The sequence below is a fragment of the Ostrinia nubilalis genome, chromosome 6, assembly GCF_963855985.1.
Source record: "Ostrinia nubilalis chromosome 6, ilOstNubi1.1, whole genome shotgun sequence".
Classification (NCBI taxonomy): Eukaryota; Metazoa; Arthropoda; class Insecta; order Lepidoptera; family Crambidae; genus Ostrinia; species Ostrinia nubilalis.
Window position 1 is genome coordinate 4106174 of NC_087093.1, and position 72089 is coordinate 4178262.

The 72089-nt window shown below is 38.7% G+C and overlaps 2 long non-coding RNA genes across 4 annotated transcripts; one reads left to right on the forward strand and one right to left on the reverse strand.

The window, feature by feature from the left end:
* Positions 1 to 15125: 15125 nt before the first annotated feature.
* On the reverse strand, positions 15126 to 16328 carry LOC135072887 (uncharacterized). Its single transcript, XR_010257509.1, has 3 exons — positions 16239 to 16328; positions 16077 to 16140; positions 15126 to 15212 (listed from the first exon to the last, which is right to left on the reverse strand). It is a non-coding gene; the product is annotated as an uncharacterized LOC135072887 (long non-coding RNA).
* A 5146-nt stretch (positions 16329 to 21474) lies between these two features.
* On the forward strand, positions 21475 to 31351 carry LOC135072414 (uncharacterized). 3 transcript variants are annotated; one of them, XR_010257434.1, is made up of 4 exons: positions 21475 to 21927; positions 22027 to 22165; positions 22256 to 23466; positions 31123 to 31351. It is a non-coding gene; the product is annotated as an uncharacterized LOC135072414 (long non-coding RNA). The 3 variants fall into 3 exon arrangements; XR_010257435.1 differs by lacking the exon at positions 31123 to 31351 and having other exon boundaries at positions 21478 to 21927; positions 22256 to 22354; positions 23243 to 23698; XR_010257433.1 differs by lacking the exon at positions 31123 to 31351 and having other exon boundaries at positions 21483 to 21927; positions 22256 to 23698.
* The last annotated feature ends 40738 nt before the right edge of the window (positions 31352 to 72089 follow it).

Consider the following 72089-nt stretch of genomic DNA (forward strand, 5'->3'; position numbering starts at 1 on the left):
ACAATTTATAACCGTGAACAAAACAAAAATAAACAACAAAAAAAAAATACAAAAATATATTGTCTGTGTGGAATCGAACTCGGGATTTGCAGATACGTTGCGTCCGCTTCAACCGTTGCGCCAAACAGCCATTAACTCACGGAGGCGAATATTACGGTATTGAGTATACGGTGACTGGTGTAGATCCCAAGGTCACGGCCAAAACATGCCTTTCACTTTTGCTATGCGCTGTTGCTTACTGTTTGCGGTCGGGTAGAATGTGATTTCTTGATAACTGAGCACTTTTAACGAAACTGTTTCGAATTGTATTTGCGTTAATAACACCTTAATAATGAAATGTTTTCAATTTTCACTTCGATCACTCTGCACCAATAGTTAATGGGAATGTTTTAAACGTAAATAGAGCCGTGAGTAAACGTTTTGGATACTATTGCGGAATTAAAAACGAAGAGCACGTACAATAGTGATGTTGACCGCTCGGGCGGCGCGCGCGGAATGATAATTGTATTCTTTTAGAAAAATAAATATCTAAAACCATTTTTTCTTTTTTTATTCTAAAAACGAATTTAACGATAGAGTAAATCTGATTTAAAATATTTTTTTTTTGTTAAAATACATTTTCTATGGCTACTTTTGCTATCCATTGTCACGTAAAAGTAATTTTAAGTCAAATAAAAGGATAAATATTTGAAAACCTTTGATTATAATACGTTTTTTTAATATGTCCCGCTTCTGACGGAAGAATCCCGCTATTTTCACTCAAAAAGTAATAAAGTCCCGACTTGGCGAAGGAAAAAGCTGGCAACGCTGGTATACTACCAATTTGATAATCCCTTAGTTAAACTTGAGAAATAAGTTATTTCAAATTTTCAGCTACTCTTCCAAGAAGATCTAATTTTTATTACTATAAAGATAAGGAATCTATAAGAAAGTAAGCTCTTGATTGATAAATTACAGTCATAAGTTAATGTTTTGATGAAGTGATTTGGATCTCAAGCTCAACGAGTGCAAATTATTACATAATATTCAATAAAAATAACAACTATGTTACTGTGTTACAACTCTGTTACTTTTCTGTCCCAAAGATTAAAGAACATAGTAAGATTTTAAAGAAAAGCTAGTCAATATAATATAGCAAATATCGCGATGCGTTAATTTATTACATATTTTTACAGTATTATGTTCCAGTTAGCTGCTGATAAATAGATATTTGGAGGACTTAAGTAGAATTTAAGGTATTTTAATATTCAAGAAGTAAGAGAGTTGTTTAAGAGTTTAGATTGATGATTGTTAAACTTAAAAAAAGACTGTTATGATTCTAAATATATGTAAAAGATATAATACTGTTTAATATTAGTCCCAAAATATTTGCGACTGACTTGTTTAATTTCATAATAAAAGGTAAAATGTAATGGTAACAAAGTTGTATTTTTTTTCACCCTGATCCATTAAATCTGGAATAAATCTTAAATTATTGGTTAAACATCGCGGCAAACTGTAATAGATAATAATTCAGTTGTTTTAACGGACACGGACATAGAAAAAAGTAATATCTAAGCATATGTTTATTTTGAAAAAAAAAAAATGATTTTAAGTTACATTTACCTGCGCAAAATTTGACAATGACCCCCCTACGACAAGTCTACCACTGACAATTTGACTCCAAATTATTCAACTATGATACTTATTGCAAACCATTTAGCTCCATCAATCAATGCCTGAACTAAATCTACAATAAATGCTCAGAGTAGTCGCAGGGGTTGACGTGTCGTAGTTATCGACTTGTCACAGGGGTCAAGTTGTAATAGAGATCGACATGTCACAGCAGTGCATGTCTTAACGCTCGAGCAGTCGTGATACCGTTTGAAGTAGGCCAAAAGTAATTTAATCGAGTTGTCGCAGGGGTCGAGTTGTCGCAGGGGTCAAGTTGACACAGGGATCCAGTTGTCATCTGGGTCGAACTATCGTAGGGTCCACCAGTCGTGAAACCATTTGAAGTAGGTAAGTCAAAAGTGTTGAGTGTTGAAAAAATTGTCGCAGGAGTCGATTTGTCACAAGGGTCGAATTTTCTCGGGGTCAAGCTGTCGCGATACCCTTTGAAGTTGGTCAAAAGTGATTTAGTATGCATTTTTTCAGGGTTGATTATGAATTTTAATTTTTGATAGAACTTTTTTCTGAGACATGTCACACTTGAGCTGTCATACAATAAAATAATAGTATTAGCATGGTCTATCATATAGGGTAGGTATTAAAGTGCTACAGTTCTGGGGACTTTTGTCCCATTGTTCTTTGGCATGCAGGTTGTTAGCGACGTCAAGAATAGTCGAGATTAATGTTGGCAGCATCATGTCAAATAGTGCAAATTAGCTAATTAATCTGTTTCGTAATTAAGAAAATGAACATGAAATTTTCGCCAAAAAGGCAATACCGTAGCGAAAACCATCAGGCTCTCTCGCTTACTCACTCGGTAGGCCTCTTTCTTGCATTGTCTGATCTCTCACTTCCACAAAATAGCACCTGAATGTCTCCAACTTCCTCATTGGCCCTAGAGCAATTCCAAGTATACCATCAATAAAAGCCTAATTAGAGTCATCAAACCTCTCAGTCATTCAATTAGAGCCATTAGAACTTCATAACTATGAGTTGTTTTCTATGTGTAAGCTGAGGACACGTGTCTCCAGCTGACACATCTGTATCTTCGTAAATATTTATGCTACGATAATGTATTATACCTCAAAAATTACAGTCGAATCCAAATAGTAGGCTTTCCACTTTTCAAGACTTTAGCTCAAATACTGTTAAAACCACGATCAAAAAACTATGTGCGAGCTGGAGTACCGTGTCTCCAGCTTACACATCTGTATCTTCGTAAATATTTAAGCTACATCAATGTTTTATATCTCATAAATTAAAGTCGAATAAAAAAACCCGACTTCAATTCTTTCAAAGCTTTATTTCGAACCGTTTTCGAACTACGAACCGATACGTATGTGTAAGCTGGTGACACGTAACACACGGTGGATTATTAAAACCGTATAAGTTAGAGTTGCGTTTTAAAGATCGAATAATTCGTTATAATTAAAGTACACACGAGACATAATTTCAAATCTCTAGGCCTCTTAGTTTCAGAATTAAAAGCCAAAAACTATTTTCCCGCCAAATAATTCAAATAATATGGGTCGACTGCGACGTTGCCGTTCCGTGCGTCCACTAGAGCAGTCGAATTTGAACCTAAAAACTAGTATTGTTTGAATCATTTTTATTTGTAGTTTAAATCATTTAATTTCGATTATAAGAATTTTAGACTAGGAGCCGGCTGATTTCTGTATTGAGTACTTAATAACCTATATTTTATTAATAAGAAAAAGCTAGGTAAAACAAAATTATATTTTAATATACAAGTATAATAACGAACTTGTTTCCAAAGACTCAAATATTTGTGGCGTTTCTAAACGCAACCACTTTAATTTTTATTTAAATACCGTGAAGTCCCACGATTCTGCCACGTCAAGTGGCAAAAATGGGCAACAACTATACAGGGTGGAAACGTTAAGTGATCTCACTCGATTATTTCTTAACTATACAAGATATTAAAAAACTGGTTACTGATCCTGAAAGTGCTTAATGAGCTCTTTCAAACGGTACCAATAATAAGTTACAGAATAAACTGGATCTATCTGAAAATTCAATGTTTCCAGCTTCCATACTAAATGTATGCCAGACACACAATATTAGAAGTGTAATTTTTTTAATTTAATAATAAATACTTAAAATAAACTCGTAAATTGTATTCTTATTTTAAATTATTAATGAAAAACATTGGTTTTAGGCTTTACTTGCTATAATATTGTCAAGAGATGAGTGTCATGACTGTGGTAGTACTAAATGTATGGAAGAAGGAAACATTTAATTTTTGGTTAGATCCAGTTTATTCTGTAACCTATTATTGATACCATTGGATAGAGCTTGTGAAGCACTTTTAGAATCAGTAATCAGTTTTACGATATCATATGTAGTTTTTAAAATAATGTGACTTTACCAAATGTATGGAAGCTGGAAACATTGAAGTTTCGGATAGATCCAGTTTATTCTGTAACCTATTATTAATACCGTTTGATAGAGCTCATGAAGCACTTTCAGGATCAATAACTAGTTTATTGATATCTTGTATAGTTTAGAAATAATCGAGTGAGATCACTTATCGTTTCCACCCTGTATTTTGCTCTATGGTTACAAACAGATTTTGCATGACATTGACAGATATGTCAAAATCCACCAATCACGCAGCATTTGGACCTCGCGTCTACGTATTGCCATCTGGCGGATTTTCCAATCGCGAAAGCCCTCATTGAATTCTTCTTCTTTTGTTGAAAAAAAAAAATTAACAACATTAACATCACAAATCACAATCACTACTAAGAATCACAAAATAGACGAAACACAGCATTTGCACAGAATTGGCCGTAAGGATCTATATCCATAGCCGTAAAACTTGTATTAAAAAAAAAGATGACAGTTGACTGCAATATTGAGAAACAGTCAGTGTTGCCAGAAGGTTACTTTTGTAACCTTTTAGCTGATTTTTGAACTGCTTTGGTTTACTTTTAGGTTACACTAATGAAAAGGTTACTTTTAGGTGATTTAGTTAGTAAAATATGATTTATCTGTGGTAATTAAATAGATTAATTAGATTTACGAATCTCTGATGGATGAGTGATACCCGACCCGAGGTTTCCGCCAACTGGGACCGCAATCAACTAGGACCGCGGTCCCAATCGCCAGATCAGTAAAAATTAAATACTTTTTTGGGACCATTCATAAAGGACAATGACCAAAAATGTATGGAGTGTGGTCCAAATGTCAACCACCACCTATGTAGTAAAATAGTCTACTAAATACTGATTCATTATAACCAAACCGCAATCAAAAATATGCTGTCAGTAAAAAGTTATGACTGAATGAAAAGTCATGTTTTTACCTTTTCATCTGAAAATTAATGTTCTTGATATCATTCTATCCATCGCACATTTCGGATTAATCTATGCATATTATGTCATGTCGCTTAGTGTGCCGTGTTAGATTCTCGCTAAAAGAAAAAAAACTCAGAAGAAAGACAACAATATTGGAATTATGGTCGGGTGGTCGCTGCTCCGCCCCTATTGGTTGTAGGGTAATGTTATATAACCTAAAACCATCCTTGATAAATGGGCTATCCATAACAAAAAGAATTTTTCAAATCGGACCAGTAGTTCCTGAGATTAGCGCGTAAACTACTACAATTTTTCATACAGTCATAACTTTTTACTGACAGTTTATTTATTTTTCGTCCCATACTGAAAGTTAATCTCTATTTAATGGACCATAAGCCAATATAGGTCTCATTAGTGGTGGACATTTGGACCACTTTTGGTCATTGTCCTTTTAGTACGATACCGATTTTGGCTTGAATAATATATTTTTTTAAGTTATCTATGAGTGAACCTAGTCGCTGGAAGAAAAATATTTAATTTTTATCGATCCAGCGACTGGGACCACTGTCCCAGTTAATTGCGGTCCCAGTAGCCGGAATCTACGGCCCGATCGCGAACGTCTTCGCTTTCGCTTCGCGAAGCCCACACTCGGCCTCGTCGGCACGCGCACCGACGATCGCCAAACGGCTAGAGTACCTTCTGTACTCGCCACTCTGCCCGGTGAAGCTGGAAAAGCTCCTCCAGCTACCAGCGCGCGTCCCTTCAAAAAAAAAAAAGCCGGAAACCTCCCCGACCCGACCGTGGATCACCAGTATTCTACTACACAGTAAAGTATAGGGTAAGGTGGGGCACAATGTACACCGGGTACAATGTTACAATGCATATTTCTCCGTCCCTTTCTATTAGTTGTATGATGTTCAGCGGCTCAGTTCAGCAGCTCTTATGAGCTTGACAAACGTGTATACCAACATCATGCGAGCGAGCTGAGCATTGTGTCCTGCTCTGAGGTAGACCCAGAACAGGACGCTGTTATTCTGCGGAAGCCACTTTTTTAAAAGAGCGTCACATTGGACGCCATAAACATTGGCATTTTTATTTTAAAATTATATAAACTTATACAAAGCTTCAACGATTACATAAATTTGTAGGTGTGTGTGCTAGCTGTGTGTGTTAGGTGTGTGTGTTAGGTGTATGTGTTAGGTGTGTGTGTTGGGTGTATGTGGCTTGTGTGTGTGTCAACAGAAATTGCTAGATGTGTCAAAAAGTTATGTTTGTGTAATAAAGGGAAGAGATGCAGAACAACTACTCAGGCAATAGACATTTGTTCGTCTAATAGAAATGTCTTTAAATTACGTTTGAAAGTAGCATTTGATTTGGAGTTTCGAATTGGCGGCGGTAAGTTATTCCAACATTTCGTGGCAGAATATCGAAAGCTGCCACGAAAAGCAGCTGTTCTGTGCTCTGGGCACATAAGGCGAGAGAGAGGCGATCATTATTTTACGCTGAGCAACTCTCAGTTTAGAGAACAAGTATGAAGGCTCCTGTTTGTTGATGACTTCAAAAAGCAATGAAGCAAAGTGCAGTTTTTGTCTAGCGGCCATGTTCAAAAGTCTGTTACGGTTCAGAAACGGAGTAACATGTGAACGTGGAGGTATTGGAAAACAGAACCGCGCACAAGCATTCTGAATACGTTGAATCACTTTCCTTGTCCGTACTAACAAACATCCACCAAAAACAGTGTCACAATAATTGAGTTTTGAAAGGACGAGTGACTCACATAAGCTAACTCTTGTCTCTATATCGATGTATTTGCGGATTCTATATAAAACTTTGAGCCTATAAAAACAATTTTTCATTATTTCCAGTATGTGTCCTTCAAATAGTAGCCTTCCATCCATAAGTAAACCCAGATTGCGAGCTTGTACTACTTGTTCCAAACATGCACCCATCATTAGAGATGGGTTTCCACCCGGGTAAAAACCCACATGAGGGTAAAAACCCAATAAAAACCCGTTTCATTCCACCCGTGGGTGTTTACACCGGGTGAAAACAAATAACTTTATAATTATTTCAATTGGTATCTTTTCTTTATTTTTATTCAATTTTTCTCATTTAAGTTTAATTATTAATAAGTAATAAGTCTTTAACACTAATATGCATTTATATCGTAGCCAAATCGTAAATTTGATCACGTTATGATGATGTGACCAATTATTTTATAAAATGGTGTTATTTCAAGAATCGTTGAACCGATTTAGAAGAAATTTAGTAGGAACACAATAATTTGTGATCATGGCAAGGACATGGAGGGGGGGGGGGGGGGGGGGGGGAATGCCAAAGATGCCAAACTCTCTCTTTGATGACATTACGGTATAAAGTTACAAATAACAACACCAACTACAAAGTACTTCTGCTTAAACACTTGAAATCGAACCGCCCTTCCGCCACTGTAACGCATTGTAACGTTTTTCAAGACCTCCTCTCCCCCCAGATTGCATTACGTAACACTAGAACGCCCCCTTAGCAACAAATACCACTTCTCACTTTAAAAAAACGCTATTTTTGTTTTCACCCACCAGAATGGGTGATAATGGGTAAAAACCGGGTTTTTACCCAAATCACCCAGTTTTAACCCAATCGGGTGAAATGGGTTTTTACCCACTACCCATCTCTACCCATCATAGAGACACGTGGACTTTTGGCAGAAACTTGATCTAAACTAAACTTGATCTAAACTAAACTAAAAGTTGATCGATCTGTGATAAATAATTTACCTGATTAATTAGTTTTATGAAGTAGGAATTTTATTTCATTAGTGATACCCGACAAGAACGTAGATCATCGGATTTCTAGTAAAGTGTATCTACCTTAATTATTAAAAATGTTAATTGATCTGTGATAATAATCAAGCTGAATAAAAACGTTTTTGATTGTTATTTTAGTATTTCATTCTAGCTATTATATTTCCAAGAATAACCTGGTTTTGCCATGTCTGAATACAGTTTTTTTTTTCGGTTTCGGTAAAACCGGTTTTGTGACCCCCTAAATCCCACCCTTACGTTCATATAAAAAGAATGTGCGTAATCTATACGTACATAAGGCACCTAAAATAATAGAGAGGAAAGAATTTACTGTATTGAACAATGAACCGTCTCAGCTATAAAAGACCCACTAAAAATTTTAGGAAATTGTAATTTTAAGTACCTATAAATTAATATTTATTTACTTATGTATATCTTGGCTATGGCAGAATAACAGGGTTTGTGGGTCTCCTGCAATCACTGAGTCATAGACCTTTTTGTCTCTTATGATTTTTTGTATCTGTGAAAAACTGTAAATGAAACCTGTTTTGAGACAAATAAATACTTTCTATTCTATTCTATTCTATTCTAAACTGAACTGTCCCACCAAACACATTGATAGGGGGCGCCACCATTGTTCACCTGTACAAGGTTTCCCAAAAAGTACTGTCAAGCCGAAGCCCAGAGGTAGAGTATCACTAGGGCTACCCGAATACTCGATTTTTTCAAGTTATTTATAATTTTCAGATGATATGATAATGATGAAAATCTTTATCATATTTCAAAAACTGGGATAAAATCTATCCTACGTCCTTTCCCGGGACTCAACCATCTCTATGCCTCATCAAAATCGGTTCAGTGGTTTAGGCGTGAAAGCAAGACAAAGTTACTTTCACATTTGTAATATTAGTATAGATGCAATGTTTTTGCCTCGATTAAATAAAACATTGTGATCAAAATAAAAACTTATTATCAAAATTTATTTTATAGGTTATTAGGTACTCAATACAGAAATCAGCCGGCTCCTAGTCTAAAATTCTTATAATCGAAATTAAATGATTTAAACTACAAATAAAAATGATTCAAACAGTACTAGTTTTTAGGTTCAAATTCGACTGCTCTAGTGGACGCACGGAACGGCAACGTCGCAGTCGACCCATATTATTTGAATTATTTGGCGGGAAAATAGTTTTTGGCTTTTAATTCTGAAACTAAGAGGCCTAGAGATTTGAAATTATGTCTCGTGTGTACTTTAATTATAACGAATTATTTGATCTTTAAAACGCAACTCTAACTTATACGGTTTTAATAATCCACCGTGTGTTACGTGTCACCAGCTTACACATACGTATCGGTTCGTAGTTCGAAAACGGTTCGAAATAAAGCTTTGAAAGAATTGAAGTCGGGTTTTTTTATTCGACTTTAATTTATGAGATATAAAACATTGATGTAGCTTAAATATTTACGAAGATACAGATGTGTAAGCTGGATACACGGTACTCCAGCTCGCACATAGTTTTTTGATCGTGGTTTTAACAGTATTTGAGCTAAAGTCTTGAAAAGTGGAAAGCCTACTATTTGGATTCGACTGTAATTTTTGAGGTATAATACATTATCGTAGCATAAATATTTACGAAGATACAGATGTGTCAGCTGGAGACACGTGTCCTCAGCTTACACATAGAAAACAACTCATAGTTATGAAGTTCTAATGGCTCTAATTGAATGACTGAGAGGTTTGATGACTCTAATTAGGCTTTTATTGATGGTATACTTGGAATTGCTCTAGGGCCAATGAGGAAGTTGGAGACATTCAGGTCAAAATAGCTTCTCTTTCACACTTTTCTGGAAAATCTAGAATGTTCAGGAAAAAATAGAGAAGAAACGAGACGGAAATATCGGACCTCTCGCTTCGAACATTCTAGAGCGTGAGATAGCAATATGTTTTGTCCTTGTCTTGCACGGATGGTCCGTTGCGCGAGGCAATACCGTAAAGAGAGCCGTTTTAGGTTTTTGTCAATAACTTCGCCAATTTTGGGAATTTTGTGATGAAACTTTTTGTATAATGTAGATAATTTAATTACGCATCCGTAGAAAATAAGAAACCATTGTAAAACTACCTGCCAGTTGGAGAAAATTAGCAAAAACTGTGGATTTCCCGAAGACAGGGATAGCAATAGCGTGTGAAAGCGGGACGGAGATAGCCGCTCCCCATAAATACGGAATGGACCGCTCCAGCTGGCATGTGTTGTTTTGTTCAGTTCAGAGAACAAGTGCTCCAAGCAACAAGTGATCTGAAGAAGCAAGAACTGAGAAAAGGAAGCGAATAATAAACGCGAGAAGTCTCAGCAAGTGAAATAGTGGTTTTATTCCTGCAAGTAGCACCTACTACGCCTGACATAGTAAGGGCAAGCTCTCAACGGCAGTCATCATCGTCCGGTCAGCGCTCTCGAACACACACAAACGCATACAGTCCACTGCAATCCACCACACAGGTAGATGTTATGACGTAGGCATCCGCTAAGAAAGGATTTTACGAAACTCCTCCCCTACGGGGGTAAAACGGGATTTACGCGTACGAAGTCGCGGGCGCCCGCTAGTTTATAATATTAGTATAGAAATGTAGTTTAGACGGAACTTTTGAGTTTATTTTTTATTGCAATTATTATTTTCCAGGCGGCCAAAAACTTAAAGGGCAACTAACTGCGTGCCACTAATAAAATATCTAGGCAGCATTTTTATTTCGGCCACAATTATTGTATACATACCCTACTGGAGTACGTAGGTAGTTATTCTGAGGCTGGGCTCAAAATGATATAACAAACTTACCTTTAAATAATAAATTCATTGAGCGAATATATTTATTATGTCTTGGACCCCCGACTTTTTTTGACCACAACTCGTCAATCGATATTATAATCTTTTCAATTTTCTTCCCATGAACTACTAAGACATAACTGACAGATATCACTGAAATTGTAATAAGATTAAACATACAACTTAAGTGACAATGGGCATTGGGCAGGGCACATGGTAAGCAGAACTGGCGGCCGATGGGGCAGCAAGGTTCTGGAGTGGAGGCCACGTACCGGAAAGCGTGGGACGTCCACCCACAAGTTGGGCCGACGTCTTCATCAAGGTAGAGGAATGCGCTGGATGCAGGCCGCCACCAACCGGTCAATATGGAAATCAATGGGGGCTATGTTCAGCAATGGACGTCCTGTGGCTGAAATCATGATGATGAACTCACTGCAGTGTGTTGTAACGTAAGCTCTCTCAACATCAAGAATGTGTTGATGTAGCTAAGTTTATCCGCATGCTGGTTATGGTATGGTTTATTATTTATTTTACATCTAGTTCAAAAAGCAAGCTCAAAAAGTCCACTAAAAATAAGTAAATTATATTTACTCTGAAATGCCCCACTGAAACGGTCAACCATTAAAAACATTATAAAAAAAACGATGGAAATTGGAACTCCTGCTCATAGCTACGAGAAAATTCTTTAATAAACAGATAATACAGAGCAATAAAATAACTGGCAGCAATATGGCTAGCGCCCAACTGGGGGAATCGTTAAATATCGACACCTTCAGGTTCAATTGTCGTATAAACCATTTTGGCCAAATCGAGTTATATTGGTTACCTACGTGAGTGCGACAAACATTACATCGAATTTTGTTTCTTCGAAAACCTTTCTGCGAAGTTATTATACTGCGACGCCTTGTTATATCGATGCCTTGTTACTGCGATGTTACGTTACATCGAAAAACTTTACTGCGAACGATTTTATTGCGAAGCCTTCTTTATTTGACTTAGCAGATAGATAAAAAAATGAAATTACATACATTCATACACAGTATAGTAACTTCGCAGAAAGGTTTTCGAAGAAACAAAATTCGATGTAACGTTTGTCGCACTCACGTAGGTAACCCAAGGAATCAGAATTTTTTTCTCTATCGAGCTGTATATTCGAAATATTGAAATTCGCTAAAAAAATGTTTATACGCCCCAAAAAACTATAGCGTAAAAGATAAATAAATACCTTATAAACAGTGTAAAAACCGAACGCTTGTTTTTGGTATTTTTGCTAAGATGTATCAACCATACATTTTTTTAAGCCTGGACGTAAAACTCTCTCGTAATTGAAAATGGTTTTTACGCCTAAAGACATGGCATTTTATGTCCAGATTCAACGTCGTAAGTCCATGAATTCAATATGGTAATTATCTGTTTCATATTCATATTCATTTATTTATTGCATCACATATGTATGTATGTACAGTAAGTAAGTTTTTCTTATTTATAAAGTTAAAGAAAGTTGATTGTTTCTACTTTTAAAGATAATAACTAGATATATAAGGTTGCTTTCCAGGTCCAGTACATCCGTGAATAGTAATGATGACCGGGTCATGAAATCGAAACTCTATTTAGTCCGTCAGACAGAGAATTAGAAAATTTAGACTCATACTTTAATTTGTCCCATAATCGAAGAATTACTGTATTATATTGAGTTGGAATGTCGCGTGACGTCACTTTTGAGTAAAAATTCTACTCAAGAGTGACGTATCGCGCCATTTCAACTCGATGTAGCACTGATATTATTAAATTATGAAAGAAAATAAAAATATGAGTCTCATATTTTCTAATTATCTGTTTGACGGACAAATAATTGAAATTTTGTCATCTAGCCTATTGATCTCGACTAAATGTGATGAATTCAAGACTTTTAAACAAAGAAAACAAGCCATAGTGTACTCATTTTATACCCTTTTGAGATGCTCTGTAATAGTTTATTACTTTACAAGTACTCCAACTTTTAATTGTTGCCAGTAGTGGTTACTTTTAGCTGTAATTTAAATTTGGGTTTCTTGTAAAGATATAAATTCCTTAGAGAAATTCTCAAAAAATTACAAATCCTTCTCCTGAGCATACTGGGGCTCTTCTCTTCATGCAAAATTTATCATAACCAAACGAAATCAATATGCGTCAGCAGAGAACCAGGAAAGCTGTCTTAATGTTTTGCTGTAATTGTATTTTTTGTTCAAAATTTATGGTGATTAGTTTTGTTTAGAATTATTAGAAATATTATTTGTTTTGCCATAATTTTCCTGCAAAATTGTAAAAACAAAAATGTTACTTTTCGTATGCAAGCAAATTTATTATTTCTACCTCAACCAAATATAGTTTTTACACTGTTAAATATCTTTGTGCAAATTCTCTAAACAACAAAAGCCTGGAAATAGTAAACAATACATTATTTACATACATAGTTTTAATAATACATTTGAATAAATCACTTTATCAATGGGTATATAAACCAAAAAAAATACATCTAATGGTCTTTAAGCCATCAATTTCAGTCTCGTGTTTACAAAAAATTCAAATACGACGTAAAGAGTTATTTTTAGGTCAAATATAATGGGTCGTATAAACCACCGAGTGCCTTTTTCAACGACGTAACTCCAAGCTAACTTTAAAACTACTGAAGATGCCCATTTTTTAAATATTTAGACTTTTTCATCGCAAAAATTGAAAAATGTTTTCTCTTGGACATTTTTTTATAACTTCTCAAATAAAAAAGTTACGAATTTTTTATTAAAAAAAAAATCGTTTTTTGGCTCTCCTGAAAAGTAGGGTTTTGGTTTATACGACAATTGAACCTGAAGGTATCGATATGTTTATCCCGTAAAGTTTTAGAGTATATATCCACATCTTCAGAGTTTTCTGATTGTTCACGTGGAGGTTTTAAAAACGATCCATGATTCTATGTAAAAAGCGATGCAAAAGTACTGACTATACCAGATATGTGTTATTTCATTGATCTATAGAACCGGGTGCAATTAAAAGCAATTATATAGGACACACTGGCATTATAAAGACGATAATTACAGCCTATACTGTTTACCTGTAGGCACCTGTGGTCATTATTTAAACCGCTCTACATATACGAGCCCTAACTGGATACTGCAGCTTAAACAAGCACTTGTCCACTATGGGACTCTCCGAAACAAGAACGTGCAGGATATGCCAAGAGGCAGATGAAACGCGACCTTCACCACATGCTACGTCTTCCGGCCCGTGGCCGCCACTCGAGAACTTTTCTACCCCAACGGCCATCGTCTCTATAAGCTATATGCCCCGCCCACTGCCACTTCACTTTAGCAATTCTGCAAGCCATATCGTTTACTTTGGTTTTCCTACGTATCTCCTCATTTCTGATTTGATCACGCAGGGACACTCCGAGCAATACCCGCTCCATCGCGCTTTCGGTGACTTTGACACACAAGTTTGCAAGAAAGAAGCAATTTCCTTGCATTGAATTTGGATAAATCAAACGACAATAAGACTGATTTAAATCTAACTAAAAAAATATTTCTTTATTTTTCTTTAGATACAGAAAAATATTAGAACATCAGAGTTATTTAGTTCATCTCTTTTGAGACAAATAAATACTTTCTATTCTATTCTATTCTATTCTATCTTGAAGAATACAGGATGAGGTAGAAATAAAACTAACGTTGATAAACAACCAATGTTGTTTTATGTTTGGTAATATTTAAATATCAAATAAACATTTATTTTAATATTGCATTTAAATAAAAACCTACTTTTGGAGTGAAGTGATCTTTTCCTCGTTATTTCTTTATAGATCACTTAGCAATCTGTTTCTATAGCTAAATAGTAATTTACAAGTTAGCTGTAGCAGTAATTACCCAGAAGTGGTAGAGAACGCTTCAGGTCCGACGAGCCCCACCAACGTTAACAGTATGGATATGTAGGTACGACCAGGCTTTCTGCAATATCTGTAAAAATATTGTGAGAAAAAAAAATACATATAGAACCTCCTCCTTTTTTGAAGTCGGTTAATAATAGAGATTCTGGACTATTCGTAGACGTCTACGAGCTACGAGCTACGACGCGTGAGCGTAGTCACTTACGCTACGGACAGCTACGGCACTCTGCCTACTTTGGCGTAGCTTATAAATTATGTACCTACTTAGCCATTTCTCTTGAGAACCAATAAACATACATATAAAAAATTAAAAAAACAAATAAATAAATTAAAAATATTTAATGGATTATGCCTAATCCGAATTGTCTGATATCCTACTTTTGGTTTGAAATTGTTTTCAACAAAGGAAAGTTAAAGAAGTCAAATATATTTGTTGTTTTTTTTTTACTTTATTTAATATTTTTGAACAAAGATGTAAGCTTTAAAAACATTTTTATTTAAATGGCGTCCTTTTCCAATTCTAATACTGAAATTCAAATACAAGGATCTGTCATTGATATAACTAGTAAATTGTTTAACACTTTGTAACTTTTAAATTATTTTGTTCTGAATATAAGTACTTACTAGATGTAAAGCTTATAATAAATCCCAAGACATTGAAAACAAATACACCATAATTCCCATATATGACCAAGCTTCTTTCATTATCTGTGAACAAACCGATCAAATATTATTATTTATAGAATTCAAAATAAGGTGCCGTAAAGAATCTTTTTAAAAATAACCTACAATTTTTATTTTTATTTTTAAGGGTTTATTTGTTAACTTTGATTTTATCAGTCTATTTATACTTAAGTAACTACCAAAACAAGTGCGTTTATACACTCGGCGTCAAATAAATCGGACCTCCCGCGACAATAAGTACTTTCAAACGTATGCATCCCCACTTTCCTCCAATATTGGTACCATTTGAAAGCCTAGTTAGAAATTTCATTTCATTAAAAGAAAGGTTTTTTCTCCAAAAAGGTGTCTTTAGTTAGAAGGATCCAGTGTATCTTCTTAAAGCGTCAGGTACTTACGCTTGAGCCAACTTTAATGGTTATAAAACTGTTCAATTGGAATTAATCGATATCCATCTGTTAAATACACGTGAAATAATTATTTGGTTCTATAACCACAAAAATTGATCTAATTTGTTCCAGAGGTGAGCATTGGCTTTTTTCAAGTCACATTTTCCTCCCTGCAGCAGACTGCAGAGTTTTAGTCGGCCGATAATTAGGCCTGATTCTAATTTTTATGAAGAATCGGCCAATATCAATGTGCGTCCATTGTCCATACTGATAAAACAGCCCGACCCAACCATCGGCCGACAAAAAGTTTGTAGTCTACGGCTAGGCTTATGGTACCTGGAAATTGTTAATAAAAAAATTACTTTATTTATTGGTCTTTCAAATAAAACCACCAATTGGAGCACCATAATTGTGTCAGAAGAAAATCTTAAAGTTATTGTTGCGGGAGGTGCAATTTCTTTGACGCCGAGTGTATTAAAACAAAATTAATTAGGTAACTTACCACTGACATGTTTTCCAATTTAATTATTATGATCGAAGCATTCATATGAACTGGTGTTTGAGATCTAAAATTAAAGTAGAATAATTATGATTTCGATGAACCAGCTATGAGTCAGATTCTGAGCTTAGACAAATTAATCCGTGATTCATTGTTCATAATCACCTTAACATGATGATGTTGAGTAGTGTAGAGATCCTTCTGCTCCGAGTGTACCAGCGACTGCTGTAGGCTGCGAGCGCCACGCTCTCACTCTGGAAAATGCGGGATAGCCTTTATCACTCTTCATTTACCCAATCCAGCTTGTTTCTACAAACACGAAGGGTTATGTACCCGTATAAAGCTAAAGTTTGGCAGGATACTATGACTATGACCATCTGGGCTGCGGAGCGAGAGGCGAGAGCTAAAAAGTAGCAGATTAGTACTCACTGGCGCATCTGCATGGCAAATCTACGATCTATGTCATGATCTGGGGGCACGGCAGTGCCCCCACCAAGTCGAGCAAAAAAGCGGCACGGCCGTACCATCCTTTTCTCGAAGCAATTCAGGCCATTTTCGACTACCTGTAACTTCGTTGTGGATACAACTAGAAGGCTGAATTTTCATTAGCTATGCAGGCATTGTAAAGACACGGTATATTTAAAATTTCATTCAATTTGAACCAGTAGTTTAAGAATTATAACGGGTCAAAGTTACTTAATTTTGTCACTCACTGACTCACCGATCATCAAAACTCTAAAGCACTTCTAGCAGACCTAGAAGCTTCAAATTTGGAATATAAGTAGTGTTTGGTGTATGAATCAAGGAAAAACTAAAATATTTGGGGGCACGGTAGTGCAACCGCCAAGTCGAGTAAAATTTTTCAATTTCGGTCCAGTTTTCTAGATACATAACTGCTGTCTACAAAATACAAAAAGAAATGAGATTTGGGGGCACGGTAGTGCAACCGCCAAGTCGAGTAAAATTTTTCAATTTCGGTCCAGTTTTCTAGATACATAACTGCTGTCTACAAAATACAAAAAGAAATGAGATCCCATCAAAAACAATACTTGTCAAAAAAACCAAGTCTCGCAACTCAGTTGTTCTACGGTAAAAAGTTGTGAGATCCATGTAATACCAAGTCCAGGCCAGGAAATCTTTAACGTTTTACATAAATATATTGACTTGGCCATCGCATGAAAACACGTGTAAATTAAATTATTTAGTGCGATGGCCAAGTCAATATATTTATGTAAAACGTTAAAGATTTCCTGGCCTGGACTTGGTATTACATGGATCTCACAACTTTTTACCGTAGAACAACTGAGTTGCGAGACTTGGTTTTTTTGACAAGTATTGTTTTTGATGGGATACTACTATTGTCTTTCATCTTCGAATCGGTAGGTAGCCCCAAAATTTTGGGGGGTACCTAGGGGGTGCCTTAGGACTAATGGGGGGGGGGGGTGGGGTGATCGCCCCGGGTGCCAACCCATGCTACGCCGCCAGTGCATATTATGATAATATTAAAACAATTAAAGCCTAAAACCAATGTTTTCCATACAACATTTTAAATAAGAAAGCAATTTACGAGATTATTTTAAGAGTTTATTTTATTTTAAAAAATTACACTTCTAATATTGTGTGGCTGGCATACATTTAGTATGGACTAGCTGGAAACATTGAATTTTCGGATAGATCCAGTTTATTCTGTAACCTATATTGATACCGTTTGAAAGAGCTCGTGAAGCACTTTCAGGATCAGTAATCAGTTTTACGATATCTTGTATAGTTTAGAAATAATCGAGTGAGATCACTTATCGTTTCCACCCTGTATAGACAAAGCACAATTAAAGTAACGCAAAACGGCAATAGCTCAGTACCTACTAATTGGTTTACATAAAGCAAACCACTGATTCTCAGCTAGTATAGCCTGAGGACGACAAACGCGCGTTACACGTCAACGCATAGATAAGAATAAGTACCTACTCGTCAACGTGACGGTAGGGGAGCAGTGAGCTCAACTAAATAAAATTTGATAAACTTGATGGTTGTGTATGAGGGCAGCTGCGAGTGGCTTCGCCATGCGAAATATGTGCGGCTGACTTGCGTCGGATGACTCTAAGGGCTCGTACACATAAACACGATACGACGAGAGTCGAGACGACACGACATCGACTTATTAAAATGACTCTCGTTATTCATAATTGAAAGAAATGAATGTATCCAATCCAGTATCTTCTGTGCATCTGTTTTTTCTTTGTTTGTTTTTTATATTTAAGCATGCGACGAAATCGTGGTTAAAATTTTTATTCTACATGTATCATAATATAAGCTGTATGTTTTCCTAATAAAGAAAAATAAAATAAATAAAATAAAAATGCGTACGGGCCTAACCTAATGCGGATTGCAGACCAAGAGCTAAGGTAAGTTAGTTTAACTTAATTCGCAAAGCTGTAGCAGTTTTCCATAGTGTGTATATCTAAGCTTTTTTTTACGTCGAGAAATGCTTTGCACATGCCCACTGGTCGATGGGGACGGCCAGTGGGTTATGTGGGACTCTCCCCGCCTACCCACTAAAGGCGGGGCCTACCCACTAAAAGCCGACGGTTTCCACCATTCGTCCGCAGCTCCGCCTCAGGCTAGCCTCTCCGGCTTCGAGGGAACCCCCAATCCCCTCCTGCAGTTGTTTTTTATAGCCCGCCGTAGCGGGTTACGTTCTGCTCCATGCCGCTGCTCAGTCAGCTCTGCTGATCAGAGAAGTACCAAGAGCGGCCCTCCAAAGAATGGGCCCGACCAAAGCCCGCCCGCCCCCACCTGTGGGGGTTTTTAAAGATGTCCCTGCATCGTGGCCCGGGCAAATGCATCGACGACCTCCGGCCCACTCAATTGTGGGTTACGGCCCGTAACTTACGGGTTGCCCGACAGGCCCGCCGAGTTGACGAGACCTGCCACGCAGGTGAGAACTTAGCCGCCCGCGTGAACAGACCACGCGGACGTTGCCCAGGGTGCACCACGAGGAGGTCCCTCACCATCGCACCCCTATGTGAGCTAAGCTAAACTAACTTAAATAGCTCTAAGTCTGCAACGCGCATGTTGGTCACTAACTAAACGCAGGTAAGGATTTAATTTTCGAATAAACAATACGTAACAAAACTGCTTGCTCTTATTGTCCAAGCGGAAAAAAAGGTACATAATGTAAGAACTGCTACTTACCATATCAGCCACAACTTGTGCGGTCCAGTGGGCGATGAATAGTGATAGAAAATTAATTACTGTGATCCAGGTATATCTAGGGATATCCAATAGGCCGTACTAAAATATTATTCAGGCATCATATAAAAATCTATACTTATAATAAATCTGTAGAGAGGTCAATTCTGTACATGAAATATATTTTCAAAATAACTATCAGAGGGTGATTAGTGATCGATACTGATGCCAAAAATGCAATCAGTAAAATTTTTGTCTGTCTGTCTGTCTGTCTGTCTGTCTGTCTGTCTGTATGTTCCTTATAGAAACAAAAACTACTCGACGGATTTTAACGAAACTTGGTACAATAATTCTTCATACTCCTGGGCAGGTTATAGGATACTTAAGAATTCGCACGGGAACGGGCATTAGCGGGAAAATCCTTTTGTATGAAAAATCTAAACCGCTTAAGACAGACGCTTGAAATTTGGCAAGCAGGTACCTTAGTAAACTTAAAGCTTAGTTATAACAGGATATTGCAAAATTCCTACGGGAACGGGAATTAGCGAGAAAAAACATTTGTATGAAAAAATCTAAGCCACGTAAGATAGACGCTTGAAATTTGGCATGCAGGTACCTTAGTAAATTTAAAGCTTAGTTACAACAGGATATTGCAAAATTCTCACGGGAACGGGAGTTAGCGGGAAAAAACATTTGTATGAAAAAATCTAAACCGAGTAAGTTAGACGCTTAAAATTTGGCATGCAGGTACCTTAGTAAACTTAAAGCTTAGTTACAACAGGATATTGCAAAATTCCCACGGGAACTGGAATTAGCGGGAAATTCCTTTTGTATGACTGACTCACTGACATACCCACGCACAGCCTAAACGGCTAAACGTAGGTACTTGAAATTTATAAGGGACGTAGCTTAGGTACCGTAGAGGTGCACTAAGAAAGGAATTCCCGAAATTCCCACAGGAACAGGAATTACCGGGAAAATCCTTTTGTATGAAAAATCTAAACCGCTTAAGTTAGACGCTTGAAATTTGGCATGCAGGTCCCTTAGTAAACTTAAAGCTTAGTTACAACAGGATATTGCGAAATTCCTACGGGAACGGGAGTTAGCGGGAAAAAACATTTGTATGAAAAAATCTAAACTGCGTAAGATAGATAAAGGGGGTAAAACGGGATCCACGCGTACGAAGTCGCGGGCGGCCGCTAGTGTTAAAATAACCGAGTGTATTATACCCATTGATTTTAAATAAAATAAACTTTACTTACTTTTAAACTAGTTAAAATCCAGAATCCATTGAGTGCCAACTGTACTGATCCCGCTAACATATCAAAAAACAATGGAATGGAGAATACTTTACGAATGTCGTCAGTTACCCTGTAAACAAATGACGACGCAAAAGAAACATCAATTTAATTGAAATTTTACGCTTTAGAGTAGGCGCACACCGTTGATTTTTAGTTGGCCGATAGTTGTGCCCGATTTTAAATTGTATCAAGAATCGGCCAAATCGAATCGGCGTAGTGTGCGCACCCCCATAAGGTAAACGGCTACTAGTTCGTGATAGTACGTAAGTTCGTAAGTTTTTTTTCTAGCTCAAATAATAAGCAAATGGAATATTATTTATAAAAATTCTTCATTACTGCAAAAACTCTATTATTTAAGCTATCTAAAAAACCAAGTACCAGCATTGTGGCGCCAAAAATGAGAGTAAAGTAAAAAGTAAAGTAATAAATGTTTTGTTTGACGAAACAGAGCGACATCACATTTACATAAATTACATAAAGAAGAAACATTGTGCCCTGCTGTCAAATAGGGGCCCGCTCAGCATTAATCGGGGCATGCCATGGGCATGCCTCGACACCGATTTTCAGCGGGTCCCTTGACGTTGCTGCGCCCTACCGCCGAAGGAGAAGCACTCCGTAAAGTACCTGTCCGTCGGCGGGAACACGCAATAAGGGGGCGGCAAAAAAGTACCCATAAAAAATAAACACAAAAATCAAATAAAAAATCAAATAAAAAATAATAAAAACAAAACAACAAATCAACAAATCCAACATTTATGCAATCTACGACAAATCAGGGTGGCCATGACCATAAGTCCAATCCAATCGTCGCGACACAACACTATCTTTGTGTTGCAGATTCCATTGCCAAAGATTAAGAAGAAAGGAAAAAAAAAAACAAAAAAAAAGTAAAAAGTGTCCGAGACATTAAAAACGATTAACGAATAGCCTGCCATAAACCAAACCGAAACCGTCCCACCAGATGCACCGACAGAGGGGCGCCACCATCGTTTAACTCTATAGTTTTTAATAGTCAAAAATTGGAACCAGCGATCCGGCATTGATGGTGGCGCCCCGCCGCCAACGCCACGGATAGGTCACGGTTGGGTCCATACATAAATATAGTGATCTGTGGAATGAATAAAACAAAACACCGTCGTATGATTAAAATTTCTCTCTGACCGCCGCCAGCCAGCCATGCCACTTCGCTCCAATCACGCCATACATAAGTGCCACGTAATCACTGTTAAAATACCACCAAGCAACAAATAAACAGAGGAGAGGCGTACTTGTCGTGAGGATACCATGGGTGTGTGTTTTGTGGTAGTGTTTTCGCTGCGACAAAGATGACGCTCTGGCAGTTCGAAAGATCAACGACTTTGATGGTAAGCTACGCTCATTAATCTTCCTCTCTCCGTTCCACATTCAGCCTCTCTCTAATCCGTGCGTAGATGGTATGTGTAAAATGATGCATTGTGCTTTAGTCTTCCAGGTCCAGTGATGATAATATATTGAGGAAGCAACCACTATAGCACCATCACACTAAAGCGAGATGGGTCGCTAGGCACCTATGCTGGGACGAAACCATGTAACCCGTGTACATGTTACGTGCATACACTGTAGGTAGGTAAACTTCCAGATTCAGATTCAGATTCTTTGAAGATCCAAGAGATGTTTTTTGACGTGTGTTTTAAATGTGTGTTTTACTTCCAGGGCACGAATCGGCGGGGGGAGATCGTTCCAACAACGCGTCGCAGCGAACCTGAAGGAGCCACGAAATGCGACTGTTCGATGCCTCGGTGTGGAGAAAATGTGGGTGCATGCTCGTTTCGGATACTTTCTATGACCATCAGCCCACTCCAACTTATCATACAGATATTTGGGCTTTGCTGCTACAATAATGCCAAACAACATAGTGGCGAGATGCAACCTCCTGCGCGCCTCCATTTTAATAAGGCCTGCAGAGTTTAAGAAGGGGGTAATATGTGTGCGTGGCGGCACAGTAAAACAGAAACGCGCACATGCATTCTGAACTCTTTGAAGCAGTTTCGCTGACCTGGCGAGTAGGCATGGACCATACACTGTGTCACAGTAGTTTAGTTTGGACAGTACAAGAGATTCACAAAGTAATATTCTGAGTTTCTCACTAATATATGGTCTAAGCCTGTACAGCACTTTTAGCCGATAAAAGCAGCTCCTAACACACTCACTGATATGGCTCTCGAAACGAAGGTGGCTGTCAAAAACTATGCCCAGGTTCCTTGCTTCCACCACTCTCTCAATGGGCTCTCCATTTATAAAAACATTGAGGGCTATAGTACTTAGTTTTTTTTATATTTTTAGCAGTTCCAAAAAGCATAAGTTTTGATTTTTTGGGGTTTATCACCAGGCAGTTATTCTTGCACCACTCTGAGATGCTCCGCAAGTCGTTGTTCACCCTGGTCACTCCATCGGCATGGTCTGACGGTGGAAATGGCAGGTACAACTGCAAGTCATCTGCATATAAATGATGATGGCAGTGTCTTATAGTTCCCGTTATATCTGCACTGTATAAAATGTATAAGATAGGGCCTAATATTGATCCTTGAGGGACTCCGCGGATTACTGGTTTCAGTGTCGATTCCAACGTAGTACCATCCTTTTGCTTTAGCTGAACATACTGATGTCTTTGTGTGAGGTAACTGTGGAACCATTTTACAGCAGTGATATGAAGACCATAGTAACTCATCTTTGAGAGAAGAAGGGGAATGCTGATTGTGTCAAAGGCGCGCGAGAAGTCGAGCAACAACATCAATGACACTTGGCCCCTGTCCTGGGCAGCCAAGAGATTGTCAACCACATCAGCCAGTGCGGTTGCAGTTCCATGACCTCTCCGGAAGCCAGACTGATAGTGCGGGAGAATGTCTTGTTCTTCAAGGTATTTGGTAAGTTGACCACACACGATTCTTTCCAACACTTTCGAGAGGCATGGGAGCAAGCTGATAGGTCGAAGTTCCTGCACTGTAACTGGTTGGCTGGTTTTTGGCAGTGGTTTGACAAGTGCTATCTTCCAGCTCTCAGGAAATACACACTCCTCGATTGACCTATTGATCATCAAAGTAATAGCCTCCAGTGAGTGAGGCAAGGTTAACAGCAGCATATCTAATGATATGCCATCATCTCACTTCCCCCGCGGACTCTGTACAGTGCAGACGTGTTGCGGACGCTCCGTACACAAAATTTAGTGAAAGTCAAGGACGAATTGAAGAGCGACAGAGAGCAACGTCATTCCAAGAAGAAGACAAATGCATTGCGTGAGTTCAACCGCATACACGACACCACAATTACTAGCCTGTGCGTAAGCGCATCCCACTACTCAACACGCATGCTCCGCCCGATCACTCCGGAAGCCGCGCCTACGCAAGTCCCGCCCACCGAAATTGATCGATTGCCGTCGGCTCATTTAGGCCTACAATCCGCACAGATGTCTGTTCAACGCTCGCCGCCCGGCACTCAGAGCCTCTTAAGCCCAGTAAATCAGAATCCTACTCATTATAACTCCGACTCAGCCCTCAATATGGCGACTACCTGTGTTCAGGAGGATAATTACTTCAATATTACAAAGCGCCCAAAACGATTTTTAGATGACACGGTGAAAAGTCAAGCCGGTATTCCAAATACAAACAGAGACATCTCAGAAATACAATCTCTGTTCGATAGCAGATTTGAAATATTGAATAATTCCTTACTTACAATTGTGACTCAAAACCAGGCTATACAAAAATCCGTCGAAACCATGTCCATTAAACATGAACAATTGCTATCAAAAATCAATTTATTAGAGAAGGAAAATTGTGAATATAGAAACCGAGTGTTAGCACTTGAGAGTAAGGTTGATATGCTCGAAAAAAACAGCCGCTCCACTCTCTTAGAAATCCGTAACCTCCCTAAACAACAAGTGGAAAATAAGGGGATTTTAACAAGTATTATAGAAACTCTGAGTTCGACGCTTGACGCTGACAAGACAATAGCTGAATCCGAGATCCGAGATGTTTACCGGAACAAATCTAACACTGTGATAGTGGAATTTACTACAGTTACCCGGAAAGAAAACCTTATGTATTCCTACAAGAACTTTAATAAGAAGAGACGTGAAAGCAAGGAACCTCCATTAAATTCGGAACATCTCAAGCTGCCAGGTGCCCCTCAAACCATCTACATTTCTGAATCCTTGACCAGCAAAGCCAGACACCTATTTTACATAGCTCGTGAAAATGTCAAATCTAAGAAACTCGCCTCCGCTTGGACATCCTTCGGAAAGGTGTACGTGAGGAAAGATGAAGGTGCACCACCAGTTCGAGTCAACGGAGAGGAAGATATTTTCAAAATTACAATGTGACTAGTCTTAGTGATGATTCTGGCGGTTTTGCTGCTTTTAGTGAATTTATCTTTTTCCTTAAATATTATTATCTGTTTATTGCATGATAGAAATTATCTAAGATATTGTCCAACTCTTTTCTTTAATCAGTTGGGCTCTAAATATCCAACTTTCGTGTATAATAAACTACTGAAATTTTACAGTCTAATGTTTACTTTAGGTACGCGTATATTAATTAATCCTAAATATAAAATGAATGAGCACACACACATTAATACACTACACAACACACTTTATACTTTACACAATAAATACACCAATTTGGAAGCTAGGATCTTGGTTCGGGGCCTATTTATTTTATATAGTACTCTTCATTACTTATATTCATCACGTATGAGACGTGATAAACTAATATATACAAGTCGCGAGTGAACAACATGCAAAACTTTGAAGAAATAGGCCTTGAATTGGATTCATTGTCGGTTGCACGAGTGGTGACCTGTGATGTAGACGAGCTGAAACAACATATCTCCGTAAACAAACGCTCCTTAAATATAATTACTCAAAACGTTCGCAGCATAAATTGCAATATGCCTAATTTTTCTACCCTTCTCCATAGGTCTGATCTAGCGTGGGACATAATGGTGTTGTCTGAATGCTGGCTTACCTTGGGTAATCCCATCCCTGAAATTGAAAACTATGAACACGCTTGCACTACTGGGCATAGGACGCAAAACGAAGGTGTAGTCATTTACTACAATAAACACCTAAACGTAACAATTGAAGAGCCCCATGTAGAAGATGCCAATTGTCTTATTTTAAAATTGAACCACGAGACCTGCGTCATTGGAATTTACCGGCCACCTAGAAGTGATACTAGTAACTTTATAGACTCCATTGACTCAGTTCTGTCAAAGCTAAGTAACTATAAAAATATAGTCCTGTGCGGCGATATTAATATTGACATACGTCCGGATGGTAATGATAGTCGCTCACAGGACTACCTAAATCTTCTGGCGAGTCATCGTATGCTACCCGCTCATTCTGAACCCACTCACGGCCGAACGTGTCTTGACCATATCATCGCTAAAACGAAGCTTGAAGCGTCTTGTTTTGTAATTGAATCGTCTATTACTGATCATTACACAGTTGCTCTTAATCTTACTTTCAAATCAGATATCTTATTTAAGACAAATGTAGTCAACCGTATTAATTTTGAAGTTCTAGACAAAACCGTCGAAGACTTAGACTTTACACGGATCCTTGAATCTTCAGATGCTAATCTTGCAGCGAATATACTAGTATCAAGTTTATCAGAGGCCGTTAAAGAGAGTATCAGACAACACTGGACCCCGAAAAGAAAAATGATAAGCAAACCGTGGATAACTACAGGTCTGTTGCGTTGTATGAGGAACAGAGACAACTTGCATAAAAAATCTAAAAAACATCCTGAAAATGAAGTTCTCAAGTTGACCTATAAGCGCTACCGAAGTTTTTGTTCTTCTACCCTAAAAAAAGCTAAGCGACTGTACGAAAAACAAGAGATAGACCGAGTACAAAATAACAAGAAGCTACTATGGGAGACGATCAAAACAATAAGCGGTTCTAAACGTATTGCTGACCATTCATCGCTCCTCGTTTCTCCGCAGAATCCCCAACAGAGCCTTGATTTTGTCAACAATTTTTTCGTAAACGTCGGTAAAAAATACGCAGAGAAGATCGACACTAATGTTCCCTTAAATTACGATGATATCGACTCGTTCCCTTCGCCTGTAGGCTCCTTTGTTCTGGCCCCTGTAGACGACTCTGAGGTTATGCAGATCATAATTGGTCTGAGGGAGAAATGTGCTGTGGGAATTGATTTGATTTCTAGTAAAATAGTCAAAAGATACGCTAACTTCCTGGTTACTCCAATCACTCATATCTGCAATTTAGCAATGTCAAACGGGGTGTTTCCTGCGGTGTTCAAGGTGGGACTTATTAAGCCAGTACACAAGAGCGGAGAGAGGGACCGTGTCGATAATTATAGACCCATCTCAATTTTACCGACTCTATCAAAGATCCTGGAAAGATTGGTTAATAAGAGACTTGTTGAGTTTCTGGAGTCAAATAGCCTTTTATCTCCTTCTCAGTACGGCTTCCGAAAGGGAAGGTCTACAAATGATGCTGTCCACGAACTTATTCATTCCATTGTAACTTACCTTGATGATCATAGGAAGCCTCTGGTGATATTCCTTGATCTTGCGAAAGCATTCGACACGGTCTCGATTCCTCGTCTCTTGAATAAGCTGGAAAAGGTGGGGGTAAGAGGTATTCCCCTTAAATTTTTTGAGGACTATTTAAATAATAGGACTCAGAGAGTGAAAATAGATGATTGGTTTAGTGGAGATGCTGGTGTCACGTATGGGGTGCCGCAGGGCAGCATATTAGGTCCTACACTGTTTCTAGTGTATATTAATGACCTATGCCAATATCAACTCAACGGGGGTAGTGTCTTTACTTTTGCTGACGACACAGCCCTATTTTTCAGCGGAGACTCCTGGGATGACACCTTTAACAACGCCCAAATGGGATTTGACGGGGTAAATAATTGGCTGAGGCACAACCTACTCACACTGAATGTCACTAAGACGAAATATGTAGCATTTGCGTTCAGATCCAGCCTTCTTCCTTCGCAAGTATTCTCAATTACAGCCCATGGGTGCAGCCCACAACCTCCAGTAGCGCAGTGTCTCTGCCCAGTGGTACAGCGTACGGAGTCCATGAGATACCTCGGAGTCATAATAGACCAAACTCTTGCCTTTAAGTCTCATATTGACACCCTTACTTCAAGGCTACGTAAGCTTATTTACGTCTTCAAAACTTTAAAAAACGTGGCTAGCCGAGGTGTTATAAGGGCAGTTTATTGTGCACTAGGACATTCTTTATTAGAATACTGTGTCTCAGCATGGGGTGGTGCTGCCAAGTCTCATATATTGGGTCTCGAAAGGGCTCAACGTGCCCTTCTTAAGGTGGCAGCTGGGTTACCCTTCCGTTATCCTACCGTAGAACTTTACAAGAACTGGAACGTACTCACAGTTAGGAAAACTTTCATTCTCAATATCATCTTAAAAAAACACACCCAGACAGAGTATGACCCCGAGCTACTAAAGGGTAAGCGGCGAAAAGATAAAGTTTGTCCACCTTCGAAGCTAAATACCTCCTTCTCACATAAATTCTTCTGCTTCCTCGGCCCTTACTTATACAACAAAATAAACGGTAAACTTGACATTTATCCGCTCCCCAAGTCTAGCTGCAAAAAACTGGTCATAAAGTACCTCAATACATTAGACTATGAGGATACTGAAAAAATTCTACATCCGCTTATCTAGGAGTATCAAATACTAGTTTTTGCCCGCGGTCTCAACCGCGTGAAACTTGGTTTGTCACAGATCACCATAAATTATAGCCTTTATGTTATGTTATTCGTAGTAAAGCTAGTAGTTATAAACTACTAGCTTTCCGCCCGCGGCTTCGCCCGCGTCGAGTTTTGTCTGTCACAGAAATTGTCGCGCGCGTCCCTGTTTCAAAAACTGGGATAGTAACTGTCCTATGTTCTTTCCCGGGACTTAAACTGTCTCTATGCCGGATTTCGTCAAGATCGGTTCATTGTTTTGGGCGTGAAAGAAAGACATACAGACATTCAGACAGAGTTACTTTCGCATTTATAATATTAGTATAGATAATACTGTAAGGTTTCACCAAAATTAGTTCATTAGTTTTTGCGTGAAAAAGTAACAAACATCCGGACATCCATTCAAACTTACGCATTTATAATAGGTATTTGTGTGTAAATGCTTTAGGTAAATTTCACCTTCACATCCTTATTCGCCCGAGTGTACAGACACGCGCTTCCATCCTTCCTTCCATAACTCATATAAGTCTTTCCCTCATTCACATACACAACACATACACGACCAAACAGGCTACACTTACACATCCACTAGCACACTCACACTTTCACACTCACAGTCATATTTTCACACTCATTCATTTAATTTTTGTTACCGCATGCATTTTTAATTTATTTTTGTTACCAGCTTTTTCTTGCGGCACTGCCCGCGTATTATTGATTATAGATATTTAATAATTAGTATTAGAGCATATTACATTAAGCTGTTCTGTTATCTTTATAATAATACTGTCAAGTAACAACAAATTCGTCCTATGGCTTTTCGAATAGATGTGTAAAGTAACAGGCAAACATCAATTTGTTTTCGCAAACTCGCACTTAAGGGTCTTACCGCTATACTACCATATAATATTCCACGGGTGGGGGCCTGGTGACCTGTAGAACAGGTTTTAAACAAAACCTATTTCAGGCACCAGTCCCACACAAACTTAGTATTAAGTACCTATAGCGTAATGTATTTTTTTTTACCAAATGTAATTTAACCTAAGTTTGTGAGGGGAAATAAATGATTTATTTATTTATTATTTATTATTATTATTTATCTCCCTGGGCATTTGTTTTCAGCGATCTGATAGTTTTCAAAATGACGTCTTCGCTGACCGTTTGAATAGTAAATGGGGCGGCACCACGGTTGTATCTATGTAGCTCAAAGTATGTCAGTTGTGATATTGATATATTATTCTCACCGGGTACATTTAGAAAGTGCGTGTTTATTAAGTTTGGATCACATAATGATGGAGGGAAATCAGTGGACTCCTTTTTGTTGGTTAACACAGAGCTCTTGAGATTTTTCCATAGCTTTTTTGGGTTACTGAGGCTGCCACTTATATGAGTGTTAAAGAAACTCTTTTTCTCCCGCTCGATTGCTTCTAGCACTATGCGCTTCATTGTAATGTAGCTGTTCTTGAGTACAGATGTTTTATGTAATTTGTATTTTTTGTGGTAGGAGTCTCTCAACTGCATCATTTGTTTAATTGTGTCAGTTATCCAAGGGTGTGGAGGGTGCTTAAATTTACGCTTTTTGACGGGAGCATGGAGATCCATTAGTCCTACCACACAATCAGTGAAGGCAGCAACTAGATTGTTTACCCCATCGATTCTTCCAAAGTTATACCAGTTGATTGCTTTCAAGTCAGCATTCATTTGTTCATGGAGTATATCTTTAAGCGGTCTGTATGTCACCCAGTATGGTTTTGGTTTATCCTTCCTTACCTTGAGCTCCGCCAACAACATAGCATGGGCGCCCAGGTCAGGAGAATGCCTCACTGTCACCTGAAGAGCCCGAATGTCAGTGCATATTAGGTCTATCAGTGTACTGCTGTGGTCGGTATGATGTGTGGGTTCCAATACTATTTGCTCAAGGCTAAGGGTATGAATGAAGCGTGTAAACTCCCTGCATTTGCAATGGTTTTCGTCTAGGAGATTAATATTAAAGTCGCCCACTAACACCAGCCCATCGCATTTAGGAAAAGATGTAATGGATTCGGAGATTGCATCTAAAAATGTACCCACATCCTGCCATGGTGGTCTGTAGGCTGTGCCGACTACTATGACCTGGTTGCGAAGGCGTAAGGATATCCACATCTGCTCAACAGACCCAGCAGTGTCAGGGTGAGGACATGGCCTTACATTAAGACCTCTCCGTATATAAAATCCTATACCACCTCCGCGTCCCCCTCGGATGTGAATTGGTCTGGGGGTGTGTTTCAGCCGATAGCCACTCAGTTTCGGAGCCACATCATCCTCCCCCGCTCTAAGCCAGGTTTCGTTTATGGCCATAATGTCCGGGGCAAGTTCCTCAATTGCAATAATAAATTCCTCATGTCTAGTATTCAGAGACCCCGCATTAAATAGACCCACAAGTAAATTTTTCTTTAACCCAAGGCCTGTTGATTTAGTAGGTTATGTAAAAGCTGGCCCACAGTCAAGCGAGAAAACAAACAATCATATTTGTGGTAATTAGTAGTAGCAATGGCATCCGCAACATCAATGTAAATACAATTATGTTCTTTGTGTTCAATATAATATACTGGCATTAAACAATCACAATAATCACAATGCATTTCATTCTTACTTCCGTTATATAACAGCATGTTTATGCGACTTAAAACAAAATTTGGAGCAAGTTGATAAAAGACTAATATGATTAAATAAATAGGGAACATTGACAATACAGAGGTAAGCAATCCATTTAGCAGAATGGCGTTGAGATGTTTAATTATTATATCTAAGGCAAACCTTATTATAACAGTACTAAATTTACATTTACAGGGACCCGCGACTGTTAGTCATATGCTTGGCGAGCCGAAAACCGTGTCAAGGTCGACCAGGGTGCGAATTTGGTACACCTGCGCACCATCACTCTTACGAGCAAAAATGCGACCCCGTCTCGTCCAAGAGTATCTCCACTGAAGCCGATGACACTCCTCGCGCACCCGGTAGAATAGCTGGCGATTGAAGCGAGTCAGGCGCTCGTTGATGTACACCCGGCCGCCGCCCTCGCCCGTAGCGCCACGACGCACGCGCGCGGCCCGCAGCAGGTCGTCGCGCAGCTGGCGGCGCGCCAGGCGCACCACCACGCGGCGCGGGCGGGCCCCGCCGGTCTCGGCCGGGGGCGCACCCACGCGCTCCGCGAACACGACGTCCCGCTCCTCCAGGGTCACCCCGAGGCGGCCGGCGAGCACAGCGACGTCGTGAAAGACGTTCCCGCCCCTCTCGTCCGGCAGGCCGCCGATCTCCAGGTCCGCGAGGAGCGCGTCCTGGTCGCGGTCGTTGAGCTCCAGCTTCAGCTCGGCGACGGTCCGCTCCAGCGCCGCGACGACTCCCGACCCGGCGCCGGTGCCCGCCTCCGTCTGCACGCGCCCCACCGCCTCCAGCCTCTTCTCGACCTCGTCCAGGCGCTCCGCGTTCGCGTGCCCGACGCCCGTGAGGCAGACCTCGATGGTGTCCATCCGCTTGTCCAGAGCGCTCGTGCGGCTCTCGCAGCGGTCCAATCTGCCGGACAGTGCCGACACCTCATCCTTCAGTGCGCCCATTTGCTCCCTCAACGCCTGGAGCTCGGAAGTAAAAACCTCCCTGAAATGTCTGATTTCAAATGTGAGTGCCTGGATATCTGACACCTCGATGGTTACATTTAGCGCGGTGTCATTGAGGCCGCCGCGCCCCTGCTCCGGCAGGGTGGTGTCGAGCTGCATGGGGCTGAGCTCAGAGGCGCCGCGTCGCTGCGTGACATGTTCAGGCGAAGCTCGAACCGGCGTATTTGTGTTGTCCGTCTTGGGCTGCCGGCTCTTACACGAGACGCATTTCCAGCTGGCCCGGTGGTCCCCGGTCAGCGTGTTGTAAAAGCGCTGCTCGGATACTCCAGCGCATTCTAAGTCATATGAGTCCCGGCACAGACTGCAAACCAGGAACCTCCGGTCCTCGATTTTCTTAAGGCAGCCACTGCAGTTCTTAATGCATTTCTTTCCCTTTGGCGACATTCTGTTCTGAGTATCGAGTTACAAATACGAAAGAAAAAAAAAATTTAAAAAAAATAAAAAACAAAAAATATTTTAGTATTCGGATTTGAACCCACAGTCCCTACGTCAGTGCGCGCCAGTCTTACGGCTATCCAACCGCGCCACCGTGTCACGTGAGTTGTGAGCGAAATTTGACACTTGTGAATTGGCACGGACGGTCGTTGAACCGGTCAGCTGTCGAGTTCAATGTACCCGACACGACACACAAAATAAATGTTTGCACCGAACACTGTAGGTACACCTGTTTAATGTCTCACAGTCGCAATTTTCCTGCACTACAAGTGTTGCTCTTATGTGTGACACGACCACAACAGCTCAGGGAATGCACTGACACACAATTAGGACGATAACTTGCGTTTGTTTATTTTTAAAATGCCAAACACAGTGGAGCAGACGTAAACGCGGCTGTCACGGTTACCGCCCCCCGCGCACCCCAGTAATACGAAGCTTCAAACTTTCAGAGAGCCAAAAACAGCCATGCGGCTTGCAAAGGTTGCTCTCACCGTAAGGTTAGCGCTCCAACTTCTTAAGCTTATAAAAAGGCGAAGGAACGTCCATTTAAATAAATCTTGTAATAGTGGTTTCATGTGTTCCTTGACAATTGATTTGGCTTAAAAAAAGTTATATGAAAACGTAGAATTCCTTTAAAATTGCGATTAATTGACTCACGAAATAGCGTACATATTATTTTTCGTGTGTCCCCTATTTCGTGACACTACCGATTCAAAGATATTATGGATAACATTTTGATGCTTGGTTTTTAAATAATTATTTATGATAATTTAAATGTAAGTTATTATATTAAGTATCAGTTAACAAATCAAAATATTATACTAGACACATTATTTCTTATGAATATTAAATTTCAGGTAAGTAATATCGTCAATTTCACATAATTATTTTATTGTAAATTTTTATTATAGTTTTTAAATTCATTAAACCCTTAATCATTATTAAAATATCCTAACTGTATGCATAAAACTAGAGATGAAACGGATAGTTGTTTGGCCGGATATCCGGTATCCGGTATCCGGCCAAACAACTATCCGTTAGCTAGGCCGGATAGCCGGATATCCGGCGGCCGGATAGTTGGCCCATTGTCTCGTTTCCTATCGTGACGAGTTTAGCGCCGCACAGGTGCTTCGAACGCGATCAGTGGGTCTATTAGTAGACTAGACTAGTCACACTTTTCGAAAATCGAATCTGTCCGAATAGAATGTCAGATTTTGTCACTTGTCTAGGGGGCAGATCAATTCGAGCGATTTCGGTTGCTATCGTGAGTGTGTGATTGAATAGCGAAAATTAAATTAGTTTACTTGCTGCGTAATCTGACTGAACTGCATGCATCATGTCATCAAACCATCAGTGAAAAAAAGACCGGCAATATTTCGACATTAACAGATAATATTATTTACTACAGGGTGGCCCAGAAGAAAATTAACTTTTGAAAATTTAATGAAACGAAAACTGTACATTTTTGTAGAACTTTAACTATTGCAATTTAAAGGAAATTTAGTGCAATTTATTTTAAAATTTACTTCCTTTTATAAATTTTATCGTACATTATTTATTTATTTATTTATTTATTTATGTTTCCCTTGACGTTTACAACATTCGGTCAACAAACATCAAAATTTTGGAAAACTTTCGTTAGAGTTACCTCGAAATGGATTCAGGATGGATGAATTCTGCAGAGTTTTTGGATTATTAGAGTATACTCTGCTCATAAGGTAACCCCGCAAAAAGAAGTCTGCTGGAATGAGATTAGCGCTTCTCAGAGGCAGTGAGATTTCATCCCTGCTTAATTGGTTTGTTGCATTGAAAGCATGATTAATTTTTGAGAATGCTATACTGGTAGGCTGAAAAGCTTTTTGATTTTTAAAGCTGCAAGATTCGCAAGGCTATGACCGGAGCACTTGGTTTCACCAAGATGGGGCTACATGTCACACTTCAAATGAGAGCATTTAGATAGTAAGAGACATGTCATTGTTCCCACAAAAAAATAATTTCAGGCAGGGGTGACATCTCCTGGCCACCAGGAAGCCCTGATCTCACTCCAGAAAATTCTTTTTTGTGGTGTTACATTAACAATAGAGTATACTTTTATAATCCAACAAACATGCAGCAACTGAAGCTGAGCATTCGGCAAAAAATTGAAAATAGGTTTCGAGGTAATTCTAACGAACGCATTTCAAGATTTTGATGTATGTTGATCGAATGTTGTAAGCGTCAAGGAAATCTCCTGGGCGATGTAGTTTAATAAAGGTAAATTTAAAAATAAATTGCATTAAATTTCCTTCAAATTGCAATAGTTAAGTTCCATAAAAAATTACAGTTTTGGTTTCCTTCAATTTTCAAAAGTGAATTTTCTTCTGTGCCACCCTGTATTTATGTATTCGTCATTAGAGTGAATAGCCCAGAAAAAGAAATAAGTTTTTTGAAGAATGGCTTTTTTGTAACTTTTTGGACTTTAAATAAAAGCCGTCATTATTATAAGCCATTTTATTGATATTTACCTCAAAGATTAATGTTTTTCATTTTATTAATAGGAAATTGTCGTAGTTTTTTAATATCCGGTATCCGGCCGGATAGTGAGTTACTATCCGGTATCCGGCCGGATAGTAAATTTAGGCCGGATATCCGGCCTACCGGATAGTTGCCGGATATCCGTTTCATCTCTACATAAAACCTTATCCCGAAATATAGTCCAGTAGAATTAGCTTTTAAATCGGAAATAATTCCTACAAAAGATTTTATTGCTTTAATGGCTTCATTGGTTGCCCATTAAGACTCTCCTAAGTTTTCGACTTCGACGGAGTTGTGCTTAAGTGGTGGGGGCCCCCGAAAGGGGCGCTTTTTCGGTTTTCCAGTTATACCGCGTAAAGGACTTACCCTATCGAAAAGTGGTCTTCCTGATGGTTGAAGGGCATTTAATTCTGCATTAAATAAGACCAAATTCATATGTTTTGAACAAACCGTTCTCGTGCAAATGTTCGGCAAAGTAGAAAATATGTGTATAATTAATGACCCTCTCCACGTCCAATGGCTCGTTACCCGCAGGCTTCCAAGTCTTGAAAAGGAGCGCCTCAACCAGTGTAACCCTATCAAGGCATACCAGCTGGATTCGCCGATCCTTGTTCGTCCCAGCCGTTCCTTAACTGCGGTTGCTGCACCTCTTCCTGGCACTCACCTGAACGACTCTGTGTTACCTACTGTAGCTGCCCCTCTTCCTTGTATCCTCCTGCACGACTACGTTGACTAGCCGTATGCCTGGTCTAAGGTTTGACGCCAAAAATCAACAACAACAAGTTCATATTAAAACGCTGAAGAGTTTTTTGATTGTTTGTTTGAACGCGCTAATCTCAAGAATTACTAGTTTGATTGAAATAATAATTTTTGTGTTGAATAGCTCATAAATTGAGGAAGACTATAGGATATATACAATCACTCTACGACTAATAGAGCCGAAGCAGTAAAGAAAAATGTTGCAAGCACGGAAAATAGTATTTAAACTATTTTCACGCGTGCGAAGTTGATTTTGTGGCGTCGAACCTTGGACCAGGCATACGGCTAGGCAACGTAGTCGTGCAGGAGGCTGCAAGGAAGAGGGACAGCCACAGTAGGTAACACAGGGTCATTCAGGAGAGTGCAAGGAAGAGGCACCAACCGCAGTTAAGGAACGGCTGGGACGCACAAGGATAGGCGCGTCAAGCTCGTAAGCCTTGATAGGGTTACACTGGTTGAGGTGGCCCTTTTCAAGACTTGGAAGCCTGTGGGTAACAAGCCATTGGACGTGGAGAGGGTCATTAATTATACGTATATTTTCTACTTTTCCGAACTTTAGCGCGGGAACGGTTTGTCCAAAACATTTGAATTTGGTCTTATTCAATGCAGGATTAAGTGCCCTTCAACCGTCATGAAGACCACTTTTCGATAGGGTAAGTCCTTTACGCGGTATAACCGGAAAACCGAAAAAACGCCCCTTTCGGGGGCCCCCACCACTTAAGCACAACTCCGTCGAAGTCGAAAACTTAGGAGAGTCTTAATGGGCAACCAATGAAGCCATTAAAGCAAAAAAATCTTTTGTAGGAATTATTTCCGATTTAATCAATTTTTGTGTTTAATTCTACTGGCCTAATAGGGGACATGAGTTCACGAACTTAGAAACAGAGCAAAATTTTGTCACGAAACAGGATCCAAACAAGAGGTCCGCAGAACAATTAATATAAAAAAAAGTTCAAACTTACTGTCAAAAGACCAAAGTTTAGCATACAAAAGCTTTCATACTGATATCATGCTTGGTTATTTTTAAATAAAATGTTAAAGTCGTAAGAGCCTTAATATACCGAAGTAGGGGGCACTTACCTTACATGCCCATACTGATCAACTGCCCGACTAAACTATCGGCCGACGAAAAATCAACGGTGTGCGCCTACTCTTAGTGTCATTTTCGAACAGAAATAGGAAAATGACAATCTTGAATACGTGAAGTAAAAAACCGACTCCAAAAAACATACACTAAAAAGTAGAAAAATAATCACTAATTACTTATTTATTAGGACGAATTAATATTTATGTATACCATGATTGATACTTTTGGAGTCGGTGCCAAGATTATGAAACGTGTGAAGTTTGCCTGCACCGACTCCAAAAGTATCAATCATGGTATATGGAGTACGTTTGACCAGTTACTAGGTCTAAGAAAACGACGATGATAATATTTGATTTGATACGACGCAGAAAAATTGTATTGTGTTACAGACAAAAGCGAGCTGCGAGGAGAGTGAAAACAATTGACAGCTTTTTTTCCTTTTTTTCTTTTTTTTATAAAAAATTATCGAATCAGCCAGTATGCTGAGCATGGAGGTATTAAACAGTATACATAAATATTAATTCGTCCTAATAAATAAGTAATTAGTGATTATTTTTCTACTTTTTAGTGTATGTTTTTTGGAGTCGGTTTTTTTTTTTATAAAAATTAACTTATTTCTTGCTTTTTAGTTAACTAATTATTACCTTGGTGTTACCACTGAAGGTAGGCAGTATATTCTTAATGTCAAGTGTAAAATAATATTCCCTACAAAATACAGGTTACCATATCGGCAACCTAAAAAGACCTTAAACCGTCAGCCCACCTTAAAAACATGAAAGAATACAACTGTTAGGCTATTTGTACCTATAATATTTAAAGAATTATCCTCTCCTAAGCGTTAAGGAGTTGTACCTACCATGACCAGTTCATCGTGATGAGATGATGGCTATCTGATGCAAACACTTGAATAACTTTAGAAACTATACTTATCTATAAAATTATCTTCCAACTCCTAAGCATTAAGGAGTTTTACTTTCTATCATCAGCTCATGAATTTGAGATGATGATTTCCATGAGCAAATACTTGAATAACTTAAGAAAATGTTTGAAAAACGATATACGTGCCTATAAAATTTGAGGGTTGCAGTCGATTTACCTAGGATCCCATCATCAGATCCTGACTTGGTGACAATGGGACCACTTCAGAAGTGTACCCTATCGAACAAAAAAAGAATTTTGAAAATCGGTCCACAATTGACGGAGTAATCGGTGAACATACATAGAAAAAAAAAACATACATACAGTCGAACATATAACCTCCTCCTTTTTTGAAGTCGGTTAAAAATAAAATGTTTTTCTTTCTTACTTCAAAATACTTACTGGAGGATTTTCTGATGATATTTAATTAAATGTTTGAGTCTTTCTTCAAGTTCTGATTCGTTTAGTTGAGCGTTCCGTGCCTTGCCTATGTCGATGACTTTCGCCAACTCTGTCTGTAGCGGCAGAAACAGCATGCTCGCATTTATGATGATGGTACCCATCAGACAACGAAACGTGACGGAAAAAATATCCATCAACGGACCTGAAAAGTTGGTCATGATTTGGTGGCTTACAGAAAATTAGACGCGCCGCAATACCAACTCTGCTCTTCCCGTCCTCTTGTGACCACGGCTGCAGCATAGCAGCCGAAACGTCAAGCCGCGAGTACATCTATAGGTACATAATGTAACTCATTAATAAATGTCGCGTTAAGACCCGTGTCTTTCTATTTTAGACTTTTCCAAATCTTTACAGCCTCATGCAGTATCATATTATTATCATCACGTCCCCATTATAATACTTTTTTTATTTAAATTGTCAATCAGTGAAAGACCACTTTTCTCATTATTTACACATTTATAAAATCTGGTCGATATTTCTGGATCTAAATGTTCTTATAAAATATCCTACTTCCTACTATCCTTCCTACTTATTAATAATTAATTATTAATATTTAATTTTAATAATATAATATAATATTAATATATTAATTAATATTTAATATAATTAATATTTAATATAATATAATAATAATATAATATTATAAATGCGAAAGTTTGGATGTGGGTGAATATCAACAAACTCGTTTTTTGCCTAATTCCGGTGGCGAATTTTCATTTCCATTTTCCAAAACTTTTTTGTGGCAGAAATAATAGTAAATGACTTGTATTATTCAATGATATGGTAGAGATCAAAATATTATTAATACTTCTCGAGATATGTTAATTTGAAATTATCAAGAGCCACCGAAATTGTATTTGAGCCACCGGGATTAAGAACCAATCCACCGAAATTTATTTATACAGCGGAATTGGGAATGTTATTGACGATTGTCTCAAATTACTTATTAATTTGTAATCAATTAAGTATTATTATCCAGTAATGATGTTTATAATTGGTAACAATATTCAGGCCTGTGTTGTGACCCTAAAAAATCGTCAGATCTCCCCATGTCAGTCGTAAGAGGCGACTAAGGAATCAAAATACTGGAGGGTGGGCTGCAGCATCTTTCCAGGTATTATACTACCATACTGGAACTACCAACCAGCCTGCTAAGCATGGTGATAACGGCAAAATCCCTCCATAGATAACAAATCCAAAACTATCTGGCTCTAGCCGCCAGCAGCCACGTTGTTCTAGACTCATCACAAAGACATCATACATGACCCTCAAACTCAGAAACCAACTCTATTCCTGGGCGGGCGACCAACTGCCTCAGGTTGGCGTTAGGTTTATCTTCCATAAGTAAAAATGTTGGTCCAGGCTAGCCAAGTTTTCATGTCGGTATCATACCTATCCTACACTCAGAATTACGCAACTGATTATTCGCTAAGGACCATGCAAACTGGAGATTAAGTATGAAGATATTTCTAGATCTATACCAGCTACTGAACGAACACATTACATATTTGTGACAGGGTAATTTAACGGAAAACTAGGCAAACCTAGCGACAATGAGCTAAATGAAAGTAGTACAATTAAGAAACGGAGGACTAAATCCAGCCAGCTTCATGGAGAGAGAAGGCCTAGTAAAAGATGCCAGAACTGTAAAAGCGTACTGAGCTGCACCTTAATAGTACTGCAAAAAACAAAATGTAGGCGTTCTTTTTTAGACGAACAGGCAATTTAATCACATGTGCGATCACCGATCACCACACAGCTTATGACCGCAGTCTATGGAGGAACACTATCTGTGGTCGCGAATTCGCGATCCTCATCAGTGAGGGACCGTGGAAGAAGAAGAAGCGATCACCGAAATAGAAGAATGCCGAATAAAAGAAGCTCAAAATATGAAGTCGACTGATTAAGTCTAAGCCACGACCAGTGCTAATCCATCTCCAAAACCCTACGAATTTTCAGCTCGAATGGCAGAATAGATTGCAACCTACGGGGCTAGGGAAATTTTAGCTGTTTCAGGACTATTCTCATCTGTTTTTAAGATTCTGCTTAGTACTGATGCCGCGATGTTTAAATAGCTATCCAAGTCCTCACGCTGATACAAAGTGTATTATAGAGGCAATTTTGTGTAATAAATCGAAAGTATGTATTTGCGAGGACCAAATTTAATATACCAACATGAATTACGAGGATAGCAGAACCATTTTGGTAAATGCCTAAGCTGCTAGAAGAGATTAAGAAGCACTACTAGTAATAAGGCTGAAGATCGATATTATCCTGACACTTTAGCGAAGATATCCTAGACTTAGCTTGAGCGAGATTAGAATGCCCTATTAAAAACAACAAGGTATGTACCAGAAGATAATGAAATCACAACTGAGCTTATGAAATCAGATGGAATGCTAGTACTAAAGTCCCCTTAAATACCACCATGTTCATTGGCCGAGAACCGTACACACTACGTACATATTAATGCTGCGTCAAATTATGCAGAAGACTGAGGACTATAGTCAGTCATTATTATTGGCCTTTTTGTACTATAAGAAAACCTTCTTCGCTTCGGTCAAGACCTGGGATGTGCTACAGTCTCTTTAATGGCGCCAAATTGACTGTCGATACATGCAACTTCTAAAGTATTTGTATGAAAACTTCATCAACACCCCTCCTCCAAGATCAGAACTCGAAACTTATCTAGTTGCTGCGAGGGTTCAGAGAGGGAGACACCATAATCTCTTAAAGTCTTCACTACCTACCACTTGGAGGTTTTCAAGCTTCTGAGCTAGAGCGAGCTCAGTATCAAGATACGGCGAGTATATTACACAACTTCGATTCACTGATGATATTGTAGTTATGGCTGAGACCTTAGTAGACCTAGGTACAATGCTCCAGAGCCAATAAGACCAATTCTGGCAATAGATTCGCCACCGGAGCCACCGAAATTGCGCCACCGAAATTAAAAAACTGTAACAAAATTCAAATTGTAAAGAAAACTATAATTCTGATCAATAATTTCTGTATGCAGATACAACAAAATACCAAACTTTAATCATGTAAAAGAATCGTTTAGCATCTAAGTAAGTAGCTTTCACTCATACACTTGTCAGCGGAATTGAAAAATTTTGTATTCCTGTGCCGCTGATACAAATATTTACGTGTCTGCTGGAAAAACCATACCACATGTCGCAAGTGTTTATAGCCTGATCAGGAGGACAGGGCTGAGTGATGCAGGGCAGAAGAACTCTACGTCTCTCAAAGCTTCTTTGGAGAAGTAAGAGAGTGTCGAAATTGAGCCACTGTAATTGCTTTTTTTCGTGGGACATTTTTGAGAGGTTATTATTATTATTATATAATGACCTGGTTTTTCTTGTGTTGGAAAATAACTGAAAAAGAAGTGAAAAAAGTAATGTATTTTTCTAATTAAATCCATTCTTACTCCCATAAAATGTATGAATCTTGTGTCTGCTTTCTTCCTCTATTAATAGATAATTTTATTGGCTATCGTATGATATAAAATATTTGCCTATTAATGTTAAGCTACCCACACTTTCACTTGTTTTTTAAAGAAGAGGTGCAAACTAAAAATTAAAACCTTAAATCGATGTAATTTTTCGAGAAATGGGTCAGGCCCCAAATTTGAAGTATTTTCATCGATAAAATTGTCCATAGATTACGCCCTTAAAGTTTGATCACTACATGCCCGGACACACTGTATACGATAAACTATTGATAAAACTAAAACTAAGTTTACGAAAAACGATATGATACGAATACGATACGAGATTGAAATTAAGTTAGGCCTCGATTGGCAGAGGGCATAACTTAACCAATGGACGCTGAATCAAGTTATTGGTTGCAGTTTTAACCATGGCGATTCTAACGATTCCGTCAGCTCCAGCAATGAGCTGCTGCACCCTACCGAGGGTCCAGTGTAACGGCGCTCGATTGTCATCCTTAATGATGACCATCGATCCTACAGCTAATGGTTTTGAATCTTTAGTCCATTTAGCGCGTTGCGTTAAAGAGTTAAGATATTCGTGTTTCCATCTGGACCAGAAATTCTGATGGAAAGATTGCAGCAACTGCCACCGATGAAGCCGATTAATGTTAATGGAAGAAAGATCTTCATCGGGGACCGCTGTTAACGGTTCTAACGTTAAGAAATGACCTGGTGTCAATGCTGACAGATCGCTGGGATCAGCACTTACGGGACACAACGGTCTCGAATTTAAAATGGCTTCGATTTGTACGAAAAGTGTCGTCAGCTCTTCAAAAGTTAAGACTTGATCGCCAACGACCCGATATAAATGACTATTAGCCGCTTTTATTTGTATCTCCCAAACACCTCCGAAGTGGGGAGCCGAGGGAGGATTGAATTTGAACTCAATCTTCTCCGCTTGTGAAGCAACTTGCATTAACGATGCAAGTTGGTTTCGAGTACCGACGAAGTTGGTTCCACAATCGGCATGTATGACATTGCAAATTGCAACGACCGCGACGTGCTACGAAGCGGCGAAGAGCAGCGATGAAACCGTCTGTGGATAGCGTAGACACGACCTCCAAGTGGACCGCCTTAGTTGCGAGGCATATAAACAGATAGAGGTACGCTTTATCGATCTTCGCGCCACGATGAGGACCTAATTTTATGCGGAACGATCCGCCGAAATCGACACCCACCACAGAGAAAGGCTTCACCTGGTTAACACGATAAGCCGGAAGGTCGCTCATTAATGGTTGCAAATGCTGTGGATGCAATCGGTAGCAATTTATGCATTTAGCAAGAATGCGGCGAATTTTCCGTTTTGCAGAAACTACCCAAAATTGCTGTAAGAGCAAAAAATGAGTCGTATTAACGCGGGTCCATATTCGGTTGCATAAAAAATATTGTCATAATTTAAGAGTGCATAAAGTTTTTTGGCATACTCATCATTTCGCATAACGTTCATACAGAATAAATGATAAGGCATATTTTTCTTTGCCATAACCACTTTTATTATAATAATATTTTAGTATATATTTTTTCTGTATTCTCGTTTTTTTAATAACGATTTCTAGGCATAACATTTATTGGCATCTAAACCAATGCCATAAATATTACCATTCATAATATACAAAATACCATAATGTTAACAAATATAAATAGACAAGCATGCATGCAAACAAGCATGCAAGCAAGCAGCAAGCATGCAAGCAAGCAGCAAGCATGCAATCAAGCAGCAAGCACGCAAGCATGCAAGCAAGGATGCAAGCAAGCAAGCATGCAAGCAAGCAGCAAGGAAGCATGCATGCAAGCAAGGATGCAAGCAAGCAAGCATGCAAGCATGCAAACAAGCAAGCATGCAAGCATGCAAGCATGCAAGCATGCAAGCATGCAAACAAGCAAGCATGCAAGCAGGCATTAGGATTGCCTTATCTCCGGCGCTGCGGGAAGTGCGGTCCTTCCGCGGACCGCACTCCCTCCGCGCCTCCGGCTTTTAAATTACACTCTAGTATAGGGCAGACTAGTACCACGTGGAAGAGACCACGGCCAGTCGGGATCTACATAATTCCAGACCAGGCAAGCTTATTGTTGTAAAAGAAATGTGGACTGTATAATATGTGCGTTATAATAGATAAGAGGGATTCGAGATCAAACAGAATGTATTTTCACGAGCTTAAGTTTTCTAAGAGACAGGTCAAAAATTAAGAACAAAAATGACAATGACTCAGAGAATTTAGTTTTTACAAATCTACAGGCCGAAAGAGTATAAAGGTGGAAGGAGGATCGTTCGCAACATCACAAATACTTAATAATTTACTCTTCAATGTTGGTTGCTCTTATAGACAATATTTATGACTTTAAATTTTATTAATAATTAGGTACATTATGTTTATCGTATTTTATTAAAAACAAACTTTAGGAATATAAAAATTATGTTCTTTACATTTATGATTATTTAAATTATGGGATTGAAAATTAGAGAAAGTTATTATTATGCCTAAGAAACCATTATGCATTTAGAAAACTATGCATATCAAAGTTTATGCGAAAAAACTTTATGCAAATATTGTTATGCCAAACTAAATTATGATGAAAAATGTTATGCGTCTGAGAGGGATTACTAATGTTTGGCCAAAAAACGTTTCCCAAATTATCACATCGCAAACAACGTTTCGCAAATTTTCATTTGGCAAATTCTCATTTGGCAAAGCAACTTATTGCAAACTTTTAATTCGCAAATGTTTTTTTTGGCATATTATTGTTTAGCAAATTATTGTTTGGCAAAGTATGGTTTGCCAAATGTTTCATTAGGCAAAAATATTTCACGATAAACTATTTACAAAATAATTTGATTGGTGCATAGAATGGTATACAAATTAGCTTGTGGTTATTATTTTGTTTAGTGGGGAGTTAATATAAAATTTGTTCTACATTAATTTCCTTATTTCATTCTTTGTATCGAAATTTCCAAATGATTCAATAACAATAGAGGTGAATCTAGCGCTCGGCGGCCGCTGCCGCGGCACGCTTCGCTCGCCTTCGCGCATTAAGGGTCACTGTTCTAACCTAACCTAACCTACTATTTTCTGCAATACCTACTTTTTGCAACCATACTATTTTCTGCAATGTTTTACATAAAGTTATTGTGAAAACCATGATCATGTGCCTTATGCTTTGATTTGTGGGTAACGGTGGGTAAGTATGTGAAGTGTCAATTTGACCAAACAAATTATTTGGGATATAATATTTGGCAACATAAAACATTTGCTATATAAACATTTGCCAAGTAAATATTGCCCAAATGATAATTTGACCAAATGAATTAGTTGCGAAAAGTACAGTTGCTAAAAGTTCATTTGGGAAATGAAACTTTGGCGATAAGTTGTTTGCGAAGTGAAATTTGGCGAAAAGTAATTTGGCCAAACGGAAGGATACCGTCTGAGAGGGCACCCTATTAACGCCTGGGTGACAATAGCTACGATGAATGAAGTTGATTATTAGATCAGTCAGCAAATGATCTGAGGGTAACAGAGCAGGATGTTTGTGATCATACTCCAGCCCTGAGCGTGATAGTCTACCGCCCACCCTGAGGCAACCAAAATCGTCGATAAATGGATTAAGTTTTCGAAATGGTTTTGCTAAAGGTTTTTGAGATTTTAGATTAACAATCTCATTTGAAAAGGTTTGAAGTTGTGCGTGTTTAACTAACTGCATTAACGCGTTGTGACGTTCGACGTTATTTATGAAAATGTTTTTATGTTTATTACAGCGCTTTCGAAGTCGGTTGATAAACCGATTAACATACGATAGAACGTTTAAAAGTTTTTGTAAAGATGAAAATCTGTTCGTCAAGTCGGATAAAACGTTAAAATTGTCGCTTTCGTTTACATTTCCCGTCACTAATGCCACTGATTTGCGAGATTCAGCTTGTACAAGATCCTCGTCCTGCTTTGATAAAGCAAGAGAATGAGAAGGCCATGACTCTTTCTCCTGTGACACTGACAGCCAACACGGTCCCGCCCACCATAAGGAATTATTTAAAATTTCATTAGGAAGAAGTCCGCGAGAACAGATGTCAGCTGGATTGTCTCCAGACGAAACGTGGTTCCAACATTCAGAAGGTGAGATCTCTTGTATGTGACTTACACGATTTGCTACAAAAGTGGTCCATCGAGAAGAATGGGAACGAAGCCAGGACAAAACGATCGTAGCATCTGACCACAAGAAAACTGAATTGATGGGAATGTCAGATAGGTAAGTGTCACGAACATATTTGTATAGGTCAGCTAATAAAACTGCAGCGCAAAGCTCCAATCGAGGCAATGGAATACGTTTCAGAGGAACTACTCGAGCTTTAGAGCAAACAAAAAAAACTTTATCGTTACCAGTCTCATCAACTGTGCGTAAGTAAATGACAGCGCCATAAGCGATCTCGGAACTGTCACAGAAGCCATGCAGTTCATACGATTTTGAATTCGAACAGGTAAGTTTGCGTGGTATACGAAGACGAGTAAGATTCGGAAGTTGATCGGAATAAGAAGTCCATGAACGGACGACTTCGATAGGTGGCGTTTCGTCCCAATCTACACCGAGAATCCAAAGTTTTTGGATCAAGCATTTAGCTTGGATTGTGATTGGTGAAAGAAAGCCGAGGGGATCAAAAAGCGAGTTCGCATAGAATTGAACGTTTTGTACACGGTTTAATTTCAGGTTTTACTGAGAAAAGAAAAGAATCGGATGAAGGGTCCCATTTAAGGCCGAGAACCTTCAACGGCGAGGGTTCCGCTTGGTCAAGAGATACTGAACCTTGTATGTGTAGTTCAATGGACAAATCAGACAAGAGCTGCGGTTCGTTGCTAACCCACTTCCGCAATTCAAAACGACCTAAGTTAAAAAGTTTGATAAGTTGCGTCTTTGCTTCTTGAGCAACCGTTTTACGTCAAAGCTGTCAAATCCGCAAACCACATCGGCGACATACACGTGCGATTTAACGATTTGTTTCGCCAGAGGATATGCATCTCCTTCATCATCAGCAAGCTGTCGCAAAGTACGGCAAGCGAGATAAGGAGATGAAGCGACACCGTAAGTGACCGTATTCAAACGATACTCTCGAAGCACGTCGCTGGGCGACGGTCTCCAGAGAATACGTGGATACTCTCGGTGATCAGGCGAAACTAAAATCTGCCGATACATTTGGCGAACATCAGCCATGACGACGATTTGATGTTGTCGAAAGTTAAAAAGAATTTTAAAAATGTCGGGTTGCAACTTTGGACCGATTAATTGCGTGTCATTAAAAGAACGAGCGTTTAAATCTTTTGCAGACGCATCGAACACAACGCGAAGACGTTGTGGAGTCAGGACGTAAGACACAGTGATGTGGGATGTAATATTTACCCCTGCCCATTTGATCGAGTGGCTCTAGTGACATGTGATTGGACTCGATATAGTCTGACATGAATTCGCGATATTGAGTGTATAATTCATTGTCACGAGATAGTCGTTTTTCAATCGCATGAAACCGTCAAACGCCGCCTCGCGAGAACCTTGAAACATAGGATCAGAATTTCAGAATCATCCTTGAACGGATATTTAACGATATATCTACCGGAAGTGTCACGCTCGTGCTCGGTGACAAACTTATTTTCGCATAACTGTTCTTCCGGTGTCAATGAAGTTGCTTTAGATACGTTATCTAGTTCCCAAAACCGTTTCACTAACGAGTTTAACTCGTGATCGATACTGAATGATAACGTATGTGTGAGTAATGCCGTGCTATGATTCAAATACGTTTTACCAAGGAGAAGCCAACCGAAAATCGAATTAAAAGCCGTAGGTTGATTTTGACTTCCCTTGATTTGCTGTCCTAACAGCGATTCGGCAAAAACATCAGCAGCAAACAATATATCAATCGGTCCGGGAATATCGAAACTAGGATCCGCTAAAGTAATCGATTTAATGTGCGACCATCGAGATGTATTTAATTGAGCTATAGGTTGATCGCTACATATTTTAGAAATTACATGCATTTTCAATGTGTAAACAATTTTATTGTTTGTGCCTACGCAACAAGTGACGTCACCGTTAATAGGTGCACAAGCATCTCCGAGTCCGCTAATATTAACTAAAGTTTGAGTAGGTACCAATTGTAAACGCTTAACAGCCGATTCCGTTATAAAGTTACTTTGGCTTCCCGTGTCAAAGAGTGCACGAAAAGATTGCAAGTCGCCGTGAGCGTCCTTCACCTGCACAATAGCGATGGCAAGTAAAACAGTAGGCTTCGACTGCGATCTTGTAAATAAAGATGATGACACACTGGGCGCATCGGACTTATCGCGGTGAAGCAAAGTACCTATGATGTTTACGTTTACAAAACCGGCAAGTAAAGAAAGAATTACAATTTTTGATTTGATGATTTGACTTTAAGCAATTATAGCACCATTTCTTTTCTTCAGCTATTTTCATACGTTCATCGATAGATTTTTTACGAAACTCACACGATGACATTGAATGTGTATCATTGCAATATGAACACTTCTGAATGCTACGTTCCCTACAATATGGTCGAGTGAAGCGATGGCTGGTTCACACGTCATGTCTGTGAACAGGCGCTGCCTTCGGGGACTGGTCAAGACAAGATATACCTACCTTAAATTTCTTAACATAACAATTAACAATCAACTTAGACAGTGGCACGGCACTAAATATAAGTATATACAATTTATTTAAAACTACCACACGGGTTTGTTATGGTGCCTTGCTTTTCTCTCTAGAGTTTTCTTGCCTTGTCTCCTAAATAGTTTTATATCTGGCACTTAGCCAGAAGGATATCTTAGACTTGTCATGCTCACTAAAATGTCTCTGGGGTAGTGGCGTGTGAGGCGGGTCGTTACATTCCCTATAATATGGTCGAGTGAAGCGATGGCTGGTTCACACGTCATGTCTGTGAACAGGCGCTGCCTTCGGGGACTGGTCAAGGAAATATATACCTGACATAAAATATATGTATCAAAACGCAACAATTAACCTAGAAATTAGCACGGCACTAAAGAAATATATTCAAAACTGCCACGCGGTCTCGTGCTAGATGGGCGTCTTAAAGGCCACCTTCTATCAACGGGAGCGCGTGGTAAGTAACTTGCTTCTGAATGTATGTAACTTCCTACTTTTTTATATTTTTTTATATTTTTAAACCGGCAGACAGTGGTGACTGAGTTTGTTGCGGCGCTTCTTCTCAGCACTTGCCAAATGTTTGTCTCGAAGCGCTGGTAGGGCAAAAAAAGAATGAGACATGTGTATAGGCTCCTTAAGAGCATTTGACGATTTGCAAGAACTAATTTAATTAGTCTAAACAAATAAAGATAATTTTGATTTTGATTTTGATTTTGAAAATGGGTTTTACGTTATCACTCGAAGTTGCAGGCCGGTTATCGTTCGCAGCCACTAAGGTGTGCGACACACTAGGGCGTTTTATTGAACTTTGAATAGGCTTCGATTTTGATGTATCTAAAAAATGTGTATCACGAATTAAAGCTTCACATTTAGATTGCAAGAATAGTTTCAATTGGTCATACGTTGGAAACTCGATATCACAATACTTTTCTTCAAAGCTACGACGCATGGTTGTATCTGAGGAGTGTCTATTCAAAAGGGGATATTTACATTTTTATTATTTATTAAACTGAGTATGCAGTCTTGTTCTTAGTGCTGAATACTCACTTTCGTCACTTGAATCTTAATCAAAACGGGATATTCTCCCAAGTAAAGCAGCTTCAAATATGAGTGTTCATTTCAGAACAGGATATTTACACTTACAAAATTAAAAAAATAATAGTTATTTTTCATTTCATAACAAGAGAGGATATTTACAATACAAATATTTACACTATACCAATTAGCCGTTTCAAAACGGGATATTTACTTTTACATAGTGTTTTATTTCCTTTAACTTTATGCTTTAGGATTTATTTTTAGACATTTTACTCTGTAGAACGGAACGCAAAATTAACGTAAAACGGAATCTATGTTGTGTGATTGTCTGACACCTGATATTAGACAAATCAGAGTCCCGATTACGGTAACTTTTAACGTCTACAATCCAGACACGCTTCTCGATTCTGCGATACGATTGGTCGTTCAACAGCGTACGTCAGCTGTTTTGACCAATCGTATCGCAGAATCAGAAACGCGTCTGTATTGTAGACGTTAAAAGTTACCGTAATCGGGGCTCAGAGCCCCGATTACGGTAATATTTAACGTCTACAATCCAGACACGCTTCTTCGATTCTGCGATGCGATTGGTCAAAACAGTCAGCTGTCAGTCAACGTCAGCTGTTTTGACCAATCGTATCGCAGAATCGAAGAAGCGTGTCTGGATTGTAGACGTTAAATATTACCGTAATCGGGGCTCAGGATTTGAATGTCTAATAATTAAAAAAATATAATTCTGTTTAGTAGCGTCTTTAATTTTGGTCATTATTATTATTTAAAAAAAAGAATAATCTGTGTTTTATTATCATTTAAAATTTTGAGATGTACAATACAAAAGAGGATATTTACAAAATAGTAGGCTCAACTAAAGGGGATATTTACAGTAAGTACAGAACAAAGGGGGATATTATAAAAGATCCGTGTCAAAAGAGGATATTATGATTTTTCTGAACTCTGTAACTTTAAATTAACAAGTCATATTTTTTGGCAAAAAGTGTAGTTAGAACACTGTAATGAAATAGTTTCATAACAGAAATAATGCTTTTCGGTAGGTCTGCAAATATTTCCCATATAAGTTTTTCCCATTTTGTGAAAAATAAGATAGAATGTAGGTATCCCCTTTTGAAAAGACACTCCTCATCTAATTTCGATAATAAATGATAGACCAAAAAATTTCACTCCGAGTTAAGGTACGATAAATAGATTCGATCCTGTAATAAGTGTCATCAAATTGCTCCTGTATAGAAGAATCCAGGTCGTCCGTATCATCTAAAAGTTCCAATATGTTGAAGTGTGCGTCTTCAAATGTTTCTGCTAATTTTGTTTAATGTCTTGATGATAAGAAAAGAACAAATCGCGCTGAGAAGGGTCACTTGTCGCTAATTGACCAATTTCCAAAGCTTTGTTCAATCGTTTAATAGAAATTGTTCGCTTTCGACGCAAAGACGGTAAATCTTGCATAGAATATTCATGTTCGATTGATTTAGATTTAGATTTTCTTAACGTTTTTCGCGTCGAACGTTTGCTTAAAAGTGACATTTTAGTTTATAATTGACTTACTTACTTATGGTCCTATGTCCCCTAGATGGGGCAGAGGGCGTCCACAACAGTCCTCCATCTCGTTCGGTCTTGAGCTTCTCGCTTGATCTCGCTCCAGGTCTTGCCGATCTTCTTCGCCTCGTCCGCTACAGTGCGCCGCCAAGTTTGCCTGGGTCGACCACGTTTGCGTTTTCCTTGGGGATTCCAATCCAGAGCCTGCTTAGGGATGTGATCGGGGTCCCTTCAGAGAGTGTGGCCAATCCAGTTCCACTTGCGGCGCTTGATCTGCTGGTCGATCGGAATTTCGTGGCAGCGTTCCAATAGCTCGACGTTGGAGATTTTCTCGGGCCAGTATATGCCGAGAATTCGGCGAAGGCAGCGGTTGATGAAGACCTGCAGCTGGTGCGAGATAGCCTTGGTGACCTTCCACGTTTCACACCCATAGAGCAGAACGGATTTAACGTTAGACCCGAATATTTTGATCTTGACCCTTCGGGTCAATTTCCGTGACTGCCATATGGGGCGAAGTTGTGCGAAGGTAGCTCTGGCCTTGGCAATGCGCGAAGTGATGTCCTCTTCGGTACCTCCAGTTTCTGACACGACGCTCCCGAGGTAGGTGAAATTGTGGACTCGTGCCACATCCTCTGCACTAATCCGTAATGGCGTGCAATTTCTCACACCAGATCGCATCTCTTGGGTCTTCCGGCAGTTAGTTCTCGGAGTTTATAAATACTAAATGTAAAAGTGTAAAACGAAATATGAAATTAACAAAAATATTAATTTTACTCTGTGTGTTACCACCCTAACGCTCGACTATACAAAAAACGTGCGGCGGCCGATGCGGAATGCAGCTGCGAATTGAATTGATTATGCACACACGCACACAGGTTACTCACAATAATGATAACAAGTGGCCGATATTTAAATGATACGTTACGCTAAATAGTCCAGTAGAATTAGCTTTTAAATCGGAAATAATTCCTACAAAAGATTTTATTGTTTTAATGGCTTCATTGGTTGCCCATTAAGACTCTCCTAAGTTTTCGACTTCGACGGAGTTGTGCTTAAGTGGTGGGGGCCCCCGAAAGGGGCATTTTTTCGGTTTTCCGGTTATACCGCGTAAAGGAATTACCCTATCAAAAAGTGGTCTTCATGACGGTTGGTTGAAGGGCACTTAATCCTGCATTGAATAAGACCAAATTCATATGTTTTGAACAAACCGTTCTCGTGCAAATGTTCGGCAAAGTAGAAAATATGTTTATAATTAATGACCCTCTCCACGTCCAATGGCTCGTTACCCGCAGGCTTCCAAGTCTTGAAAACGAGCGCCTTAACCAGTGTAACACTATCAAGGCTTACGAACTGGATGCGCCTACCCTTGTTCATCCCAGCCGTTCCTTAACTGCGGTTGCTGCACCTCTTCCTGGCACTCACCTGAACGACTCTGTGTTACCTTCTGTGGCTACCCCTCTTCCTTGTATCCTCCTGGACGACTACGTTGCCTAGCCGTATGCCTGGTCTAAGGTTCGACGCCAAAAATCAACAACAACAAGTTCATATTAAAACGCTGAAGAGTTTTTTGTTTGTTTGTTTGAACGCGCTAATCTCAAGAATTACTAGTTTGATTAAAATAATTATTTTTGTGTTGAATAGCTCATACATTGAGGAAGGCTATAGGATATATACAATCACTCTACGACTAATAGAGGCGAAGCAGTAAAGAAAAATGTTGCAAACACGGGAAATAGTATTTAAACTATTTTCACTCGTACGAAGTTGATTTTGTGGCGTCGAACCTTGGACCAGGTAGTGGGCGCCGCAACGAGCCAGGCTCCAAGCGGCAATCGGATTGGACATTACCTCAGATCATAGAAAGAGAATAGATATGAAGTCGCGCGTAACTACAACGAGAACCAGTGTCCCCACATTTCCCCCACCACAGCTCCCACACACACATTCAACTGTGTAAAAACAAAGCGACTGAGAGTCTACGACAACATGTGCAACCGGCTTAAAAGTGCTGTGATTGGCCAGAAGGCGTGCCTTATGGCCAATCAATCGCCGCGTGACGTGACGCACACTTTGAAAAAAGCAATTAGAGAGAAGAAAGATAAAATGGAGTCGATAAGATATCGATACTTTAAATCCTGGGGGCAAGGCTCGAAATTAGTTTAAAAAATGCTTGTATGAAAACCTTTTTATAAAGGAGTCAGTTCCATTTGTATGGACGAAAAACTCAGAATCAATTATTGGGACTAAATGAAGTTACCTTATATTAATTTACCCCAACCAAAGCTCAATGTCGTTATCGATGGAGTATAGAAGTTATAGACTGACAAAGTTTGTATGAAAAGTCATGGGCTTAACCCATGACTTTTAGGTACTTGCGATTTTTACCAGTATTTACAATATTGGTAATATAATTATTATTTACTTTAATAATAATAACAGGATCACTGTAATTATTATTAACTACTATCGCGCATTAACTTTTTAATTATGGCGAAATTCGTACCGCCTATGTTTATCAAAAATAATGCCTATATTAGGCTTTCAACTAGCTCTTATAGTAATTACATAGTTGACAGTTACTAATCCCTTCTACTATTGTTATTGTTTTTGTAAAAACTTAAAAATCGCAAGCAACTCATGATTTTTTCATTTATTTATTTATTTATTTTTGGGAAACATACAGTTACAATATAATTTAACTTAGGTGCAGTAAGAAAACACATAAACCAATTAAGTTTCCACAGTTAAATATACACATAAAGTTGGGCAAACCATTATGAATGAAATTTTGTTGTGATAAATATAAACTTATATAAAAAAAAGTAAAGAAAGTGACAAAAGAAAAATTATCAACTACCTAATTAATAAAGGAGCGAACTGCAAACATCACCCGACGCTCGCAATTTAGTTGCCACAAGACAAATCCCGGATTTGTTTTTTAAACTTACTTAAATTAGAAAATAAATTCATTTTCATTCAAAATTAGAAAATAGAAAATAATAATTTACTTCTATTTATCGATAATAGGAAACCGTATTAAAACACGAGCCCTGCACTATGTTACGACCGGCACATGCGGCCGGACTGTGTATTTTCACGCGTCAGTGGATATCGGAAGAAATAAAATACATTGCGCAGTAGTTACGCATGACATAAAGTGGTTGCTAACTAAATCGTCAATGTACAACGTGTTTGAATTTTTATCACCACTAATTTCGATATCGCAGTAAATGTCACGGCACTGAATTCGTTCGTAAAAATGTTTAGTTTTTTTTATTTATAAGCAAAATACCAATGGATTTGCAATACTTACATGTGGTAAATGACTTCATTGTTCCTGTAGTTCTTCGTTTCACTTATGTTATTGCACGTTACGACGCATTATCCAAGAATATCGGAGAACATTTCCTCAGTACGACTGAATCGCGACTAACCTGGCGTCGCGGGCGATGTTCGTTTCTGGGCATATCGCACAGACATGCGCCACGCCCCCGTTTCACATCTATTCCCTTCTATGATCTGAGGACATTACACTGCCGGCAATGATCAAGGCCATGGTTGGCAGCAAACCAGGATGGGACGCGGTCAAGGCTTTCTGCGAAGCTGTGATTGCCACAAAGGAGGCGGCGGAACGGGAAAGGGAGGAGGATCCCTCTGCCGATCCCATACGCCGCAAGAGGGTGGGCCAGAGGCGGCGGGCTTTTGCGCGCCGTCTCTGATAGTTAAATAGGAGAGGACTGATGAGCGCCAGTCGACAGGCTCTTTACACCTGTTGACTGGATCTTATTGTAAATAATTGTTATTGTAAATAATATCTTATTGTAAATATATTCTGTATGTTTGTATAGTTCTGTACATAGTATGCGCGAAAGCGCACTTGATGTCCGTGGCACAAAAGGTGGGTCCGCACTGCTGGACAAACTGGGCATAGGCGGAAATCGGGACAAGGTTCGCTATACCGGCATTTCCCCTATGCCCAGAAAGAAGGACATTCGTGGTTGTTTTAGTGGGTAGGCCTTGCCCTTCTGGCATGGAGAGCCCCACATAACCCGTCGCCTGGCCACAGCGGCGGGTATGCAGTTTTATGCATTTTTTCCACGTACAAAAAAAAAAAAAAAAAAAGGTATATGGCTAAGCAATGAAATCGTACAGGAGGGTACAAGGAAGAGGGGCAGCCACATTAGGTAACACAGAGTCATTCAGGAGAGTGCCAGGAAGAGGTGCAGCAACCGCAGTTAAGGAACGGCTGGGACGAACAAGGATAAGCGAATCAAACTCGTGAGCCTTGTTAGGGTTACACTGGTTAAGGCGACCCTTTACAAGGCTTGGAAGCATGTGGGTAACAAGCCATTGGACGTGGAGAGGGTCATTAATTATACGTATATTTTCTACTTTGCCGAACTTTAGCGAGAGAACGGTTTGTCCAAAACATATGAATTTGGTCTTATTCAATGCAGGATTAAGTGCCCTTTAACCGTCATGAAGACCACTTTTCGATAGGGTAAGTCCTTTACGCGGTATAACCGGAAAACCGAAAAAACGCCCCTTTCGGGGGCCCCCACCACTTAAGCACAACTCCGTCGAAGTCGAAAACTTAGGAGAGTCTTAATGGGCAACCAATGAAGCCATTAAAGCAAAAAAATCTTTTGTAGGAATTATTTCCGATTTAATCAATTTTTGTGTTTAATTCTACTGGCCTAAAACGTTATAAGTAGGTACGATTACAAAATACAAAATGACGACTGTAATTATTACAAGTTAGCGTATTCAAAATACAAAATATAAAAATTGTTTACGTTAATTTGAACTGAACTACGATAAAATATTTGATGAATTTAAATAAAAATAGTTTAAATTTAGCAGACGCAGTTTTATTGCAGAGAGATTACCACAGACAACAAGATGGCGACATAGAGCGATTTGTCTATTAACTAGAGACGTAACTACATACTCGTGTAGATCTGCTGAATACAACACTCTCACCTAATTTGAACCCTTGTTCTTAAAACATAACTACTTTAAAATCAATACAAATAACATTTTGCATCTAAAGTAAACTTAAAGACATATTAATAACTCTCACCAAAAATTAACAGTTTTAGTAATTTGCAAGTTTCATAATACCAATTTTACTTCTAAGATACTGAAACTTGTCTCGAGGTAAAGCTTTAGTGAAAACATCAGCAAATTGCTCCTTAGTACAAACATAATTGAGATCAATTTGTTTCTCTACATATTTCTCCTTTATAAAATTATATTTGACATCGATAATGTTTACAACGCTTATGGTAATCAATATTTTTGATTAAACAAATTGCACTTTGGTTATCTATATTCAAACAAATTGAATCCTGATTGAATTTACCAATATCTAATAACAGTCTTTTCAACCACAAAGCTTCTTTTGTGGCAGAACAGGCGGCCATAAATTCCGCTTCAGTGGTGGAAAGTGCAACGCTTTGCTGACGTTGTGTTGCCCATGTTATTGCTGCGCCGTTTTTGATAAACACATATCCCGTCAACGACTTTCTTGTAGACGTGTCTTTAGCAAAATCTGCATCACAGTATGCCTCTACTCGGTTCTGCTGTGATGTTTTATAACACAAACCATAGTCTTTGGTTTCTTTCAAGTAGGTATTTCATTATTTTCTTGACAACATTCCAATGTGTATGATCAAAACAATTGAGATATCTACTCACCAGACTGACTCCATACATAATATCTGGTCTGCTTACCACTGCCAGATGCATAAGTAAGATATTGCTTCATTGTATGTTTGTGGGACTTGTTCTTCTATACCTTGTTATCTGTACATATACCTATATGTATTACCTACCATGCATTTTATTCATTCTCGCTTTAGATCTTGTAGTTACTCCTGACATAATTTCTGTTGTATCTATTTTTTCTTGAGAACATTCATCTGAACGGAAATCATTTGAATCATCTTTTGTATAGCCTGACCAGGAATATAAAAACCCTGGCATAGAGGCGCATCAATTGCATTTGATAGTGCAACACTGAGTACAGTCGTACCTGTGTTAAATTAATAGGCTAACTTTATGTATCAGGATTCAGGATTACGGGCTAATTTAATATTTTCATAAATTAACGAAAACATATTATTATAGGTAATCTGGTTTAAATAAATTAAATGAAACCATCAATCGAGATAGTAGGATTTATTTTATTATTCATCAATATAATCAAATTCAGAACTTGAATATTCAACTGCAATGTCTGCTCATGAAGGCTTCAAACTCGGTACTTCTTTCCCAATTCCATAAAATTCAACACTTAGAAAGTGACAAAAAACTTTAAAATAGGTAGTTGAAACAAACCACAGCTAATTTTAATAGTGGACTGTACTATATGATAAACATGTCAGTCAATTTGACAACCTTTGTTGGAAACATTATTCAATGAAAATATTGTCCGAACCCTTGGTATTTCTCTTCGACAAATACTTTTACACATTGTGAACCACTTTTATTTCACGACTATAAAAAGATTTTAGCAATTTCATTCACAAAATCAATTGCGCACATTTAAAATAAAGTTTGTTTACACTTTGACAGCAATAGACTGACATGCAAGGTGACATGTCAATGAAGTTTTTAGTTATAGTTCCAAAATACTGCCCCCCTAGACAAAACGCACTTTTTGATCGAATCGAAAATAGAATCCGTCAAAACTCCATACAAAAAAGGGGCTTTTCGACCACTTTTCGACTGGTTTGCGATTATAATTTGCACTTTGTCTAGACCCACTGGACTGTCCTGTCGATGACATTGACAGTGGGGCGCCACCGTCAATACCGGATCGCTGGTTCAGATTTTTGCCATGTTGGAAACCAGGGTGTGGAAACTTCCATACAACGGTAATCGAAGTGAAACTTGCTTCCAAACAGCGACATCGGTGAATAAATTCAAATACTTTTTAACTACCCTAAAACGCTCTAGATGTCGGTGCTCCTGTTTCCTTCATATTTTCATTTTTTTCTTAATCTAAATATATAAAAGGAGAAACTGACTGACTGACTGACAGATCAACGCACAGCCTAAACGGCTAAACGTAGGCACTTGAAATTTGGAAGGGACGTAGCTTAGGTACCGTAGAGGTGCACTAAGAAAGGAATTCCCGAAATTCCCACGGGAACGGGAATTAGCGGGAAAAACGGGATTCACGCGTACGAAGTCGCGGGCGGCCGCTAGTTAAAATATATTTGAGAATATTGTTAATTACAATGTGAAAACTTTTTTTAAATGAAATTAATTTGTTTTAATTTAAAACTGAACATTGACATTTTTGTTATAATTTACATAATAGAGTAGTAGAAATTACTATTTAACATATGGCAACTTTGTTTTTCCTCCAAAATGGCCGGTGTTGTTTTTGTTATGTTAAATGCATTCTTGTTTTCTTAGCCATCATTTAAGTTTTCTGTGGCCCTATTAAAGTATTAAAGAGTCGTCGAGTCAAATTCAAGTTCATTCCTTCGTACCTGCTGCTGTTCTGGTTCATCGGAGTTTTGTTCGTTCCTTCGTGAATCGCGAAGAAACTTTCTGTTATTAAATGTTCACAAGTGATCTGAGTTTTCTCAATGTGCAAATGCTTTTTTAGTGTTGTTGAAAACTTTGCGAAAAGACGCTTTTGGTGTATAATATTATGTGTGTTCAGAAATAAAGTAAAATTATTAAATTCAAAAGTTTTTGTTTACTTATTTGCATTTCCATGTGCAATGTAGAATTTTTCCAAATCTATTGTTTTGAAAATAATACAATACGTACCTACACCATAAAGATAAATATTTTCAAAATAATGGATTTGAAAAAATTCTACATTGTACATCATAAAAACAATAATTCTTTGAAGGTTATGAGGGCCTATGTGTGCGTGAACTGTGTGTATGTGTGCGTGGACTTTATGTATGTATGTGTGCGTGTACTATGTATGTATGTGAGCGTTACGTACGTAGGTTAAGTACAGGGAATTTAACACCAGGCTGTCAATTAGTAGGTTCAAAAATTTGACAGAGAGGGTTCTCTATTTCCTATGTATTACTTTTCTCTATGTTGGAAACCATATAGTTGAACGATGGTAGCGCCCCCCTGACATTGAGTTTGGTGGGACAGTTCAGCGTGGGTCAACTATATTGTTGCCATTAAAAGAAATTAGTACCATTAGATTTCCGCAACATGGCGAGGGTTTTTATGTTCCAGTGGGTCTAGTCAAAACGCACTTTAAAATCGCAAACCCATCGCAAACCAGTCGCAAACAAATAAACAAATCGCAAAAGAGGTCGATAACAAAAAAGGCTTAGTCAAACGGCAAAAAATCGAATCGCAAAGCCCTACCTATCGATAATCGAAAGACTGGATTGAAATTTCCCATACAAAGGCTTAGCCAACATGCATTTAAGACTCAATCAAAATCGAATCGAATCGCAACACCCGCCATTTTCATTGCGATTACTAAAACCCCGGTGATAAGCTTGGATTCGATCGAAAACCAATAGGGTGAGTTGCACCACCTAACTTTAAACGTAACTATGACGTTAACCGGTGTTTTTTGTATGGAGTTTGACAGATTTTAGACGTTTGTCAAAGTTAAACTAAGATGGTGCAACCCACCCTAAGGCTGTTTTGACAAATCCGTATCGCGATGTCGTTTTGACAGCTAGTTTGACAGCGAAGCATAGACGTAAACAGTGGGTCTAGTCAAAATGCCATCCCAAACCAATAGGAAGTTTTCACTAATGTCAGTCGCCGCGTCACCAGTAATTCGATTCGATCGGAAAATGGCAGCCAAAATGCACATTGAACCACCAACGACGCGGCGATATAAAAGTTCATTCAAAATCGAATAAAAGTTAAAAAATGTCTATGACTTTGCGATTGTTTTTACTTTTTCTAGCTTTTTTTTTTAAATTAGTTTCTTCCTTCTTTCTGCTCTCTGTTTACGTCTATGCTTCGCTGTCAAACTAGCTGTCAAAACGACATCGCGATACGGACATGAAGCTAAAGATAAAAATGGAGGGCAGAGTTGGAACAAAAACTTGAGTCAAATACCTACTTATATCTATCTCGCTCTCTGCGGCCCTACCTCTCTTTTTAGTGTGAACTGTAGTATTGCTATCTTCTGATTTAAATCTCCTTGTAAATTCTTCGAAATAGCCAATTCACTAACCAAATCAGAAGTTAAACAAATAAATAATTAATATTTGAAACTAAGATTACCTAGTTAAATAAAAAATCACAAAATTGTCGGCCATTTAGGCTTAATGTGTTGGCGAATCAGGGAATTACAATCCCAATTCCTGGATAATCGGTACCATGTGGCAACATCGGCCCAATCCGGCCCATCATGGCGGTTGTTTACTATTTTGTTTATTAGCAGTTAATTTCGTTTGAGATTGTTTACAGGAAATAATCATTGTTTTATCACAAGAATTGGTGCAAAATTTTGTAGTGCGTGGTTGCGGTAGTACGTGGTGTCCTGGAAGTGACATAAGATTCCACGCGTAAGTGTTTATTTCATGATTTCCGACATTGGATCATTGTCAACATTTTTCACATTTTTACAGTAATTTGTTCCTAAAACGTTTTACCAGTAATTACACTTATCATTTTTAATGATACCTATGTCAAGAAATAAAGATTTTACATTGGTTTCATTGAATTTGAGCAATTTTATATTTTTTGTTTATTTAGAAAGAGCGAGTCTGCCCACAGAGAGCGAGATAGTGATACTTAGTTTGTGCTTCAAGTAGGTATTCGGAGAGTGGCCTCCATTTTTATCTGTAGCTTCATGGATACGGATTTGTCAAAACAACCTTAGGGTGGGTTGCACCATCTTAGTTTAACTTTGACAAACGTCTAAAATCTGTCAAACTCCATACAAAAAACACCGGTTAACGTCATAGTTACGTTTAAAGTTAGGTGGTGCAACTCACCCTATTGGTTTCGATCGAATCGAAGCTTATCACCGGGGTTTTAGTAATCGCAATGAAAATGGCGGGTGTTGCGATTCGATTCGATTTTGATTGAGTCTTAAATGCATGTTGGCTAAGCCTTTGTATGGGAAATTTCAATCCAGTCTTTCGATTATCGATAGGTAGGGCTTTGCGATTCGATTTTTTGCCGTTTGACTAAGCCTTTTTTGTTATCGACCTCTTTTGCGATTTGTTTATTTGTTTGCGACTGGTTTGCGATTTTAAAGTGCGTTTTGACTAGACCCGCTGGTCAGGCTATAGTATCAAAACTTTCAGTTGTGTCATAATCAGAAATGACAGTGTCATTCATGACAGTGTCTTCACTTTTTCTTCTTGAAGCCGAATCTGATAAAGGTAATATTACATAGTCTTGTTTAACTGAGTTTTCTAAAAAGACCACATCTCTGCTTATTAATACCTTTTTCGTTTTGGGGTCCAGAAGCCTGTATCCTTTAGTCTGTTCACTGTATCCAACAAATATCATTTTCTCTGTCTTTGTATCCCATTTCTTTGATTTTTCTTTTGGGACATGAACCAATGCTTCGCAACCAAATACCTTCATGTGAGTTAGAATTGGCTTTTTACCGCTCCACATTTCTTCCGGTGTTGCAAAAGACAAAACTCTTGTAGGACATCTATTTGTAATGTAGGATGCAGTAGATATTGCTTCTGCCTAATACTGTTTTTGAAGTTTTGCATTTAACAGCATACATCTAGCTCTTTCCAGCAATGTACGGTTCATTCTCTCTGCTAAGCCGTTTAGTTGAGGCGTGTACGGAGCTGAGGTTTGATGCAAAATTCCAGATTTCTTCAAAAAGTTTTGAAACTCATTGCTTAGATACTCTGTACCATTATCTGAGCGTAAGATCTTATAGTTGAATCAAGTTGACTTTCAGCAAACGCTTTAAATTCTTGAAATTTTTGAAATACCTACTTCTGATTTATTTTCTTCTTTATTAAGTATACAAAAACTTTCCTGGTATAATCATCAATGAAGGTTACGAAGTAGCGAGCACCTCCAAGAGATGGTACCTCCATTGGACCACAGACATCGGAGTGAATAAGTTCTAGCTTCCTTTTTGCTCTTGAACCTTCTGAAGGGAATGGAAATCTTGTCTGTTTCCCTTCCATGCATGATACACATGTCACTTTATCTGCATTCTCTAATTTTATTCCAGTACTTTCTGACATTTTCTTCAAGTCTTCAAAGTTCAAATGTGCCATTCTCTGATGCCATAGATAACAATCATTTTCGGTAGTAGCAGATATGTATGCCAAAGCTCTAGGTGTATTTAGCCTGTACATATTGTTTACTTTGGTAGCCGCCGCAACTTGTTTCTTTGTCTTGTTTAGTACTTTACAACCTTGCGTGTCAAACTCTACCTTACAGCCACTATTAATGATTTGACCAACTGAGAGCAGGTTGGTAGCCAGCTCTGGAATATACAGCACATTCTGTACTTGGATGGTTTCTATTTTACCTTGCGTATTGACCACATACAGATTCACCTTACCACAGGCCTTTACGGAGAGCTTCATGTCATTGGCCACTCTTTTTGTGGAAATCGGAGGTAGAATTTCATCATAAAGTAGGTCACGGTGCTTGGTCATATGCATTGACGCTCCAGAATCAATGTACCAGTTACTGTCGTTGTTTGTGGATGCAGACAACACTGCGACATAACCAGAATCTGAGTTCTCACTTGATTTTGCGTCTTTCTTCTTCTTGTTTCTGCAGTTTTTGCTTATGTGCCCGTATTTATTACACACAAAGCACCTTGGGCCTTTACCACTTTTATTCTTATCGAAAGTTTGACCTTGTTTGACATACTGCGCCTGATTCCCTTTGTTTTTCACAAACAGTGCGCTAAACTCAGAGTTTCTAACATCTTGCAGAAGCTTAGTCTTCACGGAATCGGCTGTTATTCTTACACCAGAGCTCTCGAGTGCCATTATCATCGGCTGATACACTTCGGGCAGGCCAGCGAGTAATAGAGTGCCAAGCCACTCGTCATTCACTTCAAACCCGATGTTTCTTAGCTTGTGTGCGGAGGTCATTATTTTGTTCACATAGTCTTCTATGTTCAGACAACTTTCAAGAGTGGTTGTGATCAGATCTCTTAGCAATCCAACACGGCGTGTCAACCCGTTATCATCGAACGCTTTGGCGAGGTTATTCCATACTTCTCTTGCTGTTTTGGCCTCTTGAATATGTACGTAGTTGATAGGATGTACAAGTAAAATTATTTTCGATTTGGCCCTTGTGTCAAGTCTGGAATCAACAGGCTCCTTCGCCGTTATACAGCACCAAAGTTCCTCATGTTCGAGATATGTTTGGACTGCGAATTTCCAAGTGGGATAATTATCTCGTCCTGTCAGCTTTTCGATTAACGCCAATTATTTGACGACATTTTTGCTGAATTTTAAAGATGGAACCTGATGGAACCACATGAAAATTTTTGCAATATTTTTGCGTATTTGGGTGAATATCAACAAACTCGTTTTTTGCCTAATTCCGGTGGCGAATTTTAATTTCCACTTTCCAAAACTTTTTTGTGGCAGAAATAATAGTAAATAACTTGTATTATTCAATGATATGGTAGAGATCAAAATATTATTAATACTTCTCGAGATATGTCAATTTGAAATTATCAAGAGCCACCGAAATTGTATTTGAGCCACCGGAATTAAGAACCAATCCACCGAAATTTATTTATACAGCGGACTTCGGAATGTTACGGATGATTGTCTCAAATTACTTATTTATTTGTAATCAATTAAGTATTATTATCCAGTAAAGATGTTTATAATTAAAAACAATATTCAGGCCTGTGTTGTGACCCTAAAAAAGCATCAAATCTTCCCACGTGAGTCGTAATAGCCGACTAAGGAATCAAAATACTGGAGGGTGGGCTGCAGCATCTTTCCGGGTATTATACTACCATACTGGAACTACCAACCACCCTGTTAAGCATGGTGATAACGGCAAAATCCCTCCATAGAGAACAAATCCAAAACTTTCTGGCTCTAGCCGCCAACAGCCCCGTTATTCTAGAGTCATCACAAAGACATCATACATGACCCTCACCCAGAAACCAACTCTAGTCCCGGGAGGGCGACCAACTGCCCCAGGTTGGTGTTAGGTTTATCTTCCATAAGTAAAAATATTGGTCCAGGCTAGCCAAGTTTTCATGATGGTATCATACCTATCCTATACTCAGAATTACGCAACTAATTATTCGCTAAAGACCATGCGAACTGGAGATTAAGTATGAAGATATTTCTAGATCTATACCAGCTACTGAACTAACACATTACATATTTGTGACAGGGTAATTTAACGGAAAACTATGCAAACCTAGCGACAATGAGCTAGATGAAAGTAGTACAATTAAGAAACGGAGGACTAAATCCAGCCAGCCTCATAGAGAGAGAAGGCCTAGCAAAAGATGCCAGAACTGTAAAAGCGTACTGAGCTGCACCCCAATAGTACTGCAAAAATCAAAATGTAGTAATCATTTTTAGACGAACAGGCAATTTAATCACATTTGCATTCTCCGATCACCACACAGCTTATGACCGCAGTCTATGAAGGAACACTATCTGCGGTTGCGATCTTCATCAGTGGGGGACCGAGGAAGAAGAAGAAGTCATCACCGAAATAGAAGAATGCCGAATAAAAGCTGTCGACTGATGAAGCCTAAGCCACGACCAGTGCCAATCCAGCTCCAAAGCACCACGAATTTTCATCTCGAGTGGCAGAATAGATTGCAACCTACGAGACTAGGGAAATTTTAGCTGTTTCAGGACTATTCTCATCTGTTTTTAAGATTCTGCTTAGTATCGATGTATAAATAGCTATCCAAGTCCTCACGCTGATACAAAGTGTATTATAGAGACGATTTTTTGTAATAAATCGAAAGTATGTATTTGCGAGGACCAAATTGAATATACCAACATGAATAACGAGGATAGCAGAACCATTTTGGTAAATGCCTAAGCTGCTAGGAGAGATTAAGAAGCACTACTAGTAATTAGGCTGAAGATCGAGATTATTCCGACAATTTAGCGAAGATATCCTAGACTTTAGCTTGAGTGAGATTAGAATGCCCTATTAAAAACAACTAGGTATGTACCAGGAGATAATGAAATCACAACTGAGCTTATGAAATCAGATGGAATGCTAGTACTAAAGTTCTCTTATATACCACCATGTTTATTGGTCGATAAACCAAAAAATAAGACATGGTGGTGGTGCTAGAGACTGGAATGGAATGGACGTTGGCGATGGTCCAGAGTCAGGTGAGGCAGCTTTTTCCTAAAACATGACACTCGCTATCCAACATCCAGTCTCCCAGACAACCTCATTTTCGAAAAGACGTTCGTAATACTACGTATACATATTTAATGCTGCGTCAAATTATGCAGAATACTGAGGACTATAATCAGTCATTATTATTGGCCTTTTTGTACCTTCTTCGATTCGGTCAAGACCTGGGCTGTGCTACAGTCTCTTTAATGGCGTCAAATTGACTGTCGATACATGCAACTTCTAAAGTATTTGTATGAAAACTTCATCATATCAGCCCTCCCCCAAGATCAGAACTTGAAACTTATCTGATTGCTGCGAGGGTTCAGAGTTGGAGACACCATAATCTCTTAAAGTCTTCACTACCTCCCACTTAGAGGTTTTCAAGCTTCTGAGCTAGACCGAGCTCAGTATCAAGATACGGCGAGTACATCACACAACTTCGATTCACTGACGATATTGTAGTTATGACTGAGACCTTAGTAGACCTAGGTACAATGCTCCAGAGCCAATAAGACCAATTCCGGCAATAGATTCGCCACCGGAGCCACCGAAATTGCGCCACCGGAATTGAAAAACTGTTACAAAATTCAAATTATAAAGAAAACTATAATTCTGATCAATAATTTCTGTATGCAGATACAACAAAACACCAAACTTTAATCATGTTAAAGAATCGTTTAGCATCTAAGTAAGTAGCTTTCACTCATACACTTGCCAGCGAAATTGAAAAATTTTGTATTCCTGTGCCGCTGATACAAATATTTACGGGTCTGCTGGAAAAACAATACCACAAGTCGCAAGTCTTTATAGCCCGATCAGGAGGACACAGTTGAGTGATGCAGGGAAGAAGAACTCTACGTCTCTCAAAGCTTCTTTGGAGAAGTAAGAGAGTGTCGAAATTGAGCCACTGTAATTGCTTTTTTTCGTGGGACAGTTTTGAAAGGCTATTTAAAACACTTAAAATATGAAATATCACATTTCTTTCATATCATTTGGAAGTCTTATTTAATGTATTTTATGGCTATACTATTTTTAAATTACTAGAATCCCCGAGAAAGAAGGAATAACACAATTTATGAGTAGAAATAGAGTTAGGACGCGCCACCGCTATTAGATTTTGGGTCTTTGAAAATTTTTTTAGTACATAAAATAACTACCTATTGTCCTGAAGACTTTGCTATCGTGTAAAACGCTGTATAAACTATATACAGAAAAAAAATCATCGCTCTAGTTACATTTCTCCCATCGATTCTCAGCTCCGCCGCGTAAAAAACGTGTTTGGGATATTCACCCATTTCTCAATTTACTAACTGATAAACTATTTGTTTTATTCTACTGTTCACTTTTATGCAAAAATCAGGTGGCCTGGGCCCATAACCTGATGAATTTAAATAAAAATAGTTTAAATTTAGCAGACGCAGTTTTATTGCAGAGAGATTACCACAGACAACAAGATGGCGACATAGAACGATTTGTCTATTAACTAGAGACGTAACTACATACTAGTGTAGATCTGCTGAATCGGTAAATAGGGTTCAATATTAATAAATACAACAATATTTTACTTTTAAAATGTTGTTCGTAGTTGCTTGGCGCTGGATCGGTGCGATAAGTAAGAGAGATCACCGGTGGACGCGGAACAATGCAACTACCCGAAAGTAAAAATAAAAATGTAGGAATGTAGTTTCGATATTTAAACGACATTACCATATGTTTTAGATATTGTACGATAAATAAAACGATTACAACAAATGTACTAGATGAATGTGGATGAATGTAGTGTCTATAAATAGAATTAATGTAAGCCGATGAATAAATTAAGCACCGATTAATGATGAAAGATTGCTTAATTTGATCCTACAATAATTCAAGACAATACTTAACGATGTTTAACGATAGGAATTCGGATGAATACGATATTACTGATGTGACCCGTAAGCACTGATACCGCACGATGTTGGATTAAGTTAATACTGATTAAATAGATTAACTCTGCAACCAATAACCGATGAATGAAATGAATAGATTTTACTAATTGCCGAGTAGGTATTTTAACCAGAAATACCACGATATTTGGAACGCGATACAGTACAATTTACAGGTGCTAGGTGGAAACTGTCCCGGGTTTCGGCACCAAAAAGGATGTAGCAAACGCACCACGATTAAAAGGCGATTGGTGGCTTCCTGCTACACCTGGATCAAACCGTAGAAGGCTTGCCGGTAAAAAGGGATCGATGTTCTGTACGAGCAGTACGCAATGACAAAATACTATGCACTCACGTACCTTGAGCAGATGAAATATGGGCAGCAGCAGTTGGGAATTCCTTCGGTTTCTAGCACATTTGGGCGTGTAGATGATGAGGTAAGTTGAGATCACATGGGAGGGTTACTAGCACACGCGTCGACGGGCCCGTTAGATACGAATAGAAGATGGCGATGTGACCGGTGCGGCCTCCAAAGCGTGACTGCCCTCAAGTTGTCAATAAAAATCCAACTCGAAGGACGGAGCGCATAAGCAGCCTAGTATGACTGCGTTTTGTCACTACATCGATACTTATGCAGAGACATTATTATGAAAATTAAACGAAAAGTTACGATGACGGAACACACTTAAATTATGAAATATCACATTATTCGGCATGTGACGATGCACAGCATCTGGTGAGAGATGGTTCTACTTCCGGTGTAGTTTTTTACCATTTTATACCTTAAATGACGTCATTTCCGCAATTATTTAATAGGAATTGATTTGACTTACTTCCGTTTGCCGCCATTTTAGTCACCTGGGGGCGAGCTTGCTCGGAGTTCTTCATAGCGTCTTTAACTTCCAAACTAGCAACATCGTAAGCAGAAACTCTGCTCAGATTTTTACTGAAATAATTTATTTCTCAACGTTCTTATACTAAGTTTAAAAATTAAAAAGTGCAATTGACCGCGCGTGTGTGACCGCGAACGACATGTACGTGATGGTGGTTGGCGCCAAAGGGGACGAGTGTCTTCCGGACGACGAGCAGGTGGACCCAGAGCGTCGGATACCGGAGAAACTCGGACCCCGGCGAGATTCAAAACGGATGAAACGAGGTACGTGGGATTCTGATAGTTTTAACACTCTTTTCGATCAAATGAGCATTCTCGCGAATCTCTATATTGTATAAATAGATTGAATAACGTACCCACAACCATCTTATACAATTCTAACGGCGGCCCCGTCAGCCCCAATCGCAAACATTACCAATCAAAATACGTTGTTAGCATCACCACAATCGAACGATAACTCTTTCTGGTACGAGTTTCTTAATAAATACCCCTTTAAAAAGGCTCATTGTGCTCATAAAATAAAGCACCTACAAATGCTTTACCACATCAACAAAGCACTTTAAACTACAACTATTAGTAGACTGGGCGGCCACCCCCAACACTGAGCCAGCTTACAGCTTGAATTATTAAATTCTAATGTTTTTTGCAAATCAAGAAGCTTAATAAGTATGTGCTAGCTAAGTGCATCGAACATGTATACCTACTTCTATTTTGCAACAACATATAAATTGTAATGTGACATGCAATAAACGTTTTTGAATTTGAATTTGAACATGTCACGAGCGTATCCTGGCTAAAATGCCTAATAAGCATTGTGCGAGGAGCACCCTCCCAGTGCTGGATTTTTGTTCGGCAAAATCACCCTGTGCTCGTACTGGTGATATCTAAAAAATAATCCGACCTTGGTTCTCTAGCCGGTCACTTCAAGCAAAATCAAAACATAATAATATCTTTATTTGCTTAGACTATTACTAATAAGTAAGTAACCTTTACCTACACATCTTATTATCTTAAAAGCAAATACATAAGCCTCAAAATAACTCCCTTCGATTTAAAACAAAAAGCCAAGGATTCCAAATCAGTCCCTTCAGGTCCCCTTGAGTCGTCAATAAGTCAAATGACCATCCACTCAGCAAATTCTATGGAAGCTGCCTTTGAGCTTACCTATCTTGGGCATTGGCAGGCGTCATCATTCTGCGGAGGTCAACCTGTTACCTGACAATGGTTCCAGGGATGCGTCTGCCATTCACCTCCAAGCCGGTGCTTGCCCCTGCACCTGCAACGCCGTGCTTTATTCAGCGTCTTAACACTCTTGACTGTCTAGCGCTGACCAAATAAGAATAGCAAAGTCAAGTGACTTTCCACTCAGCAAATTCTACGAAGGCTGCCTTTGAGCGTATATTAGTCAGTAGTAGGCGTCATCAGACTGCGGAGGTCAACCTGTTACCTGACAATGGTTCCAGGGATGCGTCTGCCATTCACCTCCAAGCCGGTGCTTGCCCCTGCACCTGCAACGCCGTGCTTTATTCAGCGTCTTAACACTCTTGACTGTCTAGCGCTGACCAAATAAGAATAGCAAAGTCAAGTGACTTTCCACTCAGCAAATTCTACGGAGGCTGCCTTTGAGCGTATCTTAGGCAGTGGCAGGCGTCATCAGACTGCGGAGGTCAACCTGTTACCTGACAATGGTTCCAGGGATGCGTCTGCCATTCACCTCCAAGCCGGTGCTTGTCCCTTCAACGCCGTGCTTTATTCAGCGTTTTAACACTCTTGACTGTCTAACGCTGACCAAATAAACCGAAATCCTGTTAAAACAGGTGCTGAAATTACCAGATAAGGCACCGCTCAGCATGAGCCTGCTCCTCACAATATTCCTTCGCAAGAAGGACAGACCAAACAACCTATTCTATTAAACGTCCTAATCAGTAGATACAATTATGTAAGTATTGATCCGATCTGAAGTAGTTGAATGCTAAATTCTAAATCTGGATGCACATACCGATCACAGAGACACCGCCGGCCTCTCCGCATGTCTTGTCAAGGTACCCTAAAATTATCAATCTCTCGTTCTCTACTGCATACCGAAAAACATTGATACAATCACAAACTACTTACTAAACCTCGTCACCTTTGACAAACCAGACGATACAGCAACTACTAGAACGGAAGGTTAGTGTGTAACATTTTATCTTCTGGAACACTTTAAACCTTGTCAATTACGTGAACTCAGGTTCAACAAGTCGTCATCTCTAAATAATCTCTAATAAAAATAAAAAATCTCTAAATAAAATAACCTGGCCTTGGTGGTTATACCTATAATGACCTAAGGAAAACAGTCGTAGCTATATACTTACCTCTTGAAGCTCGACAGCAAGATTTATCTGCTAGACTAAATCGTTTATCTACTCTTCTACTACCTTTATGCCCTGTGGGTCTCAACAAAATTCACTTTAAAATCGCAAACCAGTCGAAGGATGGTCGATTAGCCTTCTTTTTTCTATATGAAGTTATAACGTATCCAATTTTCGATTCGATCAAAAAGCGCTACTTATGTAGGGGGGCTGGTATTACTAATCTAAAACTATATTAAAGATAACTTTAATTTTCTCACTAAGCATAAAAGCTTAACCAATTTCACTTACTGATAAAGGCCTTAAACCCAACAGTAGGTATCTAAAATGTGACCTTTACGAGGCTTCTCGCAGACTAGCTTATGTATATTTTTCTCCTACCATCTACATCAGCTGCTGACATGACAAAACATAGTCTCATCTGAATAATTTCAAGATTAAGTTAATAAACCTTGACCTACGAGTAAGTTCGGCATCGTTACTGGGAAAAATGACAGCAAATCCCAAAAAACAACATAGGTATGCCCTTGCTACGGTTGCGTAAGTTACTGGAATCAGGCGAGCAGAGGCGAACAGCGGAATATAATAACACATTATTTATTTTTTTTTCAACACCAAGTAATACTAGGAATCTACATGAATAAAAACAGTATAAAGGTTGTTGGATTTAAAACCTCTCCTGGCATTGTTGACTTCGTTGTGGCATCTTTAATTTGGGTTGATATTTAGCCATAGATGAAATTATTTGATGAGATATTGGCGTAGGCAGAACAATAATAGCAATATTATAAGGCAGACACTTTTATTAACTGATCTACGACCGATACACCAAATAACATATTATTTAATTAATAACTTTCAATCAACAGATCTAAAGCATGTTGGATACTCTTCAATCACATCGTACGCCTGTATTATAAATTTATGTTGATGACTCGCATGAATCTTACTGCCATGCGGGCAAATTATATCAATACACACTCAATCTGCATTTTAATGAGGAAAGAATTTCTGAATTCAGTTCAGTAGCTTTCCAGTTTATTCATTTCAAACATACAAAAGTACAAGCCCTCCTACTTTGTGATATTAGTGCTGCTCTCACTGGGCATTTAGAACAAAACATGTTAATACCCTGAAATTAATCATGTTCTAATCTAGTTCTGTTACAGAAACTCGAAAACTTTCATCACATAGCGCCATTGGTAAGTAGTCACCAGGAGCTAATAAACAAGTCTCTCACCAGATGCTGTGCATCGTCACATGCCGAATAATAGTACAAGTTTTACAAAACAATAAAACTTGTATTATTGAGCAGAGACGATGTACAGCATCCCAAGAAGGCCTCCTGGTGAGCTCTCTATGAAGAACTCCGAGCAAGCTCGCCCCCAGGTGACTAAAATGGCGGCAAACGGAAGTAAGTCAAATCAATTCCTATTAAATAATTGCGGAAATGACGTCATTTAAGGTATAAAATGGTAAAAAACTACACCGGAAGTAGACGCATCTCTCACCAGATGCTGTGCATCGTCTCTGCTCAATAATACAAGTTTTATTGTTTTGTAAAACTTGTACTATTTCTTTTATATCATTTGGAAGTCTTATTTAATGTATTTTATGACTATATTATTCTTAAATTCCTAGAATCCTCGAGAAAGAAGGAATAACACAATTTATGAGTAGAAATGGAGTCAGGACACGCCACCGCTATTAGATTTTGGGTCTTTGAAAATTTTTTCAGCACATAAAATAACTACCTA